Source organism: Bufo bufo, chromosome 2 (genome assembly GCF_905171765.1).
Source record: "Bufo bufo chromosome 2, aBufBuf1.1, whole genome shotgun sequence".
NCBI classification, from domain to species: domain Eukaryota; kingdom Metazoa; phylum Chordata; class Amphibia; order Anura; family Bufonidae; genus Bufo; species Bufo bufo.
Genome location: NC_053390.1, coordinates 224,779,125 through 224,851,213, shown reverse-complemented (window position 1 = coordinate 224,851,213; position 72,089 = coordinate 224,779,125).

The window sequence follows — 72,089 nt, the reverse complement described above, 5'->3', positions numbered from 1 at the left end:
TGACCGAATTCCTTACCTCTTCTCAAGCAATGATCAGCAAAAACAACACAGATGAGCCAGTTGGAGACTCTAAGCCAATCTCTTGCAGTATCTCTTGAATCTCTTCAGTCTCCTGCAAGATCTCTTTACTAGTACTTAATGTAGTACTTGAAGCTAGTACTTGCAGCTAATGAATTAGGCCAGCTAATGAGTCTGTCTCTATATATACACACACTCCTTCCCAAACTCCTCCCCCAGCAACAAATGTAACACCTTAGTGAGCTAGGCTCATTAGCAAACGCACAATAGCAAACAGCTGACCGAATTCCTTACCTCTTCTCAAGCAATGATCAGCAAAAACAACACAGATGAGCCAGTTGGAGACTCTAAGCCAATCTCTTGCAGTATCTCTTGAATCTCTTCAGTCTCCTGCAATATCTCTTTACTAGTACTTAATGTAGTACTTGAAGCTAGTACTTGCAGCTAATGAATTAGGCCAGCTAATGAGTCTGTCTCTATATATACACACACTCCTTCCCAAACTCCTCCCCCAGCAACAAATGTAACACCTTAGTGAGCTAGGCTCATTAGCAAACGGACAATAGCAAACAGCTGACCGAATTCCTTACCTCTTCTCAAGCAATGATCAGCAAAAACAACACAGATGAGTCAGTTGGAGACTCTAAGCCAATCTCTTGCAGTATCTCTTGAATCTCTTCAGTCTCCTGCAATATCTCTTTACTAGTACTTAATGTATGTTTCATGTTTCTGTATGGATCAGTCGGGGTTAACGATGCTGACTCAGCCCCTGCAGAAAGTTAGGTGTGGGACTTAGGTCCACCACTAGCTGAGCCTGCAGTTAGCAGAGGAAGTGAAATATTGTGACATGTGCTCGACTCCTCACAGCACTTGGCCAAAGTTCCAGAAAATCGAAATCTGTGAGTTTACAGAGGAAAGCCATCTCTACTTCACAGTACTCCAGAAAGAAGAAAAATAAATAAGTAGAAAGTTCAGAATCTGCAGGGTCCTGCATTGGAGTCAATCAATAAGGTATTTTCTGTTTAGGGCTGATAAAGACTTTACTGCAGTGAGAGGAACATTGCTAAAACACCTTTTACCTTTTGATACGGTCCTGGCCAACCATATCTCAATCTTGTACCACCTCAGTTGGAAATTACAGCCACTATTGTAAGAGTATTCTTGCCAGCCTTAGAATCTGCAGAGAGAAACTTTGGAGAGGGAGGGAAGTAGTACTACAATTCCCAATCTGGCCTATACCCATACATTGCTCTATTTCTGTCTGTGATTACTGATCCGGCATGCACCTTATAATCTTTCTGTTTGTGAAAACCACAGACGCAACAAAAATGCCATCCCTGATTGGTCTGTGGTTTTCACGGATCATTACTAAAATAAGTTTGGGAAATAAATTTTCAGCCTAGCAGTGTCCCTAGAATACGGATGACACACAGAGTGCAAAAAAACAGATCCATGGACTTTCAAATCTCCAACTCTCAGCCGGGAGCGCTGTGTTTCCAAGACTCGGTGACGTACCGGGTCCCTTCCTGCCGAGCGAAGCCTCTTCTTCCGCTTCGCAGGAAGCCCGGTGACGTCACCCTCAGCCACATGAATTATTCAAAGTGCCTGGATGGGCGGTAACAAGGCGGCAACCAACTGCGCTAAGCCACGCCCATCTGGTCCGGTGACATCACCGGGCAGGGCGCTTTATTATGAATGAGGGAGGCAGAGCATGGAGTATTAATGAGAGGGCGGAGTCATGGCGGAGATGATATTCATTTGAAACCACGTGATGCCGCGCTGCGCTGGGAACCACAGTGCAGTGCGGCAGGAAGGTAGGAAAAAATAAACATAGATGTAAACAACGCATGGGGGACCGTCGAAGCCATGTAGAAATGGTGAAAATCCCTAAAAACATATGAGGGGACCTTGATTCAGCTGTTAATAGGGAGTACACTTTAAAAAAAAAAAAAGAATTTCATCCCGGACAACCCCTTTAAGCAAGAGTATAATCTTTGCATTGCAATACAGGCTTTGTCCATAATACATTGCAAGTACTTGTCTAGCTGCATTTGTTTAGGGACAAATGATCACTAATATGATTGTTCGTCCCTGTACCATTTCAATGTTTGTCAGCAGCACATCTCTGTTTCCTCAGGCTGATGTGCTACCAGCAATCAATGATTTTAGACACTGCATAAACGATTGAGTCACCTAACAAACATGCAGTGGGTGATCAGCGGCACATTTACAGTTATTGGATATGAATGTTGTATAAATGCTGGTTCCAAATAATTGGACCAATAATCTGACGATTTAAATGGGTCCTAGAGATACAGCCATAGAATTTCTGTTTACTTAGCATCTACCATGGTTTGACGCTTTGTAGACGTCAAGAGTGCCATATAAAAGGACAGGCTCATATATTGGACAGCTGGACAGAAATAAAATTATTTTTCTTAGCTAATGTAAATACACAGGTCTACAAAATTGATACATAATACCAAGGTATTACTTATTCTGTTATATCTATTTTATATAGAGGGGAAATCAAGAATTCTACAGAAGCTGTCTAAATAAACGGGTGACCATGGATGGGCTTGGTTTGAGAAATGAGATCTGCTTTCTTCTATCTGTTGTCCCCTCTGTCTAGAAGTAGTACACTGCCACACATTCCCTCTGTCACAGTCTTTCTCAGAAACAGAATTGAATCTCTATGTCAGGCAGATGTGATCCTTTATGATGGACATCCTATAGTGTGGCAGTGGGAAAGTAAAATAAATGGAGGCAAGCCGAAAAAAGGTAAAAGGAAGAAAGCTACGGGTCAACAAATACCTAAAATTAAAATGCAGACCAGAACCTAAAATGCAACCATTCTGTGGTGCCTGCTACTGACCAGTTACAGCTTTTAAAATGCAACCTAAAGCACAGAAGACGTCGACATGGATGCTGATAATTATTCTCTGTGAGAATTATTGCTGAACGTGTCACACATATGAGCCAAACAAACACAGAATGGTAAATGCAATGAGATTAATTAAAAGTAGCTGCTTTCAGTAATAACACAAATGCGTTTTCAATAGATCATGCAACTTTCTGAATATAAAATGCTTCTACAAGTTGTACTGGGCAGGATGAAGAAGCATTGCTTTACAATGGAAACAGTGCCCCCATGTGGTCAAACAAGAATACTTAGAATTTTTATTGGGACTGCATTATTGTGTGATTTTTTTCTATGTTTTATGCTTATGCATACAATGGTATATTTTATAATTGATACTGATTATTAAATTTAATAGTTGAGATATTTTAAAGTAGCACCATATACGGAACAGGGGAACTTATAGTAAAATCAGTTCATGGCATCGGTTCAATGGCCCTGCACCACCCTTTCTATTCCTTTCAGAAAGGAAGGATAACATGAGTTTCTAGATGTTTCTCCTGTTTCTACACTTTCACACAGCTTGTAGGAAAGGTCAAGCTTAGCCGCTACCTCTTTCTCATGGGCATTATAACAGATTCATGGGCTATTTGTATGGTATGAACATTCTAGGTACACTAATACAGTACATGAAAAGTATTGTGAACTGTAAACCTATTCACAGCATCTCCTTCTGTAAATAGAAAAATATTCAGCGGCTGTGCCCTAAATGTCTGAGCAAGGAATATCCCTTTAACCACCTCAGCCCCTATAGCTTAAACACCTTTAAAGGGTTTCTATCACTTCGTATGACATATTTAGGTGTCAGACACTAGCGATCCGCTAGTGTCTGCTCTAACAAACCATCCTAATATGATAGGTTTTGGGGCAGCCGTTTTGCTAAAATAACAACTTATATCTATATGCTAATGAGCCTCTAGGTGCTATGGGGGCGTCATTAGCACCTAGAGGCTCCGTCTACCTTCATAAACTGTCGCCGCCCAGCGCGTCCCTCCAGCCTGCCCATCTCCTGCTGAATGCGATCCTCTCCATGCGCGTCTCTGTTCTGCGCATGCGCAATGAATGTCTGACCGCTTCCCTGCTCAGACATCTCCACTGCGCCTGTTCCTCGGAGCACTATGATGTCATCGGCGCAGGCGCAGTGGAGATGTCTGAGCAGGGAAGCGGTCAGACATTCATTGCGCATGCGCAGAACAGAGACGCGCACGGAGAGGATCGCATTCAGCAGGAGATGGGCGGGCTGGAGGGACGCGCTGGGCGGCGACAGTTTATGAAGGTAGACGGAGCCTCTAGGTGCTAATGACGCCCCCATAGCACCTAGAGGCTCATTAGCATATAGATATAAGTTGTTATTTTAGCAAAACGGCTGCCCCAAAACCTATCATATTAGGATGGTTGGGCAGAGCAGACACTAGCGGATCGCTAGTGTCTGACACCTAAATATGTCATACGAAGTGATAGAAACCCTTTAAAGACCAGGCCACTTTTTACACTTCTGACCTACACTACTTTCACCGTTTATTGCTCGGTCATGCAACTTACCACCCAAATGAATTTTACCTCCTTTTCTTCTCACTAATAGAGCTTTCATTTGGTGGTATTTCATTGCTGCTGACATTTTTACTTTTTTTGTTATTAATCGAAATTTAACGATTTTATTTGCAAAAAATGACATTTTTCACTTTCAGTTGTAAAATTTTGCAAAAAAAAACGACATCCATATATACATTTTTCTCAAAATGTATTGTTCTACATGTCTTTGATAAAAAAAAATGTTTGGGTAAAAAAAAAATGGTTTGGGTAAAAGTTATAGCGTTTACAAACTATGGTACAAAAATGTGAATTTCCGCTTTTTGAAGCAGCTCTAACTTTCTGAGCACCTGTCATGTTTCCTGAGGTTCTACAATGGCCAGACAGTACAAACACCCCACAAATGACCCCATTTTGGAAAGTAGACACCCTAAGGTATTCGCTGATGGGCATAGTGAGTTCATAGAACTTTTTATTTTTTGTCACAAGTTAGTGGAAAATGATGATTTTTTTTTTTTCTTACAAAGTCTCATATTCCACTAACTTGTGACAAAAAATAAAAACTTCTATGAACTCACTATGCCCATCAGCGAATACCTTGGGGTGTCTTTTTTCCAAAATGGGGTCACTTGTGGGGTAGTTATACTGCCCTGGCATTCTAGGGGCCCAAATGTGTGGTAAGTAGTTTGAAATCAAAATGTGTACAAAATGACCGGTGAAATCCAAAAGGTGCTCTTTGGAATATGGGCCCCTTTGACCACCTAGGCTGCAAAAAAGTGGCACACATGTGGTATCGCCGTACTCAGGAGAAGTTGGGGAATGTGTTTTGGGGTGTCATTTCACATATACCCATGCTGGGTGAGATAAATATCTTGGTCAAATGCCAACTTTGTATAAAAAAATGGGAAAAGTTGTCTTTTGCCAAGATATTTCTCTCACCCAGCATGGGTATATGTAAAAAACACATTCCCCAACTTCTCCTGAGTACGGAAATACCACATGTGTGACCACATGTGTGACACTTTTTTGCAGCCTAGGTGGGCAAAGGGGCCCATATTCCAAAGAGCACCTTTCGGATTTCACCGGTCATTTTTTACACATTTTGATTTCAAACTTCTTACCACACATTTGGGCCCCTAGAATACCAGGGCAGTATAACTACCCCACAAGTGACCCCATTTTGGAAAGAAGACACCCCAAGGTATTTCGTGATGGGCATAGTGAGTTCATGGAAGTTTTTATTTTTTGTCACAAGTTAGTGGAATATGAGACTTTGTAAGAAAAAAATAAAAATAAATAAAAATCATCATTTTCCGCTAACTTGTGACAAAAAATATAAAATTCTAGGAACTCACCATGCCCCTCACGGAATACCTTGGGGTGTCTTCATTCCAAAATGGGGTCACTTGTGGGGTAGTTATACTGCCCTGGCATTTTCCAGGGGCCCTAATGTGTGGTAAGTAGGTAAATGACCTGTGAAATCCTAAAGGTGCTCTTTGGAATGTGGGCCCCTTTGCCCACCTAGGCTGCAAAAAAGTGTCACACATGTGGTATCGCCGTATTCAGGAGAAGTTGGGCAATGTGTTTTGGGGTGTCTTTTTACATATACTCATGCTGGGTGAGAGAAATATCTCGGCAAAAGACAACTTTTCTCATTTTTTATACAAAGTTGGCATTTGACCAAGATATTTATCTCACCCAGCATGGGTATATGTAAAATGACACCCCAAAACACATTGCCCAACTTCTCCTGAGTACGGCGATACCACATGTGTGACACTTTTTTGCAGCCTAGATGCGCAAAGGGGCCCACATTCATTTTATGAGGGCATTTTTAGACATTTGGATCCCAGACTTCTTCTCACGCTTTAGGGCCCCTAGAATGCCAGGGCAGTATAAATACCCCACATGTGACCCCATTTTGGAAAGAAGATACCCCAAGGTATTCAATGAGGGGCATGGCGAGTTCATAGAAATTTTTTTTTTTTGGCACAAGTTAGCGAAAATTAATATATATTTTTTTTTTCTCACAAAATCTCCCTTTCCGCTAACTTGGGACAAAAATCTTAATCTTTCATGGACTCAATAGGCCCCTCACAGAATACCTTGGGGTGTCTTCTTTCCGAAATGGGGTCACATGTGGGGTATTTATACTGCCCTGGCATTCTAGGGGCCCTAAAGCGTGAGAAGAAGTCTGGAATATAAATGTCTAAAAAATGTTACGCATTTGGATTCCGTAAGGGGTATGGTGAGTTCATGTGAGATTTTATTTTTTGACACAAGTTAGTGGAATATGAGACTTTGTAATAAAAAAAATAATAATTTCCGCTAACTTGGGCCAAAAAAATGTCTGAATGGAGCCTTACAGGGGGTGATCAATGACAGGGGGGTGATCAATGACAGGGGGGTGATCAGGGAGTCTATATGGGGTGATCACCCCCCTGTCATTAATCACCCCCCTATAACGCTCCATTCAGATGTCCGTATGTGTTTTGCGGATCCGATCCATGTATCAGTGGATCCGTAAAAATCATACGGACATCTGAATGCAGCCTGACAGGGGGGTGATCAATGACAGGGGGGTGATCAATGACAGGGGGGTGATCAGGGAGTCTATATGGGGTGATCACCCCCCTGTCATTGATCACCCCCCTATAAGGCTCCATTCAGATGTCCGTATGTGTTTTGCGGATCCGATCCATGTATCAGTGGATCCGTAAAAATCATACGGACATCTGAATGCAGCCTTACAGGGGGGTGATCAATGACAGGGGGGTGATCAGGGAGTCTATATGGGGTGATCACCCCCCTGTAAGGCTCCATTCAGATGTCCGTATGTGTTTTGCGGATCCGATCCATGTATCAGTGGATTCGTAAAAATCATACGGACATCTGAATGCAGCCTTACAGTGGGGTTATCAATGACAGGGGGGTGATCAATGACAGGGGGGTGATCAGGGAGTCTATATGGGGTGATCACCTCCGTCATTGATCACTCCTCTGTAAGGCTCCATTCAGACGTCCGTATGTGTTTTGCGGATCCGATCCATCTATCAGTGGATCCGTAAAATTCATACGGACGTCTGAATGCAGCCTTACAGGGGGGTGATCAGTGACAGGGGGGTGATCAGGGAGTCTATATGGGGTGATCACCTCCGTCATTGATCACTCCCCTGTAAGGCTCCATTCAGACGTCCGTATGTGTTTTGCGGATCCGATCCATCTATCAGTGGATCTGTAAAATTCATACGGACCTCTGAATGGAGCCTTACAGGGGGTTATCAATAACAGGGGGGTGATCAATGACAGTGGGGTGATCAGGGAGTCTATATGGGGTGATCTGGGGTGATCAGGGGTGATCAGGGGTGAATAAGGGGTTAATAAGTGACGGGGGGGTGTAGTGTAGTGTAGTGGTGGTTGGTGCTACTTTACTGAGCTACCTGTGTCCTCTGGTGGTCGATCCAAACAAAAGGGACCACCAGAGGACCAGGTAGCAGGTATATTAGACGCTGTTATCATAACAGCGTCTAATATACCTGTTAGGCGTTAAAAAAATCACATCTCCAGGCTGCCAGCGAACGATCGCCGCTGGCAGGCTGGAGATCCACTCTCTTACCTTCCGTTCCTGTGAGCGCGCGCGCCTGTGTGCGCGCGTTCACAGGAAATCTCGCGTCTCGCGAGATGACGCACGGATGCGTCCAGGAGGAATGAATCAACCACCTTCCGGACGCATCCGTGCGTTAGGCGGTCGGGAGGTGGTTAAACAGGTTAAGGTAAAAGGGAAGGGGTTCAAATAATAAAACAAGTTATACATACTGGTTCATATCCCTTCATCTCCAGCGCTGCTGCTCTGGTTCTTCCAGCTGGGCTTTGTTTATATGGCCGTAATGGTGACTTGTCCATATTCTGCTGAGGCCAGCGATTGGCTGCAGTGGTCACATGCGGTAACATAGTAACATAGGAACATAGTACATAAAGCCTAAAAAAGACATTTGTCCATCCAGTTCGGCCTGTTATCCTGCAAGTTGATCCAGAGGAAGGCAAAAAAAAAAACTGTGAGGTAGAAGCCAATTTTCCCCACTTTAGGGGAATAAAAAATTCCTTCCCGACTCCAATCAGGCAATCAGACTAACTCCCTGGATCAACGACCCCTCTCTAGTAGCTATAGCCTGTAATATTATTACACTCCAGAAATACATCCAGGCCCCTCTTGAATTCCTTTATTGTACTCACCATCACCACCTCCTCAGGCAGAGAGTTCCATAGTCTCACTGCTCTTACTGTAAAGAATCTTTTTCTATGTTTGTGTACAAACCTTCTTTCCTCCAGACGCAGAGGATGTCCCCTCGTCACAGTCACAGTCCTGGGGATAAATAGATGATGGGATAGATCTCAGTACTGACCCATGATATATTTATACATATTAATTAGATCTCCCCTCAGTCATCTTTTTTCTAAGGTGAATAAACCTAATTTTGATAATCTTTCAGGGTACTGTAGTTGCCCAATTCCAGTTATTACTTTAGTTGCCCTCCTCTGGACCAGGAGCGTAGCTAGAAATGCATGGGCACCCCCCCCCCCCGTGCCATCCACAGATCCCCCTCCCCTAAATAGTGCCACCAACAGATCCCCCTCCCCTAAATAGTGCAACCCACAGATCCCCCTCCCCTAAATAGTGCCATCAACAGATCCCCCTCCCCTAAATAGTGCCATCCACAGATCCCCCTCCCCTAAATAGTGCCATCCACAGATCCCCCTCCCCTAAATAGTGCCATCCACAGATCCCCCTCCCCTAATCAGTGCCATGCACAGATCCCCTCCCCTAAACAGTGCCATCCACAGATCCCCCTCCCCTAAACAGTGCCAACCACAGATCCCCCTCCCCTAAACAGTGCCATCCACAGTATCAGGTGCCTCTCCCCCCCCCCCCATGTGCCAGTATCAGGCGCCAACCCCCCCCAGGTGCCAGTATCAGGTGCCAACCCCCCTCCCCCCATGTTCCAGTATCAAGTGCCCCCCGCTCCCCCCATGGCAGTAACAGTCGGGTATTAAAAAAAAAAAATAAACACTTTTGCTTACCTCCATGTCAGCCTCTTCCTGTGTCCCGCCCTGTATGTCCATATATGGAGTCAGTGCTTGTATTTCAGAAAAGTTTCTGCTGGGATTCGAACCCACGACCTTCTGCATCAGAGGCAAAGCACCTAACCACAAGACCATAAGAGATGCCTTGCTGCTGACTGAAAAAAATATGAGACTTCTACTGTTATAGCTGGCTAAGTGTACATCTATACACATGACAGCTGCTCATATATAGAGATATAGCAGAGCTGAGTGTGCTGGGACAGCTGTCATATAGAGATATAGCAGTGCTGGGTGTGTTGGGGCAGCTGTCATGTGTATAAATGTACACTTAGCCAGATAAAACAGTAGAAGTCTCATATTTTTTCAATCAGTTGCAATGCCTCCTTTATGGCTGTGTGGGTAAATGCTTTGCCTCTGATACACTGATACATTGTGTTTGAATCCAAGACACATCAGGAGACTTTAGAATACAGTAAGATTAGATCACATTAGCGAGGGGGCCTGAACATTAAGACTGCTGCTGTGAAGGGGCAAACAATTTAAAACTGAATGCGGTCCGGACGGGCCCCCAGTGGCTATGGTTGCTATGGCGATCCCTACGCCACTGCTCTGGACCCTCTCCAGCTCTGCTATGTCTGCCTTGTTTACAGGAGCCTAGAACTGTACACAGTACTCCATGTGTGGTCTAACTAGTGATTTGTAAAGTGGTAGGACTATGTTCTTATCACGGGCATCGATGCCCCTTTTGATGCAACCCATTATCTTATTGGCCTTGGCAGCAGCTGCCTGACACTGGTTTTTGCAGCTTAGTTTGCTGTTTATTAAAATTCCTAGATCCTTTTTCATGTCAGTGTTACCGAGTGTTTTATCATTTAGTATGTACGGATGACTTGCATTATTCCTTCCCATGGGCATAACTTTACATTTGTCAGTGTTAAACCTCATCTGCCACTTATCTGCCCAAGCCTCCAGTCTATCCAGATCCCTCTGTAGTAGTATACTGTCCTCTTCAGTGTAAATTACTTTACACAGTTTAGTGCCATCTGCGAAAATTGATACTTTACTATGCAAGCCTTCTACAAGATCATTAATAAATATATTGAAGAGAACAGGGCCCAATACTGACCCCTGAGGTACCCCACTAGTGACCCAATCTGAGTGTGTACCGTTAATAACCACCCTCTGTTTTCTATCATAGAGCCAGTTACTTACCCACATACAGACGTTTTCTCCCAGTCCGAGCATTCTCATTTTATATACTAACCATTTATGTGGTACAGTGTCAAATGCTTGGGAGAATTCCAGATATACGACATCCATTGATTTGCCGCTGTCAAGTCTAGAACTTACCTCCTCATAGAAACTGATTAAATTTGTTTGGCATGACCGATCCCTCACGAATAGAGTTGAGCGGACACCTGGATGTTCGGGTTCGGCAGGTTCGGCCGAACTTGAAAAAAAAGATCGGGTTCGGGACCCGAACTTGACCCCGAAACCTATTGAAGTCAATGGGGACCCGAACTTTTGGGCACTAAAATAGTCCTGGAAAGGGCTAGAGGGTTACAAAAGGCATCAAAATTTGCTTAAGAGCATGACAACTATTCTGCAAACAAATGTGGATAGGGAAATGACTTAACCACCTCAGCCCCCAGTGCTTAAACACCCTGAAAGACCAGGCCACTTTTTACACTTCTGACTTACACTACTTTCACCGTTTATTGCTCGGTCATGCAACTTAACATCCAAATGAATTTTACCTCCTTTTCTTCTCACTAATAGAGCTTTCATTTGGTGGTATTTCTTTGCTGCTGACATTTTTACTTTTTTTGTTATTAATCGAAATTTAACGATTTTTTTGCAAAAAAATGACATTTTTCACTTTCAGTTGTAAAATTTTGCAAAAAAACGAGATCCATATATAAATTTTGCTCTAAATTTATCGTTCTACATGTCTTTGATAAAAAAAAAATGTTTGGGTAAAAAAAAAATGGTTTGGGTAAAAGTTATAGCGTTTACAAACTATGGTACAAAAATGTGAATTTCCGCTTTTTGAAGCAGCTCTGACTTTCTGAGCACCTGTCATGTTTCCTGAGGTTCTACAATGCCCAGACAGTACAAACACCCCACAAATGACCCCATTTCGGAAAGTACACACCCTAAGGTATTCGCTGATGGGCATAGTGAGTTCATAGAACTTTTTATTTTTTGTCACAAGTTAGCGGAAAATGATGATTTTTTTTTTTTTTTTCTTACAAAGTCTCATATTCCACTAACTTGTGACAAAAAATAAAAAGTTCTATGAACTCATTATGCCCATCAGCGAATACCTTGGGGTCTCTTCTTTCCAAAATGGGGTCACTTGTGGGGTAGTTATACTGCCCTGGCATTCTAGGGGCCCAAATGTGTGGTAAGGAGTTTGAAATCAAATTCTGTAAAAAATTACGTGTGAAATCCGAAAGGTTCTCTTTGGAATATGGGCCCCTTTGCCCACCTAGGCTGCAAAAAAGTGTCACACATCTGGTATCTCCGTACTCAGGAGAAGGTGGGGAATGTGTTTTGGGGTGTCATTTTATATATACCCATGCTGGGTGAGAGAAATATCTTGGCAAAAGACAACTTTTCCCATTTTTTTTATACAAAGTTGGCATTTGACCAAGATATTTATCTCACCCAGCATGGGTATATGTAAAAAGACACCCCAAAACACATTCCTCAACTTCTCCTGAATACAGAGATACCAGATGTGTGACACTTTTTTGCAGCCTAGGTGGGCAAAGGGGCCCATATTCCAAAGAGCACCTTTCGGATTTCACAGGTCATTTTTTACAGAATTTGATTTCAAACTCCTTACCACACATTTGGGCCCCTAGAATGCCAGGGCAGTATAACTACCCAACAAGTGACCCCATTTTGGAAAGAAGACACCCCAAGGTATTCCGTGAGGGGCATGGCGAGTTCCTAGAATTTTTTATTTTTTGTCACAAGTTAGTGGAAAATGATGATTTTTTTTTTTTTTTTTTTTCATACAAAGTCTCATATTCCACTAACTTGTGACAAAAAATAAAAACTTCCATGAACTCACTATGCCCATCAGCGAATACCTTGGGGTCTCTTCTTTCCAAAATGGGGTCACTTGTGGGGTAGTTATACTGCCCTGGCATTCTAGGGGCCCAAATGTGTGGTAAGGAGTTTGAAATCAAATTCAGTAAAAAATGACCTGTGAAATCCGAAAGGTGCTCTTTGGAATGTGGGCCCCTTTGCCCACCTAGGCTGCAAAAAAGTGTCACACATCTGGTATCTCCGTACTCAGGAGAAGTTGAGGAATGTGTTTTGGGGTGTCTTTTTACATATACCCATGCTGGGTGAGATAAATATCTTGGTCAAATGCCAACTTTGTATAAAAAAATGGGAAAAGTTGTCTTTTGCCAAGATATTTCTCTCACCCAGCATGGGTATATGTAAAATGACACCCCAAAACACATTCCCCACCTTCTCCTGAGTACGGAGATACCAGATGTGTGACACTTTTTTGCAGCCTAGGTGGGCAAAGGGGCCCATATTCCAAAGAGCACCTTTCGGATTTCACAGGTCATTTTTTACAGAATTTGATTTCAAACTCCTTACCACACATTTGGGCCCCTAGAATGCCAGGGCAGTATAACTACCCCACAAGTGACCCCATTTTGGAAAGAAGACACCCCAAGGTATTCCGTGAGGGGCATGGCGAGTTCCTAGAATTTTTTTTTTTTTGTCACAAGTTAGTGGAAAATGATGATTTTTTTTTTCTTTTTTTTTATACAAAGTCTCATATTCCACTAACTTGTGACAAAAAATAAAAACTTCCATGAACTCACTATGCCCATCAGCGAATACCTTGGGGTCTCTTCTTTCCAAAATGGGGTCACTTGTGGGGTAGTTATACTGCCCTGGCATTCTAGGGGCCCAAATGTGTGGTAAGGAGTTTGAAATCAAATTCAGTAAAAAATGACCTGTGAAATCCGAAAGGTGCTCTTTGGAATGTGGGCCCCTTTGCCCACCTAGGCTGCAAAAAAGTGTCACACATCTGGTATCTCCGTACTCAGGAGAAGTTGAGGAATGTGTTTTGGGGTGTCTTTTTACATATACCCATGCTGGGTGAGATAAATATCTTGGTCAAATGCCAACTTTGTATAAAAAAATGGGAAAAGTTGTCTTTTGCCAAGATATTTCTCTCACCCAGCATGGGTATATGTAAAATGACACCCCAAAACACATTCCCCACCTTCTCCTGAGTACGGAGATACCAGATGTGTGACACTTTTTTGCAGCCTAGGTGGGCAAAGGGGCCCATATTCCAAAGAGCACCTTTCGGATTTCACAGGTCATTTTTTACTGAATTTGATTTCAAACTCCTTACCACACATTTGGGCCCCTAGAATGCCAGGGCAGTATAACTACCCCACAAGTGACCCCATTTTGGAAAGAAGAGACCCCAAGGTATTCGCTGATGGGCATAGTGAGTTCATGGAAGTTTTTATTTTTTGTCACAAGTTAGTGGAATATGAGACTTTGTATGAAAAAAAAAAAAAAAAAAATCATCATTTTCCACTAACTTGTGACAAAAAATAAAAAATTCCAGGAACTTGCCATGCCCCTCACGGAATACCTTGGGGTGTCTTCTTTCCAAAATGGGGTCACTTGTGGGGTAGTTATACTGCCCTGGCATTTTCCAGGGGCCCTAATGTGTGGTAAGTAGGTAAATGACCTGTGAAATCCGAAAGGTGCTCTTTGGAATGTGGGCCCCTTTGCCCACCTAGGCTGCAAAAAAGTGTCACACATCTGGTATCTCCGTACTCAGGAGAAGGTGGGGAATGTGTTTTGTGGTGTCATTTTACATATACCCATGCTGGGTGAGAGAAATATCTTGGCAAAAGACAACTTTTCCCATTTTTTTATACAAAGTTGGCATTTGACCAAGATATTTATCTCACCCAGCATGGGTATATGTAAAAAGACACCCCAAAACACATTCCTCAACTTCTCCTGAATACAGAGATACCAGATGTGTGACACTTTTTTGCAGCCTAGGTGGGCAAAGGGGCCCAAATTCCTTTTAGGAGGGCATTTTTAGACATTTGGATACCAGACTTCTTCTCACGCTTTGGGGCCCCTAAAATGCCAGGGCAGTATAAATACCCCACATGTGACCCCATTTTGGAAAGAAGACACCCCAAGGTATTCAATGAGGGGCATGGCGAGTTCATTGAAAAAAAATAATTTTGGGGGGCGGAGCTAGCGCCGGATGAAGATGGTCGCATAGCTCCGTGCTCTATGAAGAGATTCGTCCCTGACGCCTGCAAACACTAGCCTACAAAGACGGAGATGGTCAAGATCGGGAACAGCAAGTATGTGGACACCCCGACACCCTCCAAAACACAGATTGCAGGAGGCGAAATGGAAAAATTCCTAAAGAAAGCCGCCGCCACAGTGGCTGCCAGAGAACCCAAGATGGCGCCGACTCCTCAGGCCAAAGCACAGAAGCACGCCCCTGCTCCACCGGAGGATGAAAGCGATTCAGAAGAAGTGCAAACCAGCTCCGATCTTCCGGTAACAAGGAAATACCTCGACCGGGCCCTGAGCAGAATCATGGAGCCAATACTAGCGGAACTATCTGCCTGCAGGAGCGAGGTGAGACAAATAGGAGACCGGGTGGAGAGCCTGGAGAATCACCAGGTAGAAATTCTGAATCACCAGACCGCTGTAACGGACTCTTTCCGTCGATGTGCCCTATATTTGAATGACATCCACTGTTCCTTAGAAGACCAAGAAAACAGAGGACGCAGGAACAACCTCAGATTCAGAGGGGTGCCAGAGTCGGTTACCCCAGGAGAGGTCTCAGCGTCCATCATTGAAATTAGCAGATCGCTATTGGGGCCTGATTTTCCTCATGAGATAACTATAGAACGAGCGCACAGGGCCCTCAGACCTAAGCCCAAGCCGGACGAACCACCCAGAGACATTATCTGTAAATACCTGAATTTCCAAGTCAAAACAGCTCTCCTGGAGGCCGCACGTGCTCACCCTGATCTGGCGCTTGAGGGATCCAAAATAGAAGTTTTCCAGGACTTAGCTCCATCTACATTAAAGAAACGTAGAGCCCTTAAGCCCTTAACAGATTGGCTTCGCTCCAAAAAAGTGCTTTACCGCTGGTCCTTTCCTTTTGGAATATCCTTCACATACGCCGGAAAGAGAGTGAACATCTCGTCATATACAGACCTCACATCTGCATTCGAGATCCTTAATGTGCCTCCCATGAGGATTGAAAATTGGGAACTTTTTCAAGATCTCGGCTCCTTACCCGAAATACCTAAATCGGCACCATTTGAGATTCTGCGCACGCCAAAGTCATCTCGCTCTAAGAAGAGGGGTCATCACCTCACTCCGAGAAGCCTTTCACAAGATAACTAGAGAGACTTGTTTGTATACAATATTGTTGATATAAATAACCCTGTCTCTTTAACTGACATTTTTCTCAACTAGGTTCTAGAGTTCCCACTGTTAGCGCAAAGTCCTATAGCCTAAACACTAACGCCCAGAGTCCACTTAGTTCATTATTGCATTCGGTCTGACTCTGCTCCATCACCACATACCATAGGGCGTCAAACGTTCTCTTAAACGGTCTACAGACCAAGTAACCCCCACTAGATTTAGACATCAAGTGTTATGTCTATGTTTGTTTCCTCTGTTTGTTCACTATGTTTTGTTTTACCCCCTCTTTTTTCCCCTAACTCAAGGTACCAGACTTACATGTCAGATAGGATTGCCCCTGATACACGAGTGACACCAAGAATACAAGGGAAGATGGTCCATAGCGGTTTCAATGGGTCTCCTGGGAGAGGGCCACAACAGCTACAAGGTAAACCCACACACATAGCAAATCATGGCTGACATCTCAGTGGCCTCTTACAATGTCAAGGGCTTCCACTCCCCTTCCAAACGGAGCCAAGTCTTTGCCATTTTGAGAAAAGCCGGGGCGGGGGTGGTCTTCCTCCAGGAGACGCATTTACGGTTTAACCACTACCCAGATATGAGATTTTCGCACTACTCTAACTGGTACCATTGTGGGAGTAATTCCTCAGCTTCCTGCGGAGTCAGCATAGGGCTCCAGAGGAAAATTCCCTTCAAATTTATCAGCCAAAATATGGATCCTGAAGGCAGATATATTCTGCTTAAGGGCTCCATAGGACCACAAACATATACTTTTGTCAACCTATACGCCCCCAATACTGGCCAACCTCGATGGTTCTCCGACATCTTCCCTATCATAGAGGCTTTCAAAGAGGGGATAGTAATTGTTGGAGGTGACTTTAATGTAGCCCTGTGTCCTCAACTAGATATCTCCACACGCAAATCGTCTCACTCTAAAAGTTTCCTTAAAAGTATTAGGAATACCCTTTGGGATCTACATTTGGTAGATGCTTGGCGGTCCCTCAACCCGAACACACCAGACTTCACCTTTTTCTCTTCAACACACAAAACATATCACAGAATAGACTACTTGTTCATCTCTAAGGAGCACCTACATCTGTGCAGTGAGACGTCCATTGGAACTATTCATATATCAGATCATTCTCCAATTTATCTCTCAGTCAAGGCCCCTAGAGTGATGCCCTCGAGCTTTAATTGGCGCTTAAACGAAACACTTCTTGGATTTCAAGAATCAGTTGATCGGATTTCTAAGCAAATTGCTGAATACTTCTCTCTCAACAAAAGCCCCGCAGTATCGGCCAATACACTCTGGGATGCACATAAACCTGTAGTTAGAGGGGCTCTTCATTAGCCTGGGCACATACCTTAAGAAAGCGAGGGAAAAAGAAATAGACGAAACCTTGAAAAATATCCAGATACATGAGATAAGACATAAAGCTAAGGCCTCTGATGCTCTTTTCCAAAAGCTATCTGAATATAGGGCAAAACTCAAATCCCTACTAGCTACTAGAGCCGCTAAATATCATATGAGCTCTCAACACAAGTTTTTTGCTCACGGGGATAAGGCCACCAAATTTGTAATGAGCAGAATTAAGGGGAGGAGATCCACAAACTTTGTCCATCAACTCTTATCACAGGAAGGGACTCCCATCTTCTCAGTGGAACAAATTGCTGCTCAATTCCGTTCATTTTATAATGACTTGTATAACCTACCTCCATCAACAACCCCTGAAGACCGCACCTCCTTGACATCCTCCTTTCTAGAGACAGCCAAACTTCCTAGAATCGACTCAGATCAGGAAACATACCTCTCAGCCCCCTTCTCTCTAACAGAATTAAAGAATGCAATGAATCAAATGCCGACAGGGAAAAGTCCAGGCCCAGATGGCCTACCATTGGCCTACTACAAAACTTTCCAGACAATACTCCTTCCTCACCTGCTAGATGTATGCAACCAGACTCTTAAGGGAATTCCATTATCAAGAGATATGACCGCGGCACATATTACTCTTATCCCCAAGGAAGGGAAGGACACTAGACTGTGTGCCAATTACAGGCCCATATCCCTCCTAAACATAGACCTCAAGCTCCTGGCCAAGATGTTAGCTAACAGACTCGCTATCATACTCCCTCACCTTGTTCATGGAGATCAGGTGGGCTTCGTCCGCAATAGAGAGGGCAAGGATAACACTTCAAGAGTTATCAACACCCTCTGTCATGCAAAACGACTCGCCCCCCCCTTGCTGTTTCTCAGCACGGATGCTGAAAAAGCATTCGATAGAGTCAACTGGTTATACCTGAAACAAGCTTTAGTGAGATTTGGCCTACCTGATCCTTATATCAAGGCAGTATTTTCGATGTATGAAAAAGCTACAGCCTCAGTCCTAGTCAATGGTAATACATCGCCTTCTTTCCCCATTGGGAATGGGACTCGTCAGGGCTGCCCCTTATCCCCTCTCTTGTTCGTCTTAGCCCTAGAGCCTCTCTTGGCAAACATAAGATTGGATCAGGAGGTAAGAGGTCTATGTTTGGGAGGCAGGAAACAGAAAATCGCCGCCTTTGCGGACGATGTTCTTGTAATGACAACTAATCCCAAAACATCCCTCCCTAAATTGCAGATTCACCTCATGGCGTATAGCTCAATATCTGATTTTAAAATCAATGCTAATAAATCTTTGGTCCTTTGCCTAGGCATCCCTCAACCAACCCGACTTCTCCTAATGAAGGATTCTCCATTTAACTGGTCATCCCCTAACATTACGTATCTAGGGATTAAAATTAGCCCCGACATATCGGAGCTTTTCTCCCTTAACTATATTCCCCTGAGGAAATCTATATTCGACTCCATTGATAACCTTGCCCGAGCTAACCCAACTCTATCCTGGTTTGGTCGAAAAAACATCCTCTCGTCCTTGATACTTCCCAAACTCACATACCTGCAACAAGCTCTCCCCATCACTGTTCCCAAGCATTATTACGTCTCGATAATGAGGAAGTTTGGCTCTTTCATCTGGAATGGGAGGAGAGCAAGGCTGCCCTCTTCTCTCCTCATCAAACCCAGACATGCAGGAGGAATAGGCCTTCCAAGCCCTGAATTATACGGGAGGGCTATCCTTCTAGCTCGAGCACTAACATGGCTAAGTCCTTCCCCACGCTCCACAGTGGCACAAATGGAAATAGACATACTGAATATATCAGCTAGGGCACTCCTATTGGGTCAGGAAACTACTCTCTCTCGCCATATGTCAGCTTATCCAATTATTCGGGCCACACTAGAAGCATGGAAGTGGCTATCACATACACACTGCTCCATCCCTTTCCCTTCGCCCACACTTACAATATCAGACGCACTGAATACAGCTCCCCATACACTAAGGAATGCCACCTCACCAGGATTGCTGTCTTCTTCGATACCACTAATATCCTTAGCTCTTCCGTCTGGAGAATGGATGGACTCTAGGGACATGAATGCCCTACTTAACCCTCACCCATGTGACTTCATCCCAGTAACCTACCTTAGGGCTTACTTAAAACAGCACATCAAAACAGGAGACCTTCTTCGCCCCTTGGTCTGGATTGAGGCCTTGTCTATCTCACAAACATTGCCCAGAAAACTCACCTCTCAGCTGTACAACAAACTACGTCTATCCCCTATGCTAGCTAAACCATCCTTCGTCAGACAATGGGAATTAGATTTAGACTTCACAATCCCCTTTGACTCAATGCCCAAGCTCCTAGATTCCCCCCACAGTATCTCCCGCTGTGTCAGGATCCGGGAAAACAGTTACAAAATCCTCACAAGGTGGTATAACACCCCGGATAAGATATCAAGATATGCTGGTTCGACTACTGATAGGTGCTGGAGATGCCTGGGGGAGAGGGGCACCTTCTTCCATATATGGTGGACATGCCCTCTCATACAGAAGTGGTGGGATGACATCTTCGCTACAGCAAATAAGGTTTGTGGAACAAGGTTTCAGCCTTCTCCGCTGACCGCTCTCCTATCACTCCCCCAAGACAATGGGAAAGCTAAGTTACCATTTGTATTTATACAGATGATTATTGCGGCTCGCCTCCTACTACCCAAATTCTGGCTCCAGACTACAGTTCCAACCCTAGATCAATGGATACAGAAAATAGACCAGATCCATAGATTCGAGGAACTCTCCTCATGGGAATCCCGTACCCACAGGGTCTTCCTAAAAAAATGGACATTGTGGTTAATTTTTAGATCACCCAAACCCTAGACTCCTTAATAGAACCTGATGGAGGTTCTGACTCTACAACCACTAAATACAAGTGCATAAAATGTTTAAAAATCGTCCTAAACGCATGTAACCCATATAATGGCTACACACTGTATTGCTGTCAGAGTCTAATCATACCTTGGTATGATTGGAGTGAACTGCTAGCTGCTCTTCCCACGAAAATAGTTGTTCAGTGCCCTGATAACAATTCTAGACAGCTCTTATTATTGACTATTGGTCTATCTACCTACTTGCCTATTTGTTTACTCGTCTACTTGCCTATCATGATCTTAGTAGATCCTCTCGTACATTTGACATGTATCTATAATCGCAAAGTCTGTACTCTCGACAATTACTATAGCAAGGCCTGCGCGCCTATACCATGGTACCTTGTTACCCCACATTTGTGTTTTTGTTTGTTCTTTTAAAAACTTACAATAAAAATATAAATAAAAAAAAAATAAAAAAAATATATATATAATTTTGGCACAAGTTAGCGGAAATTGATTTTTTTGATTTTGTTCTCACAAAGTCTCCCTTTCCGCTAACTTGGGACAAAAATTTCAATCTTTCATGGACTCAATATGCCCCTCAGCGAATACCTTGGGGTGTCTTCTTTCCAAAATGGTGTTATTTGTGGGGTGTTTGTACTGCCCTGGCATTTGAGGGTCTCCGCAATCATTACATGTATGCCCAGCATTAGGAGTTTCTGCTATTCTCCTTATATTGAGCATACGGGTAATGAGATTTTTTTTTTCCGTTCAGCCTCTGGGCTGAAAGAAAAAAATGAACGGCACAGATTTCTTCATTCGCATCGATCAATGTGGATGAAAAAATCTCTGCCAAAAAAAGAAAAAGGAGGGGAAAGGCGTCTGCCAGGACATAGGAGCTCCGCCCAACATCCATACCCACTTCAGCTCGTATGCCCTGGCAAACCAGATTTCTCCATTCACATCAATCGATGTGGATGAATAAATCATTGCCGGGATTTTTTTTTTTATATATACAAAGTGTTTGCCAAAGTATATGAACACCGCCACCTCCTCAGCTCATATGCCTCGGCAAACATATCTTTTACTGCAGAGGAGAAATCTCGTCTTGCAGCGCCGCATACACCGACTTGCGTGTAATCTGACAGCAGCGCAATGTTTCTGTCCGAATGCACATCAGTGCTGCAGCTAGTCGATCGGTTGGTCCACCTGAAAGGTAAAAAAAAATAAAAATAAAATAAAAAACCAGGCCGCAAAGCAATAACTTTATTAACTTTAGAACAGAACATATTAACTTTTTTTTAACTTTTTTAACTTTTTTACTTACCGGTAATTTTTTTTTTGTTTAGTTTATTTTACCTTTATAGAACAAACCTCTCCTTCCCCATGGGACAATGTGCAAAGCGCAAATCGCCCAAAGATGTGGTGAAGTACGTTATGCACTTTATCCCAGGTGAAAGGAGAGGTTTGCAGCAGCTGAGAGTAAAAGGGCCCTAATAGCCCTGTGTGCCTGTCCTGTGAGATGCAATCCCTATGCTAGGTGTACCTGTGTGTGGTACTTCCGGAAACACTCTCCATAGCATAGGGCAGGGTGGTCAGGTCAGTCAGGACAGAAATAGCCGGTGTCACGCCTTATTCCATTCCTGCTACAGACACGACATCTTTTTCGGGGTGACGGTTGAGTTGAGGTACCAGGAACGACACTGGGGAAATGTCGCTCGTGTAGACGGCTAACTACACTGGTGGATGGGGCCACGGAACCTCCTGGATAAAGGAGGTTCTCGATGATCTCTTCCTGGAATTTGAGGAAGGATCGTGTTCTCACAGCCTTACTGTAGAGAACAAAACTATTATACAGCGCCAATTGAATTAAATATACAGACACCTTCTTATACCAGCATCTGGTTCTGAGGGGAAACTAAATACGGAGACAACATCTGGTCATTGAAGTCCACCCCTCCCATGAGCGCATTATAGTCGTGGACACAGAGGGGCTTTTCAATGACACGGGTTGCTCGCTCAATTTGGATTGTCGTGTCTGCGTGAATGGAGGAGAGCATGTAAACGTCACGCTTGTCTCTCCATTTCACCGCGAGCAGTTCTTCTTTACACAAGGCAGCCCTCTCCCCCCTTGCAAGAGGGGTGGTTACAAGCCGTTGGGGGAAGCCCACGCGACTAGTTCGCGCGGTGCCACAGGCGCAAATCCGTTCTAGAAACAAATGCCTAAAGAGGGCCACACTTGTGTAGAAATTGTCCACATAAAGATGGTACCCCTTGCCGAATAAGGGTGACACCAAGTCCCAGACTGTCTTCCCACTGCTCCCCAGGTAGTCAGGGCAACCGACCGGCTCCAGGGTCTGATCTTTTCCCTCATAGATCCGAAATTTGTGGGTATAGCCTGTGGCCCTTTCACAGAGCTTATACAATTTGACCCCATACCGGGCACGCTTGCTTGGGATGTATTGTTTGAAGCCAAGGCGCCCGGTAAAATGTATTAGGGACTCGTCTACGCAGATGTTTTGCTCGGGGGTATACAAATCTGCAAATTTCTGGTTGAAATGGTCTATGAGGGGCCGAATTTTGTGGAGCCGGTCAAAAGCTGGGTGGCCTCTGGGACGGGAGGTAGTGTTGTCGCTAAAATGCAGGAAACGCAGGATGGTCTCAAAACGTGCCCTGGACATAGCAGCAGAGAACATGGGCATGTGATGAATCGGGTTTGTGGACCAATATGACCGCAATTCATGCTTTTTAGTTAGACCCATGTTGAGGAGAAGGCCCAAAAAAATTTTAAGTTCGGAAACTTGGACTGGTTTCCACCGGAAAGGCTGGGCATAATAGCTTCCCGGGTTGGCGGATATAAATTGTGTGGCATACCGGTTTGTCTCTGCCACGACTAAGTCCAAGAGCTCCGCATTTAAGAACAGCTCAAAAAATCCCAGGGCCGAACCGATTTGAGCCGTCTCAACCCGAACTCCAGACTGGGCGGTGAAAGGGGGAACTAATGGTGCGGCTGAAGTTGGTGACTGCCAATCAGGGTTTGCCAGCACCTCAGGGACTCTAGGGGCTCTACGGGCCTGTCTGTGAGATGGCTGCGACGGGGTAACTAGTGCACGTGCCACCGTACCAGCTTCAACTGCCCTTCTGGTGCTCGCCACGTCACCATGTTGTACGGCAGTGCTGGTACTAGGTCCAGGGAGGGCTGCTGGTGTATGCCTCACCACGTGATCCGGCAGCGACAGCCCCACTCTGCTGCTCTTGAAGCGGATCCTGCGTAACCTGTGGTCTAGCGACACGGGGCCGGGTACGCCTGGTGCTGTCAGGGACCTCCACCTCCTCGTCCGTACTTTGGGTCAGAGAGCCACTGCTTTCCACAGGTTCATATTCTGACCCGCTAGATTCGTCAGATGAGGGTTCCCACTCCTCATCCAACTGGGTCAGAATCCTGTAGGCCTCTTCAGAAGAATACCCCCTGTTTGACATTTTGGACTACTAAATTTAGGGGTATTCCCTGAGACTACCCAAGAAAAAAAGCAAGCCTGTCTTACAAAGGGGAGGCTAGCGAAGTACCGGAGGCCGCTGCGGTTGATAAAAAATATCAAAACTGTTTTTTTTATCGCCGCAGAGCGTGTAAAATGAATGTGCAGTGATCAAAAAAATATATATTTTTTGTCACTGCGGTGGGGTGGGCGTGGGTGAACGCACGTGTGGGCGACCGATCAGGCCTGATCGAGCAAACACTGCGTTTTGGGTGGAGGGCGAGCTAAGGTGACACTAATACTATTATAGATCTGACCGTGATCAGTTTTGATCACTTACAGATACTATAAAAGTACAAATGCTGATTAGCGATACGCTAAACAGCAAATAAGTGACTGCGGTGCGGTGGGCTGGGCGCTAACTCACGCTGAACTACCTAACCAAGGGGCCTAAACTATCCCTAAAACCTAACAGCCAATACTAGTGAAAAAAAGAAGTGACAGTTTACACTGATCACTTTTTTTCCTTTCACTAGTGATTGACAAGGGTGATCAAAGGGGTGATCAAAGGGTTAATTGGGGTGCAGGGGGGTGATCTGGGGCTACAGTTAAGTGTTTGGTGTACTCACAGTTCAGTCTGCTCCACTGCTGGATCCAACCGACGAAAAGGACCAGCAGAGGAGCAGAGAAGCCATATAACAGATCATATTTACTAATATGATCTGTTATATGACTTGTGATTGGATTTTTTGAAAATCGCCAGCCTGCCAGCCAATGATCGTTGCTGGCAGGCCGGTGACGAACTTCTTCTTTAACTTTTGCCGGCCCGCGATGCGCATGCGCGGGCCGGCTTGGAGCGAAATCTCGCGTCTCGCGAGATGACGCGTATATGCGTGACTCTGCGCAGCGCTGCCACCTCCGGAACGCGAATCTGCGTTAGGCGGTCCGGAGGTGGTAAAATCTATCCCAAAAAGGATATCTTAGATTGAAGGTGCTGATAGTGTCATTCTGAAAAACTTAAAACACACGCTACCGTGCAGATACAAGTCTAATTCTGTGATTAAAGGTATATCTGTCACACAGCGCGTAAAAAATAGGCCTCACATTTCTATTCAACCAAATCTGTACTGTTTTAGCTGGTCAAATTATTTGTAGTGACCGTAAAAGCACAGTTTTTGTTCTGGGTTGAAAAACTATTCCCAAATTTGCCATTCTCAAAATTAGTGGTTTCTGCTATATCAGGCCTACTTTAAATCTATCCCAAAAAGGATATCTTATATTGAAGGTGCTGATAGTGTCATTCTGAAAAACTTAACACACACGCTACCGTGCAGATACAAGTCTAATTCTGTGATTAAAGGTATATCTGTCACACAGCGCGTAAAAAATAGGCCTGACATTTCTATTCCTCCAAATCAGTACAGTTTTAGCTGGTCAAGTTATATTTAGTGACCGTAAAAGCACAGTTTTTGTTCTGGGTTGAAAAACTATTCCCAAATTTGCCATTCTCAAAATTAGTAGTTTCTGCTATATCAGGCCTACTTTAAATCTATCCCAAAAAGGATATCTTAGATTGAAGGTGCTGATAGTGTCATTCTGAAAAACTTAACACACACGCTACCGTGCAGATACAAGTCTAATTCTGTGATTAAAGGTATATCTGTCACACAGCGCGTAAAAAATAGGCCTCACATTTCTATTCCTCCAAATCAGTACAGTTTTAGCTGGTCAAGTTATATTTAGTGACCGTAAAAGCACAGTTTTTGTTCTGGGTTGAAAAACTATTCCCAAATTTGCCATTCTCAAAATTAGTAGTTTCTGCTATATCAGGCCTACTTTAAATCTATCCCAAAAAGGATATCTTAGATTCAAGGTGCTGATAGTGTAATTCTGAAAAACTTAACACACACGCTACCGTGCAGATACAAGTCTAATTCTGTAATTAAAGGTATATCTGTCACACAGCGCGTAAAAAATAGGCCTGACATTTCTATTCCTCCAAATCAGTACAGTTTTAGCTGGTCAAGTTATATTTAGTGACCGTAAAAGCACAGTTTTTGTTCTGGGTTGAAAAACTATTCCCAAATTTGCCATTCTCAAAATTTGTAGTTTCTGCTATATCAGGCCTACTTTAAATCTATCCCAAAAAGGATATCTTAGATTGAAGGTGCTGATAGTGTCATTCTGAAAAACCTAACACACATGCTACCGTGCAGATACAAGTCTAATTCTGTGATTAAAGGCATATCTGTCACACAGCGCGTAAAAAATAGGCCTCACATTTCTATTCAATCAAATCTGTACTGTTTTAGCTGGTCAAATTATTTGTAGTGACCGTAAAAGCACAGTTTTTGTTCTGGGTTGAAAATGTATTCCCAAATTTGGCATTTTCTAAATTGTGGTGAACGGGAACAATGAGGAAAACATCTAATAAGGGACGCGGAAGCGGACATGGTCGTGGTGGTGTTAGTGGACCCTCTGGTGCTGGGAGAGGACGTGGCCGTTCTGCCACAGCCACATGTCCTAGTGTACCAACTACCTCAGGTCCCAGTAGCGCCAGAATTTACAGGGATATTTGGTGGGGCCCAATGCTGTTCTAAAGATGGTAAGGCCTGAGCAGGTACATGCATTAGTCAATTGGGTGGCCGACAGTGCATCCAGCACGTTCACATTATCTCCCACCCAGTCTTCTGCAGAAAGCACACAGATGGTGCATGAAAACCAAGCCCATCAGTCTGTCACATCACCCCCATGCATATCAGGGAAACTGTCTGAGCCTCAAGTTATGCAGCAGTCTCTAATGCTGTTTGAAGACTCTGCTGCCAGGGTTTCCCAAAGGCATCCACCTAGCCCTTCCCCAGGGGTGGAAGAGATAGAATGCACTAACGCACAACCACTTATGTTTCCTGATGATGAGGACATGGGAATACCACCTCAGCACGTCTCTGATGATGACGAAACACAGGTGCCAACTGCTGCGTCTTTCTGCAGTGTGCAGACTGAACAGGAGGTCAGGGATCAAGACTGGGTGGAAGACGATGCAGGGGACGATGAGGTCCTAGACCCCACATGGAATGAAGGTCGTGCCACTGACTTTCAGAGTTCGGAGGAAGAGGCAGTGGTGAGACCGAGCCAACAGCGTAGCAAAAGAGGGAGCAGTGGGCAAAATCAGAACACCCGCCGCCAAGAGACTCCGCCTGCTACTGACCGCCGCCATCTGGGACCGAGCACCCCAAAGGCAGCTTCAAGGAGTTCCCTGGCATGGCACTTCTTTAAACAATGTGCTGACGACAAGACCCGAGTGGTTTGCACGCTGTGCCATCAGAGCCTGAAGCGAGGCATTAACGTTCTGAACCATAGCACAACCTGCATGACCAGGCACCTGCATGCAAAGCATGAACTGCAGTGGAGTAAACACCTTAAAAACAAAGAAGTCACTCAGGCTCCCCCTGCTACCTCTTCTGCTGTTGCTGCCTCGGCCTCTTCTGCTGCTGCCGCCGCCGCCTCGGCCTCTTCCTCAGCCTCTGAAGGAACGTTGGCACCTGCCGCCCAGCAAACATGGGATGTACCACCAACACCACCACCTGCGTCACCAAGCATCTCAACCATGTCACACGGCAGCGTTCAGCTCTCCATCTCACAAACATTTGAGAGAAAGCGTAAATTCCCACCTAGCCACCCTCGATCCCTGGCCCTGAATGCCAGCATTTCTAAACTACTGGCCTATGAAATGCTGTCATTTAGGCTGGTGAACACAGACAGCTTCAAACAGCTCATGTCGCTTGCTGTCCCACAGTATGTTGTTCCCAGCCGCCACTACTTCTCCAAGAGAGCCGTGCCTTCCCTGCACAATCAAGTGTCCGATAAAATCAAGTGTGCACTGCGCAACGCCATCTGTGGCAAGGTCCACCTAACCACAGATACGTGGACCAGTAAGCAAGGCCAGGGACGCTATATCTCCTTAACTGCACACTGGGTAAATGTAGTGGCGGCTGGGCCCCAGGCGGAGAGCTGTTTGGCGCACGTCCTTCCGCCGCCAAGGATCGCAGGGCAACATTCTTTGCCTCCTGTCTCCTCCTCCTCCTACTCAGCTTCCTCCTCCTCTTCTTCCACCTGTCATCCAGTCAGCCACACACCTTCACCACCAACTTCAGCACAGCCCGGGGTAAACGTCAGCAGGCCGTTCTGAAACTCATATGTTTAGGGGACAGGCCCCACACCGCACAGGAGTTGTGGCGGGGTATAGAACAACAGACCGATGAGTGGTTGCTGCCGGTGAGCCTCAAGCCCGGCCTGGTGGTGTGCGATAATGGGCGAAATCTCGTTGCAGCTCTGGGACTAGCCGGTTTGACGCACATCCCTTGCCTGGCGCATGTGCTGAATTTGGTGGTGCAGAAGTTCATTCGCAACTACCCCGACATGTCAGAGCTGCTGCATAAAGTGCGGGCCGTCTGTTCGCGCTTCCGGCGTTCACACCCTGCTGCTGCACGTCTGTCTGCGCTACAGCGTAACTTCGGCCTTCCCGCTCACTGCCTCATATGCGATGTGCCCACCAGGTGGAACTCCACCTTGCACATGCTGGACAGACTGTGCGAGCAGCAGCAGGCCATAGTGGAGTTTCAGCTGCAGCACGCACGGGTCAGTCGCACTGCGGAACAGCACCACTTCACCACCAATGACTGGGCCTCCATGCGAGACCTGTGTGCCCTGTTGCGCTGTTTCGAGTACTCCACCAACATGGCCAGTGGCGATGACGCCGTTATCAGCATTACAATACCACTTCTATGTCTCCTTGAGAAAACACTTAGGGCGATGATGGAAGAGGAGGTGGCCCAGGAGGAAGAGGAGGAAGAGGGTTCATTTTTAGCACTTTCAGGCCAGTCTCTTCAAAGTGACTCAGAGGGAGGTTTTTTGCAACAGCAGAGGCCAGGTACAAATGTGGCCGGACAGGGCCCACTACTGGAGGACGAGGAGGACGAGGATGAGGAGGAGGTGGAGGAGGATGAGGATGAAGCATGTTCACAGCGGGGTGGCACCCAAAGCAACTCGGGCCCATCACTGGTGCGTGGCTGGGGGGAAACACAGGACGATGACGATATGCCTCCCACAGAGGACAGCTTGTCCTTACCTCTGGGCAGCCTGGCACACATGAGCGACTACATGCTGCAGTGCCTGCGCAATGACAGCAGAGTTGCCCACATTTTAACGTGTGCGGACTACTGGGTTGCCACCCTGCTGGATCCCCGGTACAAAGACAATGTGCCCACCTTACTTCCTACACTGGAGCGTGATAGGAAGATGCGCGAGTACAAGCGCACGTTGGTAGACGCGCTACTGAGAGCATTCCTAAATGTCACAGGGGAACCAGTGGAAGCCCAAGGCGAAGGCAGAGGAGGAGCAAGAAGTCGCCAACGCAGCTGTGTCACGGCCAGCTCCTCTGAGGGCAGGGTTAGCATGGCAGAGATGTGGAAAAGTTTTGTCACCACGCCACAGCTAACTGCACCACCACCTGATACGGAACGTGTTAGCAGGAGGCAACATTTCACTAACATGGTGGAACAGTACCTGTGCACACCCCTCCACGTACTGACTGATGGTTCGGCCCCATTCAACTTCTGGGTCTCCAAATTGTCCACGTGGCCAGAGCTAGCCTTTTATGCCTTGGAGGTGCTGGCCTGCCCGGCGGCCAGCGTTTTGTCTGAACGTGTATTCAGCACGGCAGGGGGCGTCATTACAGACAAACGCAGCCGCCTGTCTACAGCCAATGTGGACAAGCTGACGTTCATAAAAATGAACCAGGCATGGATCCCACAGGACCTGTCCATCCCTTGTGCAGATTAGACATTAACTACCTCCCCTTAACAATATATTATTGTACTCCAGGGCACTTCCTCATTCAATCCTATTTTTATTTTCATTTTACCATTATATTGCGGGGCAACCCAAAGTTGAATGAACCTCTCCTCTGTCTGGGTGCCGGGGCCTAAATGTGTGACAGTGGGCTGTTCCAGTGGTGGGTGACGTGAAGCCTGATTCTCTGCTATGACATGAAGACTGATTCTCTGCTGACATGAAGCCTGAATCTCTGTTATGGGACCTCTCTCCTCTGCCTGGGTGCCTGGGCCTAAATATGTGACAGTGGCCTGTTCCAGTGGTGGGTGACGTGAAGCCTGATTCTCTGCTATGACATGAAGACTGATTCTGTGCTGACATGAAGCCAGATTCTCTGTTACGGGACCTCTCTCCTCTGTCTGGGTGCCGGGGCCTAAATATGTGACAGTGGCCTGTTCCAGTGGTGGGTGACGTGAAGCCTGATTCTCTGCTATGACATGAAGACTGATTCTGTGCTGACATGAAGCCAGATTCTCTGTTACGGGACCTCTCTCCTCTGTCTGGGTGCCGGCGCCTAAATATGTGACAGTGGCCTGTTCCAGTGGTGGGTGACGTGAAGCCTGATTCTCTGCTATGACATGAAGACTGATTCTGTGCTGACATGAAGCCAGATTCTCTGTTACGCAACCTCTCTCCTCTGCCTGGGTGCCTGGGCCTAAATATGTGACAGTGGCCTGTTCCAGTGGTGGGTGACGTGAAGCCTGATTCTCTGCTATGACATGAAGACTGATTCTGTGCTGACATGAAGCCAGATTCTCTGTTACGGGACCTCTCTCCTCTGTCTGGGTGCCGGGGCCTAAATATGTGACAGTGGCCTGTTCCAGTGGTGGGTGACGTGAAGCCTGATTCTCTGCTATGACATGAAGACTGATTCTGTGTTGACATGAAGCCAGATTCTCTGTTACGGGACCTCTCTCCTCTGTCTGGGTGCCGGGGCCTAAATATGTGACAGTGGCCTGTTCCAGTGGTGGGTGACGTGAAGCCTGATTCTCTGCTATGACATGAAGACTGATTCTGTGCTGACATGAAGCCAGATTCTCTGTTACGGGACCTCTCTCCTCTGTCTGGGTGCCGGGGCCTAAATATGTGACAGTGGCCTGTTCCAGTGGTGGGTGACGTGAAGCCTGATTCTCTGCTATGACATGAAGACTGATTCTGTGCTGACATGAAGCCAGATTCTCTGTTACGGGACCTCTCTCCTCTGTCTGGGTGCCGGGGCCTAAATATGTGACAGTGGCCTGTTCCAGTGGTGGGTGACGTGAAGCCTGATTCTCTGCTATGACATGAAGACTGATTCTCTGCTGACATGAAGCCTGAATCTTTGTTATGGGACCTCTCTCCTCTGCCTGGGTGCCTGGGCCTAAATATGTGACAGTGGCCTGTTCCAGTGGTGGGTGACGTGAAGCCTGATTCTCTCCTATGACATGAAGACTGATTCTCTGCTGACATGAAGCCTGAATCTCTGTTATGGGACCTCTCTCCTCTGCCTGGGTGCCTGGGCCTAAATATGTGACAGTGGCCTGTTCCAGTGGTGGGTGACGTGAAGCCAGATTCTCTGCTATGACATGAAGACTGATTCTGTGCTGACATGAAGCCAGATTCTCTGTTACGGGACCTCTCTCCTCTGTCTGGGTGCCGGGGCCTAAATATGTGACAGTGGCCTGTTCCAGTGGTGGGTGACGTGAAGCCTGATTCTCTGCTATGACATGAAGACTGATTCTGTGCTGACATGAAGCCAGATTCTCTGTTACGGGACCTCTCTCCTCTGTCTGGGTGCCGGGGCCTAAATATGTGACAGTGGCCTGTTCCAGTGGTGGGTGACGTGAAGCCTGATTCTCTGCTATGACATGAAGACTGATTCTCTGCTGACATGAAGCCTGAATCTTTGTTATGGGACCTCTCTCCTCTGCCTGGGTGCCTGGGCCTAAATATGTGACAGTGGCCTGTTCCAGTGGTGGGTGACGTGAAGCCTGATTCTCTCCTATGACATGAAGACTGATTCTCTGCTGACATGAAGCCTGAATCTCTGTTATGGGACCTCTCTCCTCTGCCTGGGTGCCTGGGCCTAAATATGTGACAGTGGCCTGTTCCAGTGGTGGGTGACGTGAAGCCTGATTCTCTGCTATGACATGAAGACTGATTCTCTGCTGACATGAAGCCTGAATCTCTGTTATGGGACCTCTCTCCTCTGCCTGGGTGCCTGGGCCTAAATATGTGACAGTGGCCTGTTACAGTGGTGGGTGACGTGAAGCCAGATTCTCTGCTATGGCATGAAGACTGATTCTCTGCTGACGTAAAGCCAGATTCTCTGCTATGGGACCTCTCTCCAATTGATATTGGTTTATTTTTATATATTTTATTTTAATTTTAATTCATTTCCCTATCCACATTTGTTTGCAGGGGATTTACCTACATGTTGCTGCCTTTTGCAGCCCTCTAGCTTTTTCCTGGGCTGTTTTACAGCCTTTTTAGTGCCGAAAAGTTCGGGTCCCCATTGACTTCAATGGGGTTCGGGTTCGGGACGAAGTTCGGGTCGGGTTCGGATCCCGAACCCGAACATTTCCGGGAAGTTCGGCCGAAATTCTCGAACCCGAACATCCAGGTGTTCGCTCAACTCTAGTTGCCACTTAATGGACCTACGGTTGAATTTCAAAAACTTGTTCCTTTCATTGTGCTTCAAAAATGTGCTGGACTGCAGTCATTTGGGAATTATGGAATAGGCTTTTCAATTTCAGCTCCGTGCAAAGCACCTGACTGACACATTGCTTTGGTGTGTACATGTACAGTATTTCATTGTAACATATATTCCTATTCACAATTAAACAATTTCATATACATACTATATAATGTAATGCAAAATCAATATAAAAAAAAAAAAAGCAGCTTTATGTCAACAAGTGCAGTGGCCAGGTTTGGGGTATCCCCACTGGACACCATCGAGGTGTCACCATGTGTAGCTGCTCTCCGGATGGGATGGTAAGCAGGGCTGCACACCAATTAGGCGAGGTGAGGCGATCACCTCAGGTGGCATGGCCCTGGAGACCAGTGGGGGCGGCGGCAGGGCAGCAAGAGATGAGCTCTTAGTCCTCATGCACACAGTCGTTGCCCATATGAATGGGTCCGCAATCCAGAACATGTTCTTTTTTTTGCGGTGTGAATGGATCACAGACCCATTGAAGTTGAATGGGTCTCGATCCGTGCCGGTCCCCAATGCACGGAACGGCCGCACAATGGCTGTGTGCATGAGGCCTTACATTGTGGAAGTGCTCATCTCTATATATAAAGCTGTATCGCCATGCTGCAGCAGGGCTGTATTATCATTGCGCCGCCTTAGCCGGGGAGTCGGGACACAGGCTGGAAGAGGCCTGCACCACATCGCTTTCAGCCGCATGGAGGAAAGTATATGTTTTTATTTATTTTTTATTGACACTATGTTGTTTTGTCAAAATGGGGAAGGGGGGAAAGGAGCATTATGAAGCATCTACTGGGGGAACTATATAGAGGAATTTTATTCTGGTACAGATTATAGGGGGCACTATGAGGAAGGGGGGAGAGGAGCACTATGGGTGCATCTACTGGGGGCACTATATAAGGGAATTTTATTCTGGCACACATTATGGGGGGCACTATGGGGAATGGGGGAGAGGAGCACTATGGTGGTATCTACTGGGGAGCTATATAGGGGAATTTTATTCTGGTGCAGATTATAGGGGCACAATAGGGAAAGGGGGAGAGGAGACTATGGGGGCATCTACTGGGGGCACTTTATAGGAGTATTTTATATTGGCACACATTCTAGGGGCACTATGGGGGCATTGGCTCTACTGTGGTAACTAAGAGGGGGTATTTTTGTACTGGCACACAGAAGGGACAATGGCACACATTATGGGGCACTAAGGAGACATTGGTTCTATTGGGGGCACAGAGGAGATATTTTTGTACTGGCACACATTATGGGGCATTTTTTGTACTGGCACACAACAGGCATTTTTTGTACTGGCACACATTATGGGGGCATTTTTTGTACTGGGGCACATTATAAGGGGCATTTTTGTACTGTAGCACATTTCTACTGTAACACATTAAAGTATTTTTACTACCAGGGTTTTTATGACGAGCTTTGTTACAACTGGGGGCCTAGGGGGAACATCATTACTACAGTATGGGCACCATGGGAGCATTATTACTTCTGGGGCACAGTGGGGACATTAGTGCTGTTGGGGGCACTGTAGGGGCACTATTACTACTATGTGCACTCTGACAGAGAATTATTACTATTGGTGGGACTCTGGGGAGCACTATTATTGTGGAGGCACCCTGGCAAAGTATCAGCTTAGCACAATATTTTTTTTGGGGGGGGGGACATTATGTTTACACTATTAGTGTCAGGGGCAATATTTACTGGGCGCAGTAATTTTTTAGGCTGCTTTGTGCCAATAATTATTGAAGGGTACTATCTGCATGGCACTAGTTTTATCAGGGGGATTATCTGTTCCTGCAGTATAGTATTGGGGAGCACAGACATTACAACATAGCTAAACCACACATTCAAAAGGTCAGTCTGTCTGGTTTTGGTGGTAAGCAAGTCTGGATTTTTCACTGCAAAACATGCTCTTCTTTAAACCTTATGATAGCTGTGGAAAATTACAAGCTTCTCATTATTAACTTGAAAGTCCCAAAAGTCTCTCAGTGTTCATTAACCCTTTCAGTGCCATTTAAACACAGTGGAAAGGAAGAGTATATATATATATATATATATATATATATATATATATATATACATACACTCACCTAAAGAATTATTAGGAACACCTGTTCTATTTCTCATTAATGCAATTATCTAGTCAACCAATCACATGGCATTTGCTTCAATGCATTTAGGGGGGTGGTCCTGGTCAAGACAATCTACTGAACTCCAAACTGAATGTCAGAATGGGAAAGAAAGGTGATTTAAGCAATTTTTAGCGTGGCATGGTTGTTGGTGCCAGACGGGCCGGTCTGAGTATTTCACAATCTGCTCAGTTACTGGGATTTTCACGCACAACCATTTCTAGGGTTTACAAAGAATGGTGTGAAAAGGGAAAAACATCCAGTATGCGGCAGTCCTGTGGGCGAAAATGCCTTGTGGATGCTAGAGGTCAGAGGAGAATGGGCCGACTGATTCAAGCTGATAGAAGAGCAACGTTGACTGAAATAACCACTCGTTACAACTGAGGTATGCAGCAAAGCATTTGTGAAGCCACAACATGCACAACCTTGAGGCAGATGGGCTACAACAGCAGAAGACCCCACCGGGTACCACTCATCTTCACTACAAATAGGAAAAAGAGGCTACAATTTGTATGAGCTCACCAAAATTGGACTGTTGAAGACTGGAAAAATGTTTCCTGGTCTGATGAGTCTCGATTTCTGTTGAGACATTCAAATGGTAGAGTCCGAATTTGGCGTAAACAGAATGAGAACATGTTTCCATCCTCTGATGGCTACTTCCAGCAGGATAATGCACCATATCACAAAGTTTGAATAATTTCAAATTGGTTTCTTGAACATGACAATGAGTTCACTGTACTAAAATGGCCCCTACAGTCACCAGATCTCAACACAATAGAGCATCTTTGGGATGTGGTGGAACAGGAGCTTCGTGCCCTGGATGTGCATCCCTCAAATCTCCATCAACTGCAAGATGCTACCCTATCAATATGGGCCAACATTTCTAAAGAATGCTATCAGCACCTTGTTGAATCAATGCCACATAGAATTAAGGCAGTTCTGAAGGCAAAAGGGGGTCCAACACCGTATTAGTATGGTGTTCCTAATAATTCTTTAGGTGAGTGTATATATATATATATATAACAACAAACATATAAAATGCAGTTACACAGTATTAAACAGTATACGTTATTAGACGTTAACAGTTTAAAGTGAAATAAAGTAAGGGGTTGATGACTTTATAAAAGGGAAATAGGAAAATGTCATCAAATGTCCAAACTTCAAAGTATCCCTTGCTTCAAGGCACTACACAAACGACAACTGATGATCTGGTCTGAAGCTCCAATCAAGAGCTAAACTCCATTTTGTCGAACAGTACTGATGGACGAACATCGGCGTTTGCGATCAAATGTTTGCGAACCGCGCGTTCGCAGCGGGCCCCATTCACTTTAATGGCAGGCGAACCTGAAAAACCTTCAGGTGATATTTGCAGCCACTAAATACTTACTAGAAGTGCACAAATAGTCCCACAACATGGACACTGACATACGTACCAGAGGGGATCAATGGCAAAAATTCCCACAAAAAATATGTATTTTAATCAGGGGCCATTTTTATGCATCTTAAAGGGAAACTCTCAAAAATATGCCCTGCTGGAGCCTAGAAAAATTTTGATTAAGGCCACGGGATTACAGGCTCCAGAAATTAGGCATTCACCTGACAGAAAAGAACAAGTGATTATTTGGCTGGAGGTATATTAGACGGTCAGTAGATAACAATTTTATTGTAGGTCAGTGGAGTACAGGCCCCAAAATTTGTGCATTCACCTTGCACAAAAGAACAATTGATTATGTGGCTGGAGGTATATTAACCACCTCAGCCCCCTTAGCTTAAACACCCTTAATGACCAGGCCACTTTTTACACTTCTGACCTACACTACTTTGACCGTTTATTGCTCGGTCATGCAACTTACCACCCGAATGAATTTTACCTCCTTTTCTTCTCACTAATAGAGCTTTCATTTGGTGGTATTTCATTGCTGCTGACATTTTAACTTTTTTTGTTATTAATCGAAATTTAACGATTTTTTTGAAAAAAAAAAGACATTTTTCACTTTCAGGTGTAAAATTTTGCAAAAAAAACGACATCCATATATAAATTTTTCTTTAAATTTATTGTTCTACATGTCTTTGATAAAAAAAAAATGTTTGGGTAAAAAAAAAATGGTTTGGGTAAAAGTTATAGCGTTTACAAACTATGGTACAGAAATGTGAATTTCCGCTTTTTGAAGCAGCTCTGACTTTCTGAGCACCTGTTATGTTTCCTGAGGTTCTACAATCGTCAGACAGTACAAACACCCCACAAATGACCCCATTTCGGAAAGTAGACACCCTAAGGTATTCGTTGATGGGCATAGTGAGTTCATAGAACTTTTTATTTTTTGTCACAAGTTAGCAGAAAATGATGATTTTTTTATTTATTTATTATTTTCTTACAAAGTCTCATATTCCACTAACTTGTAACAAAAAATAAAAACTTCTATGAACTAACTATGCCCATCAGCGAATACCTTGGGGTGTCTTTTTTCCAAAATGGGGTCACTTGTGGGGTAGTTATACCGCTCTGGCATTCTAGGGGCCCAAATGTGTGGTAAGTAGTTTGAAATCAAAATCTGTAAAAAATGGCCGGTGAAATCCGAAAGGTGCTCTTTGGAATGTGGGCCCCTTTGCCCACCTAGGCTGCAAAAAAGTGTTACACATGTGGTGTCTCCGTACTCAGGAGAAGTTGGGCAATGTGTTTTGGGGTGTCATTTTTCATATACCTATGCTGGGTGAGAGAAATATCTTGGCAAAAGACAACTTTTCCCATTTTTTTATACAAAGTTGGCATTTGACCAAGATATTTATCTCACCTAGCATGGGTATATGTAAAATGACACCTTAAAACACATTGCCCAACTTCTCCTGAGTACGGAGATACCACATGTGTGACACTTTTTTGCAGCCTAGGTGGGCAAAGGGGCCCACATTCCAAAGAGCACCTTTCGGATTTCACCGGCCATTTTTTACAGATTTTGATTTCAAACTACTTACCACACATTTGGGCCCCTAGAATGCCAGGGCAGTATAACTACCCCACAAGTGACCCCATTTTGGAAAGAAGACACCCCAAGGTATTTGCTGATGGGCATAGTGAGTTCATGGAAGTTTTTATTTTTTGTCACAAGTTAGTGGAATATGAGACTTTGTAAGAAAAAAAAAAAATCATCATTTTCCGCTAACTTGTGACAAAAAATAAAAAATTCTAGGAACTCGCCATGCCCCTCACGGAATACCTTGGGGTGTCTTCTTTCCAAAATGGGGTCACTTGTGGGGTAGTTATACTGCCCTGGCATTCTAGGGGCCCTAATGTGTGGTAAGTATCTTGAAATCAAAATCTGTAAAAAATGGCCGTGAAATTCGAAAGGTGCTCTTTGGAATGTGGGCCCCTTTGCCCACCTAGGCTGCAAAAAAGTGTCACACATGTGGTATCTCCGTACTCAGGAGAAGTTGGGCAATGTGTTTTAAGGTGTCATTTTACATATACCCATGCTGGGTGAGATAAATATCTTGGTCAAATGCCAACTTTGTATAAAAAAATGGGAAAAGTTGTCTTTTGCCAAGATATTTCTCTCACCCAGCATAGGTATATGAAAAATGACACCCCAAAACACATTGCCCAACTTCTCCTGAGTACGGAGATACCACATGTGTAACACTTTTTTGCAGCCTAGGTGGGCAAAGGGGCCCAGATTCCAAAGAGCACCTTTCGGATTTCACCGGCCATTTTTTACAGATTTTGATTTCAAACTCCTTACCACACATTTGGGCCCCTAGAATGCCAGGGCAGTATAACTACCCCACAAGTGACCCCATTTTGGAAAGAAGACACCCCAAGGTATTTGCTGATGGGCATAGTGAGTTCATGGAAGTTTTTATTTTTTGTCACAAGTTAGTGGAATATGAGACTTTGTAAGAAAAAAAAAAAAATCATCATTTTCCGCTAACTTGTGACAAAAAATAAAAAATTCTAGGAACTCGCCATGCCCCTCACGGAATACCTTGGGGTGTCTTCTTTCCAAAATGGGGTCACTTGTGGGGTAGTTATACTGCCCTGGCATTCTAGGGGCCCTAATGTGTGGTAAGTAGTTTGAAATCAAAATCTGTAAAAAATGGCCGGTGAAATTCGAAAGGTGCTCTTTGGAATGTGGGCCCCTTTGCCCACCTAGGCTGCAAAAAAGTGTCACACATGTGGTATCTCCGTACTCAGGAGAAGTTGGGCAATGTGTTTTGGGGTGTCATTTTTCATATACCTATGCTGGGTGAGAGAAATATCTTGGCAAAAGACAACTTTTCCCATTTTTTTATACAAAGTTGGCATTTGACCAAGATATTTATCTCACCCAGCATGGGTATATGTAAAATGACACCTTAAAACACATTGCCCAACTTCTCCTGAGTACGGAGATACCACATGTGTGACACTTTTTTGCAGCCTAGGTGGGCAAAGGGGCCCACATTCCAAAGAGCACCTTTCGAATTTCACGGCCATTTTTTACAGATTTTGATTTCAAGATACTTACCACACATTAGGGCCCCTAGAATGCCAGGGCAGTATAACTACCCCACAAGTGACCCCATTTTGGAAAGAAGACACCCCAAGGTATTCCGTGAGGGGCATGGCGAGTTCCTAGAATTTTTTATTTTTTGTCACAAGTTAGCGGAAAATGATGATTTTTTTTTTTTCTTACAAAGTCTCATATTCCACTAACTTGTGACAAAAAATAAAAACTTCCATGAACTCACTATGCCCATCAGCAAATACCTTGGGGTGTCTTCTTTCCAAAATGGGGTCACTTGTGGGGTAGTTATACTGCCCTGGCATTCTAGGGGCCCAAATGTGTGGTAAGTAGTTTGAAATCAAAATCTGTAAAAAATGGCCGGTGAAATCCGAAAGGTGCTCTTTGGAATGTGGGCCCCTTTGCCCACCTAGGCTGCAAAAAAGTGTCACACATGTGGTATCTCCGTACTCAGGAGAAGTTGGGCAATGTGTTTTAAGGTGTCATTTTACATATACCCATGCTAGGTGAGATAAATATCTTGGTCAAATGCCAACTTTGTATAAAAAAATGGGAAAAGTTGTCTTTTGCCAAGATATTTCTCTCACCCAGCATAGGTATATGAAAAATGACACCCCAAAACACATTGCCCAACTTCTCCTGAGTACGGAGACACCACATGTGTAACACTTTTTTGCAGCCTAGGTGGGCAAAGGGGCCCACATTCCAAAGAGCACCTTTCGAATTTCACGGCCATTTTTTACAGATTTTGATTTCAAGATACTTACCACACATTAGGGCCCCTAGAATGCCAGGGCAGTATAACTACCCCACAAGTGACCCCATTTTGGAAAGAAGACACCCCAAGGTATTCCGTGAGGGGCATGGCGAGTTCCTAGAATTTTTTATTTTTTGTCACAAGTTAGCGGAAAATGATGATTTTTTTTTTTTCTTACAAAGTCTCATATTCCACTAACTTGTGACAAAAAATAAAAACTTCCATGAACTCACTATGCCCATCAGCAAATACCTTGGGGTGTCTTCTTTCCAAAATGGGGTCACTTGTGGGGTAGTTATACTGCCCTGGCATTCTAGGGGCCCAAATGTGTGGTAAGTAGTTTGAAATCAAAATCTGTAAAAAATGGCCGGTGAAATCCGAAAGGTGCTCTTTGGAATGTGGGCCCCTTTGCCCACCTAGGCTGCAAAAAAGTGTTACACATGTGGTGTCTCCGTACTCAGGAGAAGTTGGGCAATGTGTTTTGGGGTGTCATTTTTCATATACCTATGCTGGGTGAGAGAAATATCTTGGCAAAAGACAACTTTTCCCATTTTTTTATACAAAGTTGGCATTTGACCAAGATATTTATCTCACCTAGCATGGGTATATGTAAAATGACACCTTAAAACACATTGCCCAACTTCTCCTGAGTACGGAGATACCACATGTGTGACACTTTTTTGCAGCCTAGGTGGGCAAAGGGGCCCACATTCCAAAGAGCACCTTTCGGATTTCACCGGCCATTTTTTACAGATTTTGATTTCAAACTACTTACCACACATTTGGGCCCCTAGAATGCCAGGGCAGTATAACTACCCCACAAGTGACCCCATTTTGGAAAGAAGACACCCCAAGGTATTTGCTGATGGGCATAGTGAGTTCATGGAAGTTTTTATTTTTTGTCACAAGTTAGTGGAATATGAGACTTTGTAAGAAAAAAAAAAAATCATCATTTTCCGCTAACTTGTGACAAAAAATAAAAAATTCTAGGAACTCGCCATGCCCCTCACGGAATACCTTGGGGTGTCTTCTTTCCAAAATGGGGTCACTTGTGGGGTAGTTATACTGCCCTGGCATTCTAGGGGCCCTAATGTGTGGTAAGTATCTTGAAATCAAAATCTGTAAAAAATGGCCGTGAAATTCGAAAGGTGCTCTTTGGAATGTGGGCCCCTTTGCCCACCTAGGCTGCAAAAAAGTGTCACACATGTGGTATCTCCGTACTCAGGAGAAGTTGGGCAATGTGTTTTAAGGTGTCATTTTACATATACCCATGCTGGGTGAGATAAATATCTTGGTCAAATGCCAACTTTGTATAAAAAAATGGGAAAAGTTGTCTTTTGCCAAGATATTTCTCTCACCCAGCATAGGTATATGAAAAATGACACCCCAAAACACATTGCCCAACTTCTCCTGAGTACGGAGATACCACATGTGTAACACTTTTTTGCAGCCTAGGTGGGCAAAGGGGCCCAGATTCCAAAGAGCACCTTTCGTATTTCACCGGCCATTTTTTACAGATTTTGATTTCAAACTACTTACCACACATTTGGGCCCCTAGAATGCCAGGGCAGTATAACTACCCCACAAGTGACCCCATTTTGGAAAGAAGACACCCCAAGGTATTTGCTGATGGGCATAGTGAGTTCATGGAAGTTTTTATTTTTTGTCACAAGTTAGTGGAATATGAGACTTTGTAAGAAAAAAAAAAAAATCATCATTTTCCGCTAACTTGTGACAAAAAATAAAAAATTCTAGGAACTCGCCATGCCCCTCACGGAATACCTTGGGGTGTCTTCTTTCCAAAATGGGGTCACTTGTGGGGTAGTTATACTGCCCTGGCATTCTAGGGGCCCTAATGTGTGGTAAGTAGTTTGAAATCAAAATCTGTAAAAAATGGCCGGTGAAATTCGAAAGGTGCTCTTTGGAATGTGGGCCCCTTTGCCCACCTAGGCTGCAAAAAAGTGTCACACATGTGGTATCTCCGTACTCAGGAGAAGTTGGGCAATGTGTTTTGGGGTGTCATTTTTCATATACCTATGCTGGGTGAGAGAAATATCTTGGCAAAAGACAACTTTTCCCATTTTTTTATACAAAGTTGGCATTTGACCAAGATATTTATCTCACCCAGCATGGGTATATGTAAAATGACACCTTAAAACACATTGCCCAACTTCTCCTGAGTACGGAGATACCACATGTGTGACACTTTTTTGCAGCCTAGGTGGGCAAAGGGGCCCACATTCCAAAGAGCACCTTTCGAATTTCACGGCCATTTTTTACAGATTTTGATTTCAAGATACTTACCACACATTAGGGCCCCTAGAATGCCAGGGCAGTATAACTACCCCACAAGTGACCCCATTTTGGAAAGAAGACACCCCAAGGTATTCCGTGAGGGGCATGGCGAGTTCCTAGAATTTTTTATTTTTTGTCACAAGTTAGCGGAAAATGATGATTTTTTTTTTTTCTTACAAAGTCTCATATTCCACTAACTTGTGACAAAAAATAAAAACTTCCATGAACTCACTATGCCCATCAGCAAATACCTTGGGGTGTCTTCTTTCCAAAATGGGGTCACTTGTGGGGTAGTTATACTGCCCTGGCATTCTAGGGGCCCAAATGTGTGGTAAGTAGTTTGAAATCAAAATCTGTAAAAAATGGCCGGTGAAATCCGAAAGGTGCTCTTTGGAATGTGGGCCCCTTTGCCCACCTAGGCTGCAAAAAAGTGTCACACATGTGGTATCTCCGTACTCAGGAGAAGTTGGGCAATGTGTTTTAAGGTGTCATTTTACATATACCCATGCTAGGTGAGATAAATATCTTGGTCAAATGCCAACTTTGTATAAAAAAATGGGAAAAGTTGTCTTTTGCCAAGATATTTCTCTCACCCAGCATAGGTATATGAAAAATGACACCCCAAAACACATTGCCCAACTTCTCCTGAGTACGGAGACACCACATGTGTAACACTTTTTTGCAGCCTAGGTGGGCAAAGGGGCCCACATTCCAAAGAGCACCTTTCGAATTTCACGGCCATTTTTTACAGATTTTGATTTCAAGATACTTACCACACATTAGGGCCCCTAGAATGCCAGGGCAGTATAACTACCCCACAAGTGACCCCATTTTGGAAAGAAGACACCCCAAGGTATTCCGTGAGGGGCATGGCGAGTTCCTAGAATTTTTTATTTTTTGTCACAAGTTAGCGGAAAATGATGATTTTTTTTTTTTCTTACAAAGTCTCATATTCCACTAACTTGTGACAAAAAATAAAAACTTCCATGAACTCACTATGCCCATCAGCAAATACCTTGGGGTGTCTTCTTTCCAAAATGGGGTCACTTGTGGGGTAGTTATACTGCCCTGGCATTCTAGGGGCCCAAATGTGTGGTAAGTAGTTTGAAATCAAAATCTGTAAAAAATGGCCGGTGAAATCCGAAAGGTGCTCTTTGGAATGTGGGCCCCTTTGCCCACCTAGGCTGCAAAAAAGTGTTACACATGTGGTGTCTCCGTACTCAGGAGAAGTTGGGCAATGTGTTTTGGGGTGTCATTTTTCATATACCTATGCTGGGTGAGAGAAATATCTTGGCAAAAGACAACTTTTCCCATTTTTTTATACAAAGTTGGCATTTGACCAAGATATTTATCTCACCTAGCATGGGTATATGTAAAATGACACCTTAAAACACATTGCCCAACTTCTCCTGAGTACGGAGATACCACATGTGTGACACTTTTTTGCAGCCTAGGTGGGCAAAGGGGCCCACATTCCAAAGAGCACCTTTCGGATTTCACCGGCCATTTTTTACAGATTTTGATTTCAAACTACTTACCACACATTTGGGCCCCTAGAATGCCAGGGCAGTATAACTACCCCACAAGTGACCCCATTTTGGAAAGAAGACACCCCAAGGTATTTGCTGATGGGCATAGTGAGTTCATGGAAGTTTTTATTTTTTGTCACAAGTTAGTGGAATATGAGACTTTGTAAGAAAAAAAAAAAATCATCATTTTCCGCTAACTTGTGACAAAAAATAAAAAATTCTAGGAACTCGCCATGCCCCTCACGGAATACCTTGGGGTGTCTTCTTTCCAAAATGGGGTCACTTGTGGGGTAGTTATACTGCCCTGGCATTCTAGGGGCCCTAATGTGTGGTAAGTATCTTGAAATCAAAATCTGTAAAAAATGGCCGTGAAATTCGAAAGGTGCTCTTTGGAATGTGGGCCCCTTTGCCCACCTAGGCTGCAAAAAAGTGTCACACATGTGGTATCTCCGTACTCAGGAGAAGTTGGGCAATGTGTTTTAAGGTGTCATTTTACATATACCCATGCTGGGTGAGATAAATATCTTGGTCAAATGCCAACTTTGTATAAAAAAATGGGAAAAGTTGTCTTTTGCCAAGATATTTCTCTCACCCAGCATAGGTATATGAAAAATGACACCCCAAAACACATTGCCCAACTTCTCCTGAGTACGGAGATACCACATGTGTAACACTTTTTTGCAGCCTAGGTGGGCAAAGGGGCCCAGATTCCAAAGAGCACCTTTCGGATTTCACCGGCCATTTTTTACAGATTTTGATTTCAAACTACTTACCACACATTTGGGCCCCTAGAATGCCAGGGCAGTATAACTACCCCACAAGTGACCCCATTTTGGAAAGAAGACACCCCAAGGTATTTGCTGATGGGCATAGTGAGTTCATGGAAGTTTTTATTTTTTGTCACAAGTTAGTGGAATATGAGACTTTGTAAGAAAAAAAAAAAAATCATCATTTTCCGCTAACTTGTGACAAAAAATAAAAAATTCTAGGAACTCGCCATGCCCCTCACGGAATACCTTGGGGTGTCTTCTTTCCAAAATGGGGTCACTTGTGGGGTAGTTATACTGCCCTGGCATTCTAGGGGCCCTAATGTGTGGTAAGTAGTTTGAAATCAAAATCTGTAAAAAATGGCCGGTGAAATTCGAAAGGTGCTCTTTGGAATGTGGGCCCCTTTGCCCACCTAGGCTGCAAAAAAGTGTCACACATGTGGTATCTCCGTACTCAGGAGAAGTTGGGCAATGTGTTTTGGGGTGTCATTTTTCATATACCTATGCTGGGTGAGAGAAATATCTTGGCAAAAGACAACTTTTCCCATTTTTTTATACAAAGTTGGCATTTGACCAAGATATTTATCTCACCCAGCATGGGTATATGTAAAATGACACCTTAAAACACATTGCCCAACTTCTCCTGAGTACGGAGATACCACATGTGTGACACTTTTTTGCAGCCTAGGTGGGCAAAGGGGCCCACATTCCAAAGAGCACCTTTCGGATTTCACCGGCCATTTTTTTACAGATTTTGATTTCAAACTACTTACCACACATTTGGGCCCCTAGAATGCCAGGGCAGTATAACTACCCCACAAGTGACCCCATTTTGGAAAGAAGACACCCCAAGGTATTTGCTGATAGGCATAGTGAGTTCATGGAAGCTTTTATTTTTTGTCACAAGTTAGTGGAATATGAGACTTTGTAAGAAAAAAAAATCATCATTTTCCGCTAACTTGTGACAAAAAATAAAAAATTCTAGGAACTCGCCATGCCCCTCACGGAATACCTTGGGGTGTCTTCTTTCCAAAATGGGGTCACTTGTGGGGTAGTTATACTGCCCTGGCATTCTAAGGGCCCTAATGTGTGGTAAGTAGTTTGAAATCAAAATCTGTAAAAAATGGCCGGTGAAATTCGAAAGGTGCTCTTTGGAATGTGGGCCCCTTTGCCCACCTAGGCTGCAAAAAATTGTCAAACATGTGGTATCTCCGTACTCAGGAGAAGTTGGGCAATATGTTTTGGGGTGTCATTTTACATATACCCATGCTGGGTGAGATAAATATCTTGGTCAAATGCCAACTTTGTATAAAAAAAATGGGAAAAGTTGTCTTTTGCCAAGATATTTCTCTCACCCAGCATAGGTATATGAAAAATGACACCCCAAAACACATTGCCCAACTTCTCCTGAGTACGGAGATACCACATGTGTGACACTTTTTTGCAGCCTAGGTGGGCAAAGGGGCCCACATTCCAAAGAGCACCTTTCGGATTTCACCGGCCATTTTTTACACATTTTGATTTCAAACTACTTACCACACATTCTGGCCCCTAAAATGCCAGGGCAGTATAACTACCTTACAAGTGACCCCATTTTGGAAAGAAGACACCCCAAGGTATTCGCTGATGGGCATAGTGAGTTCATGAAGTTTTTATTTTTTGTCACAAGTTAGTGGAATATGAGACTTTGTAAGGAAAAAAAAAATCATCATTTTCCGCTAACTTGTGACAAAAAATAAAAAATTCTAGGAACTCGCCATGCCCCTCACGGAATACCTTGGGGTGTCTTCTTTCCAAAATGGGGTCACTTGTGGGGTAGTTATACTGCCCTGGCATTCTAGGGGCTCGAATGTGTGGTAAGTAGTTTGAAATCAAAATCTGTAAAAAATGGCCGGTGAAATCCGAAAGGTGCTCTTTGGAATGTGGGCCCCTTTGCCCACCTAGGCTGCAAAAAAGTGTCACACATATGGTATCTCCGTACTCAGGAGAAGTTGGGCAATGTGTTTTGGGGTGTCATTTTACATATACCCATGCTGGGTGAGATAAATATCTTGGTCAAATGCCAACTTTGTATAAAAAAAATGGGAAAAGTTGTCTTTTGCCAAGATATTTCTCTCACCCAGCATAGGTATATGAAAAATGACACCCCAAAACACATTGCCCAACTTCTCCTGAGTACGGAGATACCACATGTGTGACACTTTTTTGCAGCCTAGGTGGGCAAAGGGGCCCACATTCCAAAGAGCACCTTTCGGATTTCACCGGCCATTTTTTACACATTTTGATTTCAAACTACTTACCACACATTCTGGCCCCTAAAATGCCAGGGCAGTATAACTACCTTACAAGTGACCCCATTTTGGAAAGAAGACACCCCAAGGTATTCGCTGATGGGCATAGTGAGTTCATGAAGTTTTTATTTTTTGTCACAAGTTAGTGGAATATGAGACTTTGTAAGGAAAAAAAAAATCATCATTTTCCGCTAACTTGTGACAAAAAATAAAAAATTCTAGGAACTCGCCATGCCCCTCACGGAATACCTTGGGGTGTCTTCTTTCCAAAATGGGGTCACTTGTGGGGTAGTTATACTGCCCTGGCATTCTAGGGGCTCGAATGTGTGGTAAGTAGTTTGAAATCAAAATCTGTAAAAAATGGCCGGTGAAATCCGAAAGGTGCTCTTTGGAATGTGGGCCCCTTTGCCCACCTAGGCTGCAAAAAAGTGTCACACATATGGTATCTCCGTACTCAGGAGAAGTTGGGCAATGTGTTTTGGGGTGTCATTTTTCATATACCTATGCTGGGTGAGAGAAATATCTTGGCAAAAGACAACTTTTCCCATTTTTTATACAAAGTTGGCATTTGACCAAGATATTTATCTCACCCAGCATGGGTATATGTAAAATGACACCCCAAAACACATTGCCCAACTTCTCCTGAGTACGGAGATACCACATGTGTGACACTTTTTTGCAGCCTAGATGCGCAAAGGGGCCACATTCCTTTTAGGAGGGCATTTTTAGACATTTGGATACCAGACTTCATCTCACGCTTTGGGGCCCCTAAAATGCCAGGGCAGTATAAATACCCCACATGTGACCCCATTTTGGAAAGAAGACACCCCAAGGCATTCAATGAGGGGCATGGCGAGTTCCTAGAATTTATTTTTTTTTGGCACAAGTTAGCGGAAATTGATTTTTTTTTTGTTTTTTCGCACAAAGTCTCCCTTTCCGCTAACTTGGGACAAAAATTTCAATCTTTCATGGACTCAATATGCCCCTCAGCGAATACCTTGGGGTGTCTTCTTTCCAAAATGGGGTCATTTGTGGGGTATTTGTACTGCCCTGGCATTTGAGGGTCTCCGCAATCATTACATGTATGGCCAGCATTAGGAGTTTCTGCTATTCTCCTTATATTGAGCATACGGGTAAAGAGATTTTTTTTTTCCGTTCAGCCTCTGGGCTGAAAGAAAAAATGAACGGCACAGATTTCTTCATTCGCATCGATCAATGTGGATGAAAAAATCTCTGCCAAAAAAAAAAAATGGAGGGGAAAGGCGTCTGCCAGGACATAGGAGCTCCGCCCAACATCTATACCCACTTAGCTCGTATGCCCTGGCAAACCCGATTTCTCCATTCACATCAATCGATCTCGTCTTGCAGCGCCGCATACACCGACTTGTTTGTAATCTGACAGCAGCGCAATTCTTCTGTCAGAATGCACATCAGTGCTGCAGCTAGTCGATCGGTTGGTCCACCTGGAAGGTAAAAAAAACAAAACAAAAAAGAAAAAACCAGGCCGCAACGCAATAAATTTATTAACTTTATAATAATTTTTGAACATAACATATAAACTTTATTGAACTGAACGTTAACTTTTTATACTTACCGGTGATTTTTTTTTTTTTTACCTTTATAGAACAAACCTCTCCTTCCCCATGGGACAATGTCCAAAGCGCAAATCGCCCAAAGTTGTGGCGAAGTACGTTATGCACTTTATCCCAGGTGAAAGGAGAGGTTTGCAGCAGCTGTGAGAGAAAGGGCCCTAATAGCCCTGTGTGCCTGTCCTGTGAGATGCAATCCCTATGCTAAGTGTACCTGTGTGTGGTACTTCCGGAAACACTCTCCTAAGCATAGGGCAGGGTGTCTTCCCACTGCTCCCCAGGTAGTGAGGGCAACCGACCGGCTCCAGGGTCTGATCTTTTCCCTCATGGATCCGAAATTTGTGGGTATAGCCTGTGGCCCTTTCACAGAGCTTATACAATTTGACTCCATACCGGGCACGCTTGCTTGGGATGTATTGTTTGAAATAATAAAATTAATTATGCCACCGCTATTGGTGTATATGCAGTGGTATATGATTACACCCAAATATAACTGATAAATTTTGTAAACTAGGACTAGTTAAAACGTAACCTTTACTAGGTCTTTTAAAATATTGTTTCACACTGGGTGGGAGACGACAGTAACAGTAAATTACCTCCACTATATCACATTATATACGGTCATAGAAAAAATGCAAAAAGGGTAGATCTCACCTCGTCCGAGCTGGATCCACATCAGTGGAGGTAGGTCCTGGCAGTTGTACCTATGACCGGTGTGACCAGGGTGCTTGTGTTGTATTGGCATTACATCCACTCCTACGCCACCCTATAATGGCTTTCCTGCCTGTCTAGGGGTAGGGGGCTGTAAAATGGACCTGCCTACCACACATGGAGCACCCGCCCCGACAGGGGCGACCCCACACCGAACCTTTCCCTGGGGTATGGGTCTAGTGTTCTATAAAGCCCTAATTACAATGCCCTACATGCCATGTTTCTGTCTTTCTTGACATCATCAGGGGCTTCACATATGTATTCAAGGACAAATAGAGATCAAGGTGGTTTAAGCCTCGTCTCATCACACGGGATAGTGGGTAATTCTTATCCTCACTGTATCATGGGGGACACTTCCCATGTGATGAGACGAGGCTTAAACCACCTTGATCTCTATTTGTCCTTGAATACATATGTGAAGCCCCTGATGATGTCAAGAAAGACAGAAACATGGCATGTAGGGCATTGTAATTAGGGCTTTATAGAACACTAGACCCATACCCCAGGGAAAGGTTCGGTGTGGGGTCGCCCCTGTCGGGGCGGGTGCTCCATGTGTGGTAGGCAGGTCCATTTTACAGCCCCCTACCCCTAGACAGGCAGGAAAGCCATTATAGGGTGGCGTAGGAGTGGATGTAATGCCAATACAACACAAGCACCCTGGTCACACCGGTCATAGGTACAACTGCCAGGACCTACCTCCACGGATGTGGATCCAGCTCGGACGAGGTGAGATCTACCCTTTTTGCATTTTTTCTATGACCGTATATAATGTGATATAGTGGAGGTAATTTACTGTTACTGTCGTCTCCCACCCAGTGTGAAACAATATTTTAAAAGACCTAGTAAAGGTTACGTTTTAACTAGTCCCAGTTTACAAAATTTATCAGATGTATTGTTTGAAGCCAAGGCGCCCGGTAAAATGTATTAGGGACTCGTCTACGCAGATGTTTTGCTCGGGGGTATACAATTCTGCAAATTTCTGGTTGAAGTGGTCTATGAGGGGCCGAATTTTGTGGAGCCGGTCAAAAGCTGGGTGGCCTCTGGGACGAGAGGTGCTGTTGTCGAATAAAGTGCAGGAAATGCAGGATGGTCTCAAAACGTGTACTGGACATAGCAGCAGAGAACATGGGCATGTGATAAATCGGGTTCGTGGACCAATATGACCGCAATTCATGCTTTTTAGTTAGACCCATGTTCAGAAGAAGGCCCAGAAAAATTTTAATTTCGGAAACTTGGACTGGAAACTTTCCACTGGAAAGGCTGGGCATAAAAGCGTTGGCGGATATAAATTGAGTGGCATACCGATTTGTTTCTGCCACGACTAAGTCCAAGAGCTCCGCAGTCAAGAACAGCTCAAAAAATCCCAGGGCCGAACCGATCTGAGCTGTCTCAACCCGAACTCCAGACTGGGCGGTGAAAGGGGGAACTACAGGTGCGGCTGAAGTTGGTGACTGCCAATCAGGGTTTGCCAGCATCTCAGGGACTCTAGGGGCTCTATGGGCCTGTCTGCGCGGTGGCTGCGACGGGTTAACTACTGCACGTGCCACCGTACCAGCTTCAACTGCCCTTCTGGTGCTCGCCACTTCACCAGGTTGTACGGCAGTGCTGGTACTAGGTCCAGGATGGGCTGCGCTGCTGGTGTATGCCTCACCACATAATCCGACAGCGCCAGCCCCACTCTGCTGCCCTTGAAACGGATCCTGCACAACCTGTGGTCTAGCGACACGGGGCCTGGTACGCCTGGTGCTATCAGGGACCTCAACCTCCTCGTCCGAACTTTGGGTCAGAGTGCCACTGCTTTCTACAGGTTCATATTCTGACCCGCTAGATTCGTCAGATGAGGGTTCCCATTCCTCATCCGACTGGGTCAGAATCCTGTAGGCCTCTTTAGAAGAATACCCCCTGTTTGACATTTGGACTACTAAATTTAGGGGTATTCCCTGAGACTACCCAAGAAAAAAAGCAAGCCTGTCTTACAAAGGGGAGGCTAGCGAAGTACCGGAGGCCGCTGCGGTTGATAAAAAATATCAAAACTGATTTTTTTATCGCCGCAGTGCTTGTAAAGTGATTGTACAGTGATCAAAAAATAATAATTTTTTTGTCACTGCGGTGGGGCGGGCGTGGGTGAACGCACGTGTGGGCGACCGATCAGGCCTGATCGGGCAAATACTGCGTTTTGGGTGGAGGGCGAGCTAAGGTGACACTAATACAATTATAGATCTGACTGTGATCAGTTTTGATCACTTACAGATACTATAAAAGTACAAATGCTGATTAGCGATACGCTAATCAGCGAATAAAAGTGACTGCGGTGCGGTGCGGTGGGCGCTAACTGACGCTAACTACCTAACCAAGGGACCTAAACTAACCTAAACCTAACAGTCAATACCAGTGGGAAAAAAAATATGACAGTTTACACTGATCACTTTTTTCCCTTTCACTAGGTGATTGACAGGGGGCGATCAAGGGGTTAATTTGGATGATGGGGGTGATGGAAGGTGATCTGGGGCTAAGGGCAGTGTTTGGTGGGTACTCACAGTTTTGTCTGCTCCTCTGCTGGATCCAACCGACGAAAAGGACCAGCAGAGGAGCAGACAAGCCATTTAACACCTTATATTTACTAATATAAGGTGTTAGATGGCTTCTGATTCGGTTTTTTAAAAATCAGCAACCTGCCAGCAACGATCATTGTCTGGCAGGTTGCTGATGCAATACTCCTCGAACTTTTGCCGGCCCGCGATGCGCATGCGCGGGCCGGCTGTGACCGAAATCTCGCGTCTCGCGAGAGGACGCGTATATGCGTCCAGGAGGAATCAATCAACCACCTTCAGGACGCGTCGCTGCGTTCGGCGGTCCGGAGGTGGTTAAGCAGTCAGTGGATAACAATTTTACTGCAGACCAGTGGAGTACAGGCCCCAAACATTAGTCATTCACCGGACAGAAAAGAACAAGTGATTATGTGGCTGGAGGTATATTAGGCGGTCAGTGGATAACAATTTTACTGCAGGACAGTGGAGTACAGGCCCCAAACATTAGGCATTCAACGGACAGAAAAGAACAAGTGATTATGTGGCAGGAGGTATATTAGACGGTCAGTGGATAACAATTTTACTGTAGGCCAGTGGAGTAAAGGCCCCAAAAATTAGGCATTCACCTGACAGAAAAGAGCAAGTGATTATGTTGCTGGAGGTACATTAGGCGGTCACTGAATAAAATTTTTACTGTAGGCCAGTGGAGTACAGGTCCCAAAAATTAGGCATTCACCTGACAGAAAAGAACAAGTGATTATTTGGCTGAAGGTATATTAGACGGTCAGTGGATACCAATTTTACTGTAGGCCAGTATAGGCCCAAAAATTAGGCATTCACCTGACAGAAAATAACTTGTGATGATGTGGCTGGAGGTACAATAGGTGGTCACCGGCTAAAAATTTTACTGTAGGCCAGTACACGCCCCAAAAATTAGGCATTCACCTGACAGAAAAGAACTAGTAATTTTGTGTCTGGAGGTACATTAGGCAGTCACTGGATAAAAATTTTACTGTAGGCCACTGGAGTAGAGGCCTCAAAAATTAGGCATTCACCTGATAAAAAAGGCCTTTTATGCCGCTGTATATACATAAGACAAGAACCATTCTTTGTTCTGGGTGGTGGCGGATATATGTGGGCTGGCATGAGGAAATTCAATTACACGTGGTCGTCACAGGTGTTGAATTCCTCCGAGATCCATGCCTCATTTATTTTTAGAAATGTGAGGTAGTCCACACTGTCGTGAGCTAGGCGAGTGAGCTTATCGACCACGATCCCCCCTCCTGGACAGGACACTCGACGAATGGCAAGCCAAGAGTTCCATGGCAAATTGTGCCAGCTCTGGCCACAGGTCAAGCCTGCACGCCCAGTAGTCCAGGGGTTCCTCGCTTCTCAGATCGTCCACATCGGCCGTTAACCCGATGTAGTCAGACACCTGTCGGTCTAGGTGTTCCCTGAGGCTGGATCCGGAGGGCGGTTCTCGATAGGTTGGTTGCAATAATGATCTCATATCTGAAGTGACCAACACATCTTCAAACCGCCCTCTTCTTGTTGGCGCGGTAGGATTGGTACCCGCACCTGTTTCGCTGTGGGTGGAAATTCCTCTGCCAGCACCCGCAACAGCAGAATGCAGCATCTCTCTCAGCAAGGCCTGGAAATGCTGCATTCTGACAACTCTCTGTGATGCTGGTAACATGTCCTTCATTTTGTGTTTATACCGGTGGTCTAAGTACGTTGCCACCCAGTACTGGTCATTGCCCTTTATGCTTTTTATATGGGGGTCCCTCTTCAAACACTGGAGCATGAAGGCACCCATTTGCACTAAATTGGAAGCAGTGGAGTGCCCTGGCTCCTGCTCATTGCCCAGGAGAATGTTGTCCTCGGTCTCCTCCCCCCAGCCACAGACAACACCAGGGATCCCCGAAAAGTTTAAAGTCCCCCTCAAAGCCTGCTCTCTTGCTCCTCCTCTTCCCCCCTGCCACCGTCCTCCTCTGACTCCCCTTCAGACTCCTGCTAACTTGTCTCAGATGGAGTAGCCCCCCTGGTAATTCATTCAGAATTGCGACTTCCTCATCTTTCAGCTCCTGCTCCTCGACGGCTTGATCAATGACACAACGCAATGCACGCTCCAGAAAGAAGGCGTGAGGTACGATGTCACTGATGGTGCCCTGGCTGTGACTAACCAGTTTGGTGATCTCATCAAATGGCCGCAGAAGTCTGCATGCGTCGTGCATGAGCAGCCACTGGTGCGGTGAAAAGAAACCAAGCTCCCCAGAACCTGTCCTGCTGCAGAGTTCGTACAGGTAGTCGTTAACGGCACGTTGCTGCTGAAGCAGCCTATCAAGCATATACAAGGTGGAGTTCCAGCTCGTCGGTCTGTCACAAATCAGACGTCTGATGGGCAGGTGGTGTTGAGGCTGAACGTCAGCAAGCCAAGCCAGGGCAGTGTAAGATCTTCTAAAATGGCCAGAGATTTTCCTGGCCTGCCACAAGCCGTCCTGGACCCCGGGGTATTTGGCAACGAATCACTGCGCAACTAAGTTCATGACATGTGCCATGCATGACACGTGTGTTATGTTGCCCTGTTTCAGCGTGCTCAGCAGATTGGCACTGTTATCGCACACCACTTTACCCAATGTCAAATTAAATGGAGTTAGCCACTGATCGGCCTGTGACCGCAGAGCTGAAAGCAGTGCAGGACCGGTGTGGCTCTTGGCTTCCAGGCACAACAGCCACAGCACAGCATGGCAACGTCTCAACTGGCACGTCAAATAGGTTTTGAGGAGCTTGGGGGGTGCAGCGGAAGAGGCGGTAGTAGTGGAAAAGGAGGAGTCAGCCGAGGAGGATACGGAGGATGGAGTAGGAGGAGGAGAAGAAGAGGCAGGCCTGCATGCAATCCGTGGCGGTAACACCAAATCCACACTCGTGTGACGGGTTACATGCTTGACGGCCGTCAGAAGGTTCACTCAGTGGGCAGTAAAAGGTATGTACCTTCCCTGCCCGTGTTTGCTAGACCACCTGTCTGTGATCAGATGTATCTTGGCACCGACACTGTGTGCCTGAGATATATCCAATTGCCACTGAATGCTGCCATATAGCTCTGGGATGCCCTTCTGGGAGAAATATTTCTCTCCGGGGACCTTCCATTGTGGTGTGCCAATGGCCAGAAAATTTCTAAAGGCCTCCGAATGCACCAGTTTATATGGCAGTAGTTGCTGGGCTAGCGGTTCTGACAAGCCAGTGGTCAGCCGTTGGGCAAGAGGGTTATCCGGTGTCATCAACTTTTTACGCTCAAACATTTTGGCCACGGAAGCCTGCCTTCTGCCAGATGAACGCGACAACGGCATGGTGGAATGTGGAGTAGAGGACAAAAGGGAGGAAAGAGGAGAAAGAGAAGAGGCAGAATGTAGAGCGCCGGGAGTGTGGCTTTGTGGGTTCTGACGGCATTGCTGCCACTAGGCTCGGTGATGGGAGGCCAGGTGCCTTCTTAAGGTGGTCATCCCTAGGTGAGTGTTGGTGACAGCACAGGCTGCAGATGGCAACACAATTGTCAGCAGCTGACACCTTAAAAAAAAAAACACACTGCTGAGCCACGTGCCGGCGTCCTAAGAGCACAAGATGTGGATGTGCATGGTGGATGGCTCGCTCCTTATACATTTGCAGTCTGCTTTTTGCCTCCTGTGCACAGCGAGTTCTGCCTGCTTCTCCTCCTTCTCCTTGCTATCTGCTGTTCCGTCTCTCCCTCTGAACTCCCCTCCTCATCCTCTCTTGTGGGCACCACGTGACGTCCATCGACACGTCATCATCGTCACCTTCACCACCACTGACATTAGAGATCTCGGAGTAGGCCACCACAGCGGGGACCACCCTCCTTGGGCTGATCTGGGTACTGTCGTCAGACCACTGGGTAGTAGACATTGCTACCTCCTCTTTCTCATTCGATGCCAAGAATGGCTGCGCATAGGAAAGGTCTGGGAACTGATGGGAAAATAATTCCTCTGACTCGAGTGGAGGGGCTATGGTAGTGGTGGTGGTGTCTTTGGGGGTGCACAAAGCAGAGAGTGAGGAAGGTGCAGATACAGAGGATGAGGAGGGTGCAGAAGCAGAAGGCTGAGTTAGCCACTCAACCAAATCTGGTTCGTCCTTTGACATAATCACATGCACAATCTCCAACTTCCCACTGAGGCTCCGGCCTGGTCCACCTGCCCGGACCCTACCACCCCGGAGGAACAGCCTGCCTCTTCCTCTGCCTGTCATTTTCGAAATGACACTGTGCCAAAGTACCTAGAGAAGAGCAGTATTTGTGGAAGCAGGAATATTGCAGGCCTCAATCAGTATTTGGTGGAAGCCGATATATCGCACCCCTCAATCAGAATTTTGTGGAAGCAGGTATACAGAACCCTTTAATCAGTATTTTGCAGAACCAGGTATATCGCACCCCTCAATAAGTATTTTTTTAAACAGGTATATAGAGCACCTGAATCAATATTTGGTGGAAGCATGTATATTTCTCGCCTCAATCAGTATTTTGTGGAAACAGGTATATAGAACACCTGAATCAATATTTGGTGGGAGCAGGTATATCGCACCCCTCAATCTGTATTTTGTGGAAGCAGTTATATCAAACCCTTTAATCTGCATTTTGTAGAAGCAGGTATATCCCACCCCTCAATCAGCATTTTGTGGAAGCCGTTGTATCTTAGGCCTCAATCAATATTTTGTGGAAGCAGGTATATCGCACCCCTCAATCAGTATTTTGTGGAAGCAGGTATATAGAACCCCTTAATAAGTATTTACTGGAAGCTGGTAAATTAAACCTCTTAATCAATATTTGGTGTAAGCCGGTGTATCGCAGGCCTCAATCCATATATGGTAGAAGCCGGTATATCAATCCCCTCTATCAGTATTTTGTGGAAACAGGTATATAGAACACCTGAATCAATATTTGGTGGAAGCAGGCATATTGCACCCCTCAATCAGTATTTTGTGGAAGCAAGTATATCAAATCCCTTTATCAGTATTTTGTGGAAGCAGGCATATTGCACCCCTCAATCAGTATTTTGTGGAAGCAAGTATATCAAATCCCTTAATCAGTATTTTGTGGAAGCAGGTATATCGCACCACTCAATCTGCATTTTGTGGAAGCAGGTATATCAAATGCCATAAGCAGTATTTTGTGGAAGCAGGTATATAGAACCCCTTAATCAGTAATTTTGTAGAAACAGGTATATCGCACCCCTGTCACCGCCAGCTCTCTGAGAAGCTCTGGTAGATGTTCTTCTGTACCTCTTGCATGATGTTCTTTGTTTTGGTTTCACTTTGTCATCTCTTTTCCTTCTCCCAGCTGTCATCTATTTACACTGATTGCCTCCCTTTATATTCCCTCCCATACTGCCTCACTTTGCGGTTTATACTACTTCCTGGATTGTGTTCACTGCCAGAGGCTGCAACTGCTGGTTCCTCAGATAAGTCTTTTCCTTTATTTGTGTTTCCGTGCTGGCTTGATTCTAGGTGACCCTGATCCATCCGTATTAAGTGCAGGGAGCCGGTGGTCGTGTCCCCTCACTATTATAGGGTTTTCAGGTGTCACACAGTCTAGGTACGAGGGCATGCAATTATCTATCATAAAGATCTTTGCATGGGCAAAGCAGTCAGGGAGAGCTCTAGGGGTTTTATAGGGCTCACCCATATGTTACTTAGTTTGGGATCAAGTCAGTCGGATGTTTTTTTATAACTTCCAGTTTTCTGCAGCACCATCCGTGACATTATAAACCGCCATAACCGTCTTAAGCATGGATCCGGTTTCAGACTTGATTGACCACATGCAGATGCAGGGTCTTTCACTGGAGGTTGCAGATCTCCGTAAAACTGTGTCTCAGTTTCAGGCGACCGGTTCTACTTGCGTTCATGGAGTTTGTTCCGAGCCTAAGATTTCGCTTCCGGATACGTTCTCCGGGGGTAGTGAGAATTTTGTTTTTTTTACAGAGGCTTGCAAACTCCATTTTCGCCTACTTCCCCATTCCTCTGGTGATGAGGAGCAGAGGGTGGGGTTCATCATCTCGCTGCTCAGGGATAATACTCAGTCTTGGGCCTTCTCGCTGCCGGTGGGGGCACGGCCCCTCCGATCGGTGGATGAATCTTTTGTAGCCCTGGGGCAGATATATGATGACCCGGATCGTATTGCTCTGGCTGAATCTAAACTGCGTCTTTTATGCCAGGGTAAACAGTCCGCAGATATATATTGTTCAGAATTTCGGAGATGGGCAGCTGATACTGGTTGGAATGATGCTGCACTCCGAAGTAAATTTTGCCATGGTCTTTCGGAGGGATTGAAAGATGCATTTGCCTTTCATGAGAGACCTGCCTCGTTGGAGTCTGCCATGTCTCGAGCTGTTCGTATTGACAGGCGTCTTAGAGAGACAGGAGAGATCACTGCTTCCTGTCATATTCAGTCCAAGGACAGTGGGGCGGTCTCATTCAGTGCGCAGGGGCCTCAGTCTCTCTCAATCCCCCCTGAGGAGGAGGCCATGCAGCTGGGTTTGCTTGCCTCTGATAGTAGAGGATTCAGCTCTCAGAGGAGGGTTTGTTTCTGTTGTGGAGGTATAAATCATTTGGCAAATGTTTGCCCCTCTAGGAGATTCAGGGAGTTTTCTGAGGGTAATAAAGAAACAAAAAGAAAAAACCCTCTAAAAACTTTCCATCTGTTACTATTGGCAAGGTTAATGCGGAAATTGAAGGTTTGCCGTTTGCTTGCAGTTCCCGTTTTGTCCTACCTGCCAGGGTGGCGCTAGATAGCAAGAACATTGTTTGTGAGATTTTTGTAGATAGTGGAGCAGCTGTCAATCTCATTCATAATCAATATGCTATAACACATGGTTTCCAGGTATGCACTTTGGGAAAGGATATACCTGTTTTTGCTATCGATTCCGCTCCACTTTCTCAAAAATCGTTAAAGGGCATAGTTCACAATATCCGTTTGACTGTGGGTGATGCTCATATTGAGGATATGTCATGTTTCGTTCTAAGCGGATTACCTACTCCTCTAGTGTTGGGGCTACCCTGGCTCACTAAACATAACCCCACCATTGATTGGCAAGCAAGGCAAATAAATGGTTGCAGTGACTTTTGCAGAGAGAATTGCCTCACGGCGTCTCTTTCAGAGGTTTCTACCAAGACTGTACCATCTTTTCTCTCAGAATTTTCAGATGTGTTTTCAGAGAGTGGTGTCCAGGAGCTGCCCCCTCACCGGGAGTACGATTGCCCTATTAATCTCATCCCAGGCTGCCAAAATCACGTTTATATAATCTCGCCCAACCTGAAAGAGTCGCTATGCGTACTTATATCTCTGAGAGCCTGAGAAAGGGATATATCCGACCCTCGTAGTCACCTGTTGCCGCTAGTTTTTTTTTTTTTTGTTAAGAAAAAAGATAGTACCACCTCCGGACCGCTGTACGCACAGACGCGTCCTGGAGGTGGTTGATTCATTCCGAGTGGACGCGCCGGCGCGTCCTCTCGCGATGGCCGAGATTTCCTGTGAACGCGCGCACACAGGCGCGCGCGCTCACAGGAACGGAAGGTAAGAAAGTGGATCTCCAGCCTGCAAGCGGCGATCGTTCGCTGGCAGGCTGGAGATGTGATTTTTTTAACCCCTAACAGGTATATTAGACGCTGTTATGATAACAGCGTCTAATATACCTGCTACCTGGTCCTCTGGTGGTCCCCTTTGTTTGGATCGACCACCAGAGGACACAGGTAGCTCAGTAATATGTTGCACCAAGCACCACACTACACTACACCCCCCCCCGTCACTTATTAACCCCTTATTCACCCTTGATCACCCCTGATCACCCCATATAGACTCCCTGATCACCCCCCTGTCATTGATTACCCCCCTGTCATTGATCACACCCCTGTAAAGCTCCATTCAGACGTCCGCATGATTTTTACGGATCCACTGATAGATGGATCGGATCCGCAAAACGCACACGGACGTCTGAATGGAGCCTTACAGGGGCATGATCAATGACTGTGGTGATCACCCCATATAGACTCCCTGATCACCCCCCTGTCATTGATTACACCCCTGTAAAGCTCCATTCAGACGTCCGCATGATTTTTACGAATCCACTGATAGATGGATCGGATCCGCAAAACGCACACGGACGTCTGAATGGAGCCTTACAGGGGCATGATCAATGACTGTGGTGATCACCCCATATAGACTCCCTGATTACCCCCCTGTCATTGATTACCCCCCTGTCATTGATTACCCCCCTGTCATTGATCCCCCCCCTGTAAAGCTCCATTCAGACGTCCGCATGATTTTTACGGATCCACTGACAGATGGATCGGATCCGCAAAACGCACACGGACGTCTGAATGGAGCCTTACAGGGGCGTGATCAATGACTGTGGTGATCACCCCATATAGACTCCCTGATCACCCCCCTGTCATTGATTACCCCCCTGTCATTGATCCCCCCCTGTAAAGCTCCAGTCAGACGTCCGCATGATTTTTACGGATCCACTGATAGATGGATCGGATCCGCAAAACGCACACGGACGTCTGAATGGAGCCTTACAGGGGCATGATCAATGACTGTGGTGATCACCCCATATAGACTCCCTGATCACCCCCCTGTCATTGATTACCCCCCTGTCATTGATTACCCCCCTGTCACTGATTACCCCCCTGTCATTGATCACCCCCCTGTAAAGCTCCATTCAAACGTCCGCATGATTTTTACGGATCCACTGATAGATGGATCGGATCCGCAAAACGCACACGGACGTCTGAATGGAGCCTTACAGGGGCGTGATCAATGACTGTGGTGATCACCCCATATAGACTCCCTGATCACCCCCCTGTCATTGATTACCCCCCTGTCATTGATCACCCCCCTGTAAAGCTCCATTCAGACGTCCGCATGATTTTTACGGATCCACTGATAGATGGATCGGATCCGCAAAACGCACACGGACGTCTGAATGGAGCCTTACAGGGGCATGATCAATGACTGTGGTAATCACCCCATATTGACTCCCTGATCACCCCCCTGTCATTGATTACCCCCCTGTCATTGATCACCCCCCTGTAAAGCTCCATTCAGATGTCCGCATGATTTTTACGGATCCACTGATAGATGGATCGGATCCGCAAAACGCACACGGACGTCTGAATGGAGCCTTACAGGGGCGTGATCAATGACTGTGGTGATCACCCCATATAGACTCCCTGATCACCCCCCTGTCATTGATCACCCCCCTGTCATTGATCACCCCCCCTATCATTGATCACCCCTCTGTAAGGCTCCATTCAGAAATTTTTTTGGCCCAAGTTAGCGGAAATTATTTTTTTTTTCTTACAAAGTCTCATATTCCACTAACTTGTGTCAAAAAATTAAATCTCACATGAACTCACCATACCCCTCACGGAATCCAAATGCGTAAAAAATTTTAGACATTTATATTCCACACTTCTTCTCACGCTTTAGGGCCCCTAGAATGCCAGGGCAGTATAAATACCCCACATGTGACCCCATTTCGGAAAGAAGACACCCCCAGGTATTCCGTGAGGGGAATATTGAGTCCATGAAAGATTGAAATTTTTGTCCCAAGTTAGCGGAAAGGGAGACTTTGTGAGAAAAAAATAAATAAAATCAATTTCCGCTAACTTGTGCCAAAAAAAAAAAATTCTATGAACTCGCCATGCCCCTCATTGAATACCTTGGGGTGTCTTCTTTCCAAAATGGGGTCACATGTGGGGTATTTATACTGCCCTGGCATTCTAGGGGCCCTAAAGCGTGAGAAGAAGTCTGGGATCCAAATGTCTAAAAATGCCCTCATAAAAGGAATGTGGGCCCCTTTGCGCATTTAGGCTGCAAAAAAGTGTCACACATCTGGTATTGCCGTACTCAGGAGAAGTTGGGGAATGTGTTTTGGGGTGTCATTTTACATATACCCATGCTGGGTGAGAGAAATATCTTGGCAAAAGACAACTTTTCCCATTTTTTTATACAAAGTTGGCATTTGACCAAGATATTTATCTCACCCAGCATGGGTATATGTAAAATGACACCCCAAAACACATTCCCCAACTTCTCCCGAGTACGGAGATACCACATGTGTGGCACTTTTTTGCAGCCTAGGTGGGCAAAGGGGCCCACATTCCAAAGAGCACCTTTCGGATTTCACAGGTCATTTACCTACTTACCACACATTAGGGCCCCTGGAAAATGCCAGGGCAGTATAACTACCCCACAAGTGACCCCATTTTGGAAAGAAGACACCCCAAGGTATTCCGTGAGGGGCATGGCGAGTTTTTAGAATTTTTTTTTTTTTGTCACAAGTTAGTGGAAAATGATGATTTTTTATTTATTTATTTTTTTCTTACAAAGTCTCATATTCCACTAACTTGTGACAAAAAATAAAAACTTCCATGAACTCACTATGCCCATCAGCGAATACCTTGGGGTCTCTTCTTTCCAAAATGGGGTCACTTGTGGGGTAGTTATACTGCCCTGGCATTCTAGGGGCCCAAATGTGTGGTAAGGAGTTTGAAATCAAATTCTGTTAAAAATGACCAGTGAAATCCGAAAGGTGCTCTTTGGAATATGGGCCCCTTTGCCCACCTAGGCTGCGAAAAAGTGTCACACATCTGGTATCTCCGTACTCAGGAGAAGTTGGGGAATGTGTTTTGGGGTGTCATTTTATATATACCCATGCTGGGTGAGAGAAATATCTTGGCAAAAGACAACTTTTCCCATTTTTTTATACAAAGTTGGCATTTGACCAAGATATTTCTCTCACCCAGCATGGGTATATGTAAAAAGACACCCCAAAACACATTCCTCAACTTCTCCTGAATACAGAGATACCAGAAGTGTGACACTTTTTTGCAGCCTAGGTGGGCAAAGGGGCCCATATTCCAAAGAGCACCTTTCGGATTTCACTCGTCATTTTTTACAGAATTTGATTTCAAACTCCTTACCACACATTTGGGCCCCTAGAATGCCAGGGCAGTATAACTACCCCACAAGTGACCCCATTTTGGAAAGAAGACACCCCAAGGTATTCCGTGAGGGGCATGGCGAGTTCCTAGAATTTTTTATTTTTTGTCACAAGTTAGTGGAAAATGATGATTTTTTTTTTTTTTTTCATACAAAGTCTCATATTCCACTAACTTGTGACAAAAAATAAAAACTTCCATGAACTCACTATGCCCATCAGCGAATACCTTGGGGTCTTTTCTTTCCAAAATGGGGTCACTTGTGGGGTAGTTATACTGCCCTGGCATTCTAGGGGCCCAAATGTGTGGTAAGGAGTTTGAAATCAAATTCTGTAAAAAATGACGAGTGAAATCCGAAAGGTGCTCTTTGGAATATGGGCCCCTTTGCCCACCTAGGTTGCAAAAAAGTGTCACACATCTGGTATCTCTGTATTCAGGAGAAGTTGAGGAATGTGTTTTGGGGTGTCTTTTTACATATACCCATGCTGGGTGAGAGAAATATCTTGGCAAAAGACAACTTTTCCCATTTTTTTATACAAAGTTGGCATTTGACCAAGATATTTCTCTCACCCAGCATGGGTATATGTAAAAAGACACCGCAAAAAACATTCCACAACTTATACTGAATACGGAGATACCAGATGTGTGACACTTTTTTTGCAGCCTAGGTGGGCAAAGGGGCCTATATTCCAAAGAGCACCTTTCGGATTTCACTCGTCATTTTTTACAGAATTTGATTTCAAACTCCTTACCACACATTTGGGCCCCTAGAATGCCAGGGCAGTATAACTACCCCACAAGTGACCCCATTTTGGAAAGAAGAGACCCCAAGGTATTTCGTGATGGGCATAGTGAGTTCATAGAACTTTTTATTTTTTGTCACAAGTTAGTGGAATATGAGACTTTGTAAGAAAAAAAAAAAAAAAATCATCATTTTCCGCTAACTTGTGACAAAAAATAAAAAGTTCTATGAACTCACTATGCCCATCAGCGAATACCTTAGGGTGTGTACTTTCCGAAATGGGGTCATTTGTGGGGTGTTTGTACTGTCTGGGCATTGTAGAACCTCAGGAAACAAGACAGGTGCTCAGAAAGTCAGAGCTGCTTCAAAAAGCGGAAATTCACATTTTTGTACCATAGTTTGTAAACGCTATAACTTTTACCCAAACCATTTTTTTTTTTACCCAAACATTTTTTTTTTTATCAAAGACATGTAGAACAATAAATTTAGAGCAAAATTTATATATGGATCTCGTTTTTTTTGCTAAATTTTACAACTGAAAGTGAAAAATGTCATTTTTTTGCAAAAAAATCGTTAAATTTCGATTGATACCAGAAAAAGTAAAAATGTCAGCAGCAATGAAATACCACCAAATGAAAGCTCTATTAGTGAGAAGAAAAGGAGGTAAAATTCATTTGGGTGGTAAGTTGTATGACCGAGCAATAAATGGTGAAAGTAGTGTAGTGCAGAAGTGTAAAAAGTGGCCTGGTCTTTCAGGGTGTTTAAGCTCTGGGGGCTGAGGTGGTTAAGACCATGTCTGGATTTCAGGGAGCTGAACTGTATCACAATTCGTGACCCTTATCCGCTTCCTCTGATCCCGGACCTGTTTAACCAGATTGTTGGGGCTAAAGTTTTTTCTAAGTTGGATTTAAGAGGGGCATACAATCTAGTCAGGGTCAGGAAAGGGGACGAATGGAAGACGGCCTTCAATACCCCTGAGGGCCATTTCGAGAATTTGGTTATGCCCTTTGGTTTGATGAATGCTCCAGCCGTCTTCCAACATTTTGTGAACAGCATTTTTTATCATTCAATGGGGAAATTTGTACTGGTGTATCTAGATGACATTTTGATTTTTTCTCCTGATTTTAAAACTCATATGGACCACCTACGTCAGGTCTTGCTCATTCTGCGGGAGTATAAATTGTATGCTAAACTGGAAAAATGTGTGTTTGCGGTTCCAGAAATTCAATTTCTGGGTTTTCTTCTCTCCGCTTCTGGTTTTCGCATGGACCCTGAGAAGGTCCGCGCTGTGCTTTATTGGGAGCTTCCTGAGAATCAGAAGGCGCTGATGCGGTTTTTGGGTTTTGCCAATTATTACAGTAAGTTCATTTTGAATTATTCCTCTGTTGTTAAGCCACTCACTGATATGACTAAAAAGGGGGTAGATTTTTCCTCCTGGTTGGTAGATGCGCTTAAGGCCTTTTCTAGTATCAAAGAGAGTTTTTCTTCTGCTCCCATCTTGGTACAACCTGATATCTCTCTGCCTTTTGTTGTTGAGGTGGACGCTTCTGAGGTGGGTGTGGGTGCGGTCTTGTCTCAGGGTCCCACTCCTGCCAAATGGCGACCGTGTGCCTTTTTCTCAAGGAAACTCTCCTCCGCAGAGAGAAATTACGATGTGGGAGATAGGGAGTTGTTGGCCATCAAATTAGCTTTTGAGGAATGGCACCATTGGCTAGAGGGAGCCAGACACCCTATTACCGTGTTTACCGACCATAAGAATCTGGCCTACTTGGAATCAGCCAAGCGTCTGAACCTGAGACAGGCCAGATGGTCTTTATTCTTTTCTAGGTTTAATTTTGTTGTCACGTTCCGCCCTGGGGTTAAAAATGTGAAGGCTGATGCCCTGTCACGTTGTTTTCCGGGTGGGGGGAACTTTAAAGACCCGGGTCCAATTTTGGCTGAAGGGGTGGTCGTCTCTGCTCTTTATCCTGATTTGGAGGCAGAGGTTCAGGCAGCCCAGGCAGAGGCTCCTGATCTTTGTCCTCCTGGGAGGTTGTTTGTGCTTCTCGCTTTACGACACAAGGTTTTTAAGGAGCACCACGATACTGTCCTTGCTGGGCACCCGGGGAGTAGAGCCACAGTGGATCTCATTGTTCGGAGATTCTGGTGGCCGGCTCTTCATAAGACGGTTGAGGGTTTTGTGGCAGCCTGCGAGACCTGCGCTCGTGCCAAGGTCCCTCATTCACGGCCATCGGGTTCTCTCCTCCCGTTACCCATTCCTTCCCGCCCTTGGACGCATCTGTCCATGGACTTCATTACGGACCTGCCTCGTTCCTCGGGGAAGACTGTGATTCTGGTAGTAGTGGACCGTTTTAGCAAGATGGCGCATTTCATTCCCTTTCCTGGGTTACCCAATGCTAAAACACTGGTGCAAGCATTTGTTGATCACATTGTCAAATTGCATGGCATTCCTTCAGACATAGTTTCTGATAGGGGCACGCAGTTTGTTTCCAGATTCTGGAAGGCCTTCTGTTCTCGCTTGGGGGTCCGGTTGTCGTTCTTGTCTGCTTTTCACCCGCAGTTGAATGGCCAGACCGAACGCGTCAATCAGAATCTGGAGACATATCTGCGCTGTTTTGTGGCAGAGAATCAGGAGGATTGGTGTTCTTTTTTGTCCCTTGCTGAGTTTGCTTTAAATAACCATCGCCAGGAGTCCTCGGATAAGTCACCATTTTTTGGTGCATATGGGTTTCATCCGCAGTTTGGGACATTCTCTGGAGAGGGGTCTTCTGGTTTACCTGATGAGGAGAGATTTTCCTCGTCTTTGCCATTTATTTGGCAAAAGATTCAGGGTAATCTGAAGAGGATGAGTGAGAGATATAAGCGTGTGGCGGATAAGAGACGTGTGCCTGGTCCGGACCTGAATGTGGGTGATCTGGTGTGGTTGTCTACAAAGAATATCAAACTGAAGGTTCCCTCCTGGAAGTTGGGTCCTAAGTTTGTTGGGCCTTACAAGATCTTGTCAGTCATCAATACCGTTGCCTTCCGTCTTGATCTTCCTCAGACTTGGAAGATCCATAATGTTTTCACAGGTCCCTATTAAAACCTTATGTCCAACCCACTGTACCCTCCTCTTTGCCTCCTCCTCCGATTGTTGTTGATGGTAATCTTGAATTTCAGGTCTTTAGGATTGTGGATTCTCGCATTATCCGCGGTTCTCTCCAGTACCTCGTTCATTAGGAGGGTTATGGTCTTGAGGAGAGGATGTGGGTCCCAGTGGCGGACATTAAGGCCACTCGTCTTATCAGGGCTTTCCATAGGTCCCATCCTGAGAAGGTGGGCTCTGAGTGTCCGGAGTCCACTCGTAGAGCGAGCGGTACAGTCACTGCCAGCTCTCTGAGAAGCTCTGGTAGATGTTCTTCTGTACCTCTTGCATGATGTTCTTTGTTTTGGTTTCACTTTGTCATCTCTTTTCCTTCTCCCAGCTGTCATCTATTTACACTGATTGCCTCTCTTTATATTCCCTCCATACTGCCTCACTTTGCGGTTTATACTACTTCCTGGATTGTGTTCACTGCCAGAGGCTGCAACTGCTGGTTCCTCAGATTAGTCTTTTCCTTTATTTGTGTTTCCGTGCTGGCTTGATTCTAGGTGACCCTGACTCCATCCGGATTAAGTGCAGGGAGCCGGTGGTCGTGTCCCCTCACTATTATAGGGTTTTCAGGTGTCACACAGTCTAGGTACGAGGGCATGCAATTATCTATCATAAAGATCTTTGCACGGGCAAAGCAGTCAGGGAGAGCTCTAGGGGTTTTATAGGGCTCACCCATATGTTCCTTAGTTTGGGATCAAGTCAGTCGGATGTTTATTTATAACTTCCAGTTTTCTGCAGCACCATCCGTGACAGCCCCTCAATCAGTATTTTGTGGAAACAGGTATATAGAACCCCCTGAATCAATATTTGGTGGAAGCAGGTATATCGCACCCCTCAATCAGTATTTTGTGGAAGCTGGTGTATCGCAGGCCTCAGTCAATATTTGGTGAAAGTAGATATATCGCACAACTCAATCAATATTTTGTGGAAGCCGGTATATCGCAGGCCTCAATAAATATTTGGTGGAAGCAGGTATATCTCACCCCTCAATCTGTATTTTGTGGAAGCAGGTATATCACACTCCTCAATCAGTATTTTGTGGAATCAAGTATATAGAACCCCTTAATCAGTATTTTGTAGAAGTAGGTATATCTCACCCCTCAATCAATATTTTGTGGAAACAGGTATATCAAACCCCTTAATCAGTATTTTGTGGACGTAGGTATATTGCACCCCTCAATCAGTTTTTTTGGGGGCAACAGGGATATCAAACCTATTGCAAATAGTTGTTCTAATAACGTTTGTCCTTCTGCATACCTGCGGTATCGCAGCAGAACCGCACACTACTGCTGCACAATACAAATGCACTATAATATACTTTATATGTCAGAAAGAATATTATAGGTACAGTGCCTTGCAAAAGTATTCACCCCCCTTGACTTTTTTCGTATTTTGGTGCCTCACAATCTGGAATTAACATGGATTGTTTACAGAACATGCCCACAACTTTGAAGATGTGTTTTTTTTTTTTTATTGTGAAGCAAACAACAAATAGGACAAAATAACCGAAAATGTCTATGTGCATAACTATTCACCCCCCTAAAGTCAATACTTTGTAAAGCCACCTTTTGCGGCAATCACAGCTCCAAGTCAGTTTGGATAAGTCTCTATGAGCTTGCCACATCTTATCACTGGGATTTTTGCCCATTACTCATTGCAAAACTCCTTCAAGTTGGATGGTTTGCGCTTGTGAACAGCAATCTTTAAGTCTGAACACAGATTTTTCATTGGATTGAGATCTGGGCTTTGACTAGGCCATTCCAACACATTTACATGTTTCCCCTTAAACCACTCAAGTGATGCTTTAGCAGTGTGTTTGGGGCCATTGTCCAGCTGGAAGGTCCTAGCCTCAAATCACACACAGAGTGGTACAGGTTTTGCTCAAGAATATTCCTGTATTTAGCACCATCCATCTTTCCCTCAATTCTGACCAGTTTCCCAGTCCCGGCTTCTGAAAAACATCCCCACAGCATGATGCTGCCACCACCATGTTTCACTGTTGGGATGGTGTTCTTTGGGTGATGTGTTGTGTTGGGTTTGCGCAAGACAAAGCGTTTTCTTTGATGGTCGAAAAGTTCAATTTTAGTCTTATCAAACCAGAGCACCTTCCTCCATACATTTTGGGAGTCTCCCACATGCCTTTTCGCAAACTCACAATGTGCCTTTTTGTTTTTAGCTGAAAGTAATGGCTTTCTTCTTGCCATAAAGCCCAACTCTATGGAGCATACGGCTTATTGTCGTACTATGTACAGATACTCCAGTCTGCTGTGGAACTCTGCAGCTCCTCCAGGGTTACCTTAGGTCTCTGTGCTGCCTCTCCTATTAATGCCCTCTTTGCCCAGTCCGTGAGTTTTGGTGGGCGGCCGTCTCTTGGCAGGTTTGCAGTTGTGCCATGTTCTTTCCATTTGGTTATAATAGATTTGATGGTGCTCCTGGGGATCATCAAAGATTTGGATATTTTTTTATAACCTAACCCTGACTTGTACTTCTCAGCAACATTGTCCCTTACTTGTTGGAGAGTTCCTTGGTCTTCATGGCAGTGTTTGGTTAGTGATGCCTTTGGGGCCTTTCAAAAAAGGTGTGTATATGTAATGACAGATCATGTGGCACTTAGATTGGACACAGGTGGACATCATTTTACTAATTATGTGACTACTGAAGGTAAATGGTTGCACCAGAGCTTTTTATGGGCTTCCTAACAGAGGGGTTGAATACATACGCACAAGCCAATTTTCTGTTTTCTATTTCTAAACAATAGTTTTATTTATACATTTTTCTCATTTCACTTCACTAACTTAAACTATTGTGTTCTGATCCATCACATAAAATTCAGATTAACAAAACATTGAACTTAAAGGGAACCTGTCACCTGGAAAAGACAATTTACACTAATCACAGTACCTTAAAGTATCTCTCATAGTGTGCCCAAAGAAGTATTCATATCTTCTTTCTGCGTTGTGCTGTCTCATAAAATCGACTTATAAAACTGTGTTTGTCACCTTTTTGAAGTCGTGCTGAAGTCACGGGGGCAGCGGCCTCCTTGACTCAACCGTCGGATAAGCCCGCCCCTATGCCGCTCCTCCGCATATTGATGGACATTTTTCCCTGTAGCCGTGACCGCGCTCTTCTCGCGCATGCGTCATGCGTGTCCTTCCACAGAATGATTCCGGCTACGGCTCCCTCCCTCCCTGGTATCTTCTTGTTCACTGCGCCTAGTGATATGAATAAATTTTTGGGCACACTATGAGAGATACTTTAAGGTACTGTGATTAGTGTAAATTGTCTTTTCCAGGTGACAGGTTCCCTTTAAGGCTGTAATGTAACAAAATATGAAAAAAGTCAGGGGGTGAATACTTTTGCAAGGCACTGTATATCACACCCATCAGTATATCACACCATCGATAGCACACCTATACCAGGCCTTTTGTGGCCCTATTAGCTAGTGTTTGGTGTCACTAACAATCTGTCCCTGCTCCACAAAGCAACCTCCCCCTACACTGCCAAAACACAGAATGTATAATGGCTGCCAGATCGGGTTCTGTTATAGGGTGGGGGTGTGTCCATGTGCTGAAATGTCTCAATTGGCTGTCCTGTCCCACCTGATGGATGTGTCATGGGTCAAAGTTCGGCGCAATACAAAAGAATATGGCGCATGCGAACATCGCCATATGTTCGCATGTTCTGCGAATCGCAAACAAGCAAAGTTTGCCGTGAAACGACCGCCGGGCGAACCGCAAGGCCATCTCTATCTAACAGCACCTGAAAAGATAAAAGAAAGACAGGAGGCAGCGCCTCATGTGTGGTGTTGTACAATAAATTGATAAGAGATGTGTAGAAACTCTTACCAGATTGTGTTGTGAAAAGTCACAACACCATTTGAAGCTTGTGCCGATTTGCCCGATCGGCATGCAGGGTGCCTGCGCTGCTGCCTAGGTTCCAGCCCGTGCTTGTGATAGCATTCATCGGGTAGAGGTATCCGTGCAGAAGGAAAAAAAACAACTGAACCTTTTCGATGGCGCTGTCAGCAGGAATCAGATAACATGTAGGTATTGATAAACACAATACTTTTTATTCTCAGTCTACGCGTTTCAGGGGCGGAGAGCCCCCTTCATCAGGACAATATACAGCATAAAGAGGAATTCACATGTAGCGATTATTTAAACACAGAAATGGCGCGTAAGAAACAACAGAGGTGGAGAATGGGGAGGGAAGGGGGCGGGGGGTGGGCGTGTGTGCCAGACAATGGGGAACACGTCTTCTAGTGTTTAATTCCATACAGACCTATTTGCTAGTAAAATATGTTACTTTTTCCTATACAACAAATGTGTGGTTATATTCTAGTATACATTGGAAAATGACAGGGCTGGAGTGGTCAGAATGACCATGTTATTGGATGTTTGCGGGTGGATGGATCTCATACTCCTGCTTTATTGTCAGGGACCGGCAGCAGGTAGTGTAAAGCATGGTGGTTTATTTTATTTTGTATTCAGAATGGTATAGGAGATTGACAAGAGGAATATTAAATGATTGACAACTAGTATATAAGGGATAATCGATGATCGCAATAAATACAAAAATAGGGATAAAGATAATAATAATAATAATAATAATAATAATAATAATAATAATAGATAGGACTAAACACACATGAAACTGTGTCCATGATAAAAATGGATACAGTTTCAATAAAAGTAACAATACACTATCACATTATATGGATACTCTTGACCTTTCGATCTCAGGAGGATATTTGTCTTGGTATTTCCCGTCATTTTGGGGTACTCCAAAGATGTGCAATGAGACAAGGAATCCACCTAATAATGATAATAAAAAGACTATACAGTAATTTTACACTGTATAATTATATACACTCCTACCCCCTATTGTTTAGTCCTATCTATTATTATTATCTTTATCCCTATTTTTGTATTTATTGTGATCATCGATTATCCCTTATATACTAGTTGTCAATCATTTACTATTCGTCTTGTCAATCTCCTATACCATTCTGAATACAAAATAAAATAAACCACCATGCTTTACACTACCTGCTGCCGGTCCCTGACAATAAAACAGGAGTATGAGATCCATCCACCCGCAAACATCCAATAACATGGTCATTCTGACCACTCCAGCCCTGTCATTTTCCAATGTATACTAGAATATAACCACACATTTGTTGTATAGGAAAAAGTAACATATTTTACTAGCAAATAGGTCTGTATGGAATTAAACACTAGAAGACGTGTTCCCCATTGTCTGGCACACACGCCCACCCCCCGCCCCCTTCCCTCCCCATTCTCCACCTCTGTTGTTTCTTACGCGCCATTTCTGTGTTTAAATAATCGCTACATGTGAATTCCTCTTTATGCTGTATATTGTCCTGATGAAGGGGGCTCTCCGCCCCTGAAACGCGTAGACTGAGAATAAAAAGTATTGTGTTTATCAATACCTACCTGTTATCTGATTCCTGCTGACAGCGCCATCGAAAAGGTTCAGTTGTTTTTTTTCCTTAACAGCACCTGAAAACGTATCCCCCTGTATGTGCTCCTTAGGTTCCTAACTTTCAAGATTTTCTGCTTTTGACCTTTGTTGTGATCTTTGAACAGTTTTCCTAAGGCATTTTGGTGTGTTTCTTTTAAATTAAACAAAAACTTAACTTTGAAGAAAACATCTTGGTGATTTCCATCAAAGTATTCAGCTCAATTTTGGCATTACATGATCGCTTCCAGCTGCTGCCAGTCATTCTCATAGTACTGGGTTCCTATTTGATGGTGGGGCTGATACT